The 59,100-nt window shown below is 44.6% G+C and overlaps 1 protein-coding gene and 1 long non-coding RNA gene across 4 annotated transcripts; one reads left to right on the forward strand and one right to left on the reverse strand.

Moving 5' to 3' along the window:
* The first annotated feature begins 741 nt into the window (after positions 1-741).
* Positions 742-34,827, forward strand: MAP2K7 (mitogen-activated protein kinase kinase 7). 3 transcript variants are annotated; one of them, XM_089661234.1, is made up of 12 exons: positions 742-960; positions 13,844-13,891; positions 16,259-16,397; positions 17,467-17,533; positions 18,440-18,553; positions 23,069-23,188; positions 25,803-25,910; positions 27,300-27,479; positions 27,567-27,647; positions 27,759-27,901; positions 31,685-31,730; positions 32,809-34,827. In XM_089661234.1, exons 1-12 carry the CDS (start codon positions 843-845, stop codon positions 32,944-32,946), a joined length of 1,302 nt encoding a protein of 433 aa, XP_089517360.1. In that variant the 5' UTR covers positions 742-842; the 3' UTR covers positions 32,947-34,827. The 3 variants fall into 3 exon arrangements, with proteins under 3 accessions (XP_089517360.1, XP_089517361.1, XP_089517362.1); XM_089661236.1 differs by lacking the exon at positions 13,844-13,891 and adding an exon at positions 8,573-8,705 and having other exon boundaries at positions 833-960; XM_089661235.1 differs by lacking the exon at positions 13,844-13,891 and having other exon boundaries at positions 744-960.
* An 8,523-nt stretch (positions 34,828-43,350) lies between these two features.
* LOC149436920 (uncharacterized) lies at positions 43,351-45,345 on the reverse strand. The gene is made up of 2 exons (XR_016308252.1): positions 45,120-45,345; positions 43,351-43,647 (listed from the first exon to the last, which is right to left on the reverse strand). It is a non-coding gene; the product is annotated as an uncharacterized LOC149436920 (long non-coding RNA).
* Positions 45,346-59,100: the final 13,755 nt, after the last annotated feature.

The following is a 59,100-nucleotide window of genomic DNA, read 5'->3' on the forward strand; positions in this document are numbered from 1 at the left end:
GTATTGTCTCCCATTATATTGTAAAGCGCTGAGCAAACTGTTGGTGCTATATAAATCCTGTATTATAATAAGAATAAATATGGCAGTGGAGGGGGGGGAGGAGGCAAATAAATGGAGCTTCCACTTTAAGCCCCAGCTGCCAAGAGGCAGCATATATGTATTCAGCCAGCACCAAAGGGTTAATAAAATAAGTTGTCCTCCCCAAGATGGCTGCCCGGAGCCCATAGCAGGGGACAGTTAGTTCTCAGTAGTTTCCTGCCAACTTGAAGAAAATGTCACAGTGCCACCTTCAGGTTGGTGGATGTACAGCAGCCCACACCTACCCACAAGGGATTGTTTTTTCAAAGGTAGAAAGTTTTTAATTAGATATAAATTTTCAATACATGCCTACAACCAATCGGCTTCCAGCATAGTCACCTATCTGTATATCGTCATTATGATAGTACACATATGATGGTCTAAGGTAAAAAAAAGGATAGGCGTTCAATACATGTATTGATAAATGCACATACTGAAATGTATGAATAGCTGACAATTTACACACCGACTGGAGCTTTATTTGGCTATAGAACACTCTTACCCCTCAACTACATCCTAGCAGCAGCAGTAGGCATGCGCAGTACACGGACTCCCTCAGCCTGAGCCTTGTCCCGCACATGCGCAGTACGGAGGCAGCGGGAGCGCGCACGCGCAGCCAGCTGTCAGTCTGCCCCCCTTCCCCCGGCGATGTCAAGCTGTCGCCTGTCAGGCCGCCGCGCAGGCGCAGAGCCGATCTGTCAGTCTTCCTCGAAGTCACGCACGCGCACTGGCCTGTTTGTTTATTATTAGTGCGCGGAGGGAAGATGGCGGCGTCCTCCCTGGAACAGAAACTCTCTCGTCTGGAGGCCAAGCTGAAGCAGGAGAACCGGGAGGCCAGGAGGAGGATCGAGCTGGAGATCAGCCCGCAGCGTGCACGGCCTAGTAAGGACGACAGAGGGGAGGGGGAAGGAGAGCGGGGAGTGTGGAGGGCCCTGTGTGGGGGAGGGGGGCTGGAATGCTAGGGGCCCCTACAGGTAGGCAGCCTGACATCTGTTGGAGCCCTGTGTGGCCTCCAGTGGAAGCCCCATGGCTGGTGAGTGGAGTCAGGAACTTTGTACAGGGACTGGCTGTGTGCTGGACTCAGACATGGGGGCCTAGGTAGGTGGAAGCAGGGATGGGCCCCCTGGGGGGAGGGGGAGACATGTAGTGACATGGAGGAGTGCTGGCCTCAAAGATGGGCACTACAGAGAGAGCCTGGGGGGAGGGGAGGCCAGCACTCTTCATGTCACTACATGTCCTTGCCTCCCCCCAGTGCTCTTTGTGGTGCCCATCCCTGCACTCACCATCCTTCCACCTACCTCCATGTCCTTTATACAGGGACCAGTCCTGATCCCTCCATCTTCCTATGGTCTTGCATGTCCTCACCTCCTCAGGGCTCTTCCTGTAGTGCCCATCACTGAGGACATGTGGTGCCATGAAGGAGTGCTGGCTCAGAGATGGGCACTACAGAAAGAACCTGGGGGAGGTGAGGACATGCAAGACCACAGAAAGACAGAGGGATCAGGATTGGTCCCTTTAGATAGGACATTGTAGAAGTGAGGACTTGGAGATAGGTGGAAGGACAGGGAGAGCAGGGACGGGCACTACACAGAGAGCCTTGGGGAGGGGAGTCCAGCATGCCTCCATTTTATTATTATTATACAGGATTTATATAGCGCCAACAGTTTGCTCAGCGCTTTACAATATAACGGGAGACAATACAGTTCAATACAAGAGGGTTAGGAGGGCCTGATCCTGGGAGCTTACAATCTAAGAGGGAGGGGCTAGTGGTACAAAAGGTAATAACTGTGGGGGATGGATTGGTAGGAGGAATAGGAGATTCTGTTATTAGCTGAAGGCAGGATAGGCTTCCCTGAAGAGAGAGGTTTCCATTTCACTACATGTCTTCACCTCCCCCAAGTGCTCTTTGTGTAGTGCCCATCCCTGCACTCCCCACCCTTCACCTACCTCCATGTCCACAATGTCCTTTGTTAGGAGACCAACGCTGAGCCCTCCGTCTTTCCATGTTCTTGCATTTCCTCACCTCAATAGGGTTTTTTCTGTAGTACCTATCTGTGAGGTCACGTAGTGACACGGAAGAGTGCTGGACTTAAGGATGGGTACTACAGAAAGAGCCTGGGTGAGGGAAGTCCAGCAGTTTTTCATGTCCTCAGCTGTTCCCCAGCCTCCCTGTAGTACCCATCCCTGCACTCACCATGTTTCCCCCTACCTCCATGTCCTTGCATCTACAATGTCCTTTCTAAAGCAACCAACCCTGAGTCCTCCATCTTTCCATGTTCTTACATATCATTACCTCCCCAGGGTTCTTTCTGTAGTGCCCATCCTTGAGGACATGTAGTAACATGGAAGAGTGCTGGACTGAAGGATGGGCACTACAGAAAGTGTCGGGGGGGATGAGGACATGGAAAGATGGAGAGCTTAGGGTTAGTTCCTTTATGAAGGACATTGTGAGAGCAAGGACTGGGACATAGGTGGGAGAGCAGGGGTGGGCACTGCACAAAGAGCCTGGGGACTATGGACTGGTGGGGGTCAACAGGCTTGTGTCCTCTTACACCCACCTACCTCCAATCTGATCCGGTCTGCTTAAAAGAATCGGAAGAGGAATCTGTCCCCTTCTATCTAGGTGGATTGGATCGGAGGGCATTTGGGTGTAAACGGACAGCAGAGTCCATTTACACCTGACCTCCAATAGAGAAGGGTGGGCTGTGTCTATGTCCGCACTGCATAAACTGAACAGACATGGACTTGTCACCCGCCTGTTCTGCTCTGATCAATGGACAGATCCCCTGCTGATCTAATTAGAGCCCAGCCCATGTGAAATGGGCCATATTGACATGAAAGAATGCTGGATTCAAGGGTGGGCACTACAGAAAGAATCCTGGGGAGGCGCGGACATGCTGGAAAATTGAAAGACAAGAGGGCACAGGGTTAGTTCCTTTAGAAAAGACATTGTGGAAGGATGGTGAGAGCAGGGATGGGCACTATACAAAGAGCCTGGTTAAGGTGAGGACACGTAGTGACATGAGTGCTGGACTCAAATATGGCCATTACAAGAGGAGCCCTAGGTTGGTGGAAGGATGTGGAGAGCAGGGCTGGGCACTACAGAAAGAGGCTTGGGGGAGGTGAGGGCATGGAAGAGTGCTGGCCTCAAGGATGAGCACTACAGAAGGAGATGTGGGGAAGGTGGGAGTTACAGGAATGTGGTATGATAGTGGACTCAAGTATATTTTGAAAGCACATGGAGGTAGGTGGAAGGATGGTAGACTAGCTTTGTCTTATACAGAAAGGGCTCTGGGGAGGTGAGGACATAGAAGAGTTCAGGCCTCAGGGATGGTCATTGCAGAAGGAGCCTAGAGGGAAGTGAGGGCATGTAGTGTCATGGAAGAGTTCTGGACTCAAGGCTTAGAGAGGTGGGAGATGAACGAACATGGAAAGATGGTGGGATCAGGGTTGGTCCCTTTAGATAAAACATTGTGGAAGCGAGGACATAGAGATAGGTGGAAGGGTGGTGAGAGCAGGGGTGGGCACTACACAAAGAACCTGGGGAAAGATGGGACATGGAAGAGTACTGGACTCAAACATGGCCATTAAGAGGAGCCCTAGGTTGGTGGAACGATAGGAGGGTCAGGGTACAGAAAGAGGCTTGAGGGAGACAAGGACATGGAAGAATGCTGGCCTCAAGGATAGGCACCACAAAGAGAGACTTGGAGGAGATGCAGGAACGTAGAAGGATGGTGGCTCAGATTAGGTCTTTTTAGAAATGACATGGAGGTAGGTGAGAAAATGGTAGTGTTGCCTATATAGAAAGACCTCTGGGGAGAGGGTATGGAGGAGTGCTGGCCTTAAGGGTGGTCATTGTAGAAAGAACCTTGAAGGAGGGGAAGACATGCAGTGGCAAAGAGGAGTTCTGGACTCAATACCTGGGGAGGTGGGGATGAAGGAACATGGAAAGATGGTGGGATTCACATTAGTAGTCTCTTTAGAAAGGATATTGTGAAGGTGAGGACATGGATGTAGGTAGGATGGTAGCTGTGCTCTCTAAAGAGCTTTGGGGAAGTGAGGTCATGCAGGTTCATGGAAGGTTGGCCTTCACAAAAAATGCATTGGGGGGGCATACAGGATAGCAGACTACAAAAAGAACTTCAGGGAGGTGCAGACGTTCAGGTAGATGGAAGGATGGCCTTTACAGAAGGAGCTTTGGGGCATGAGAACATAGGGGTTCATGGAAGGATAGTCTCTACAGAAGGGGCATTTGGCAGGTGAGGACATGCAGATACACAGAAGGATAATCTCTAAGAAAAGGCTTGAGGGGCGGTGGAAGATGCAGGTTCATGGAAGGATGGGCAGGTGAGAACATGTAGGTACATAGAAAGATGATCTCTAAAAAAAAAAGCGAAGGATGGTCTGTAGAAATAGAGGTTGTGGTGACGGGGAGATGAAGGTTCCTGGAAGGATGATCTTTACAGAAGGAGCTGTGAGGGGGACGTACAGTGGGGGAAATAATTATTTGATCTCGTGCAGATTTTTGCCCACTTACAAAGAAATTAAGAGTCTATAATTTTTATCATGTGTATATTAAATAATAGACACAGAATATCAACCACAAATCCAGAAAAAACAAATGATAAAAATATTATAAATTGAGTTGCAGTTCAGTGAGTAAGATAAGTATTTGATCCCCAAGCAAAACATGACTTAGTACTTGGTGGAGAAACCCTTGTTGGCAAGCACAGAGGTCAGACATTTCTTGTAGTTGGATACCAAGTTTGCACACATCTTGGGAGCGATTTTGGTCCGTTCTTCTTTAGATATCTAAATCCTTAAGGTTTCTTGGCTGTCGCTTGGCATCTCAAAGTTTCAGCTCCCTCCATAAACCTATAGAATTAAGGTCTGGAGACTGGCTAGGCCAGTCCATGACTTTAATGTGCTTCTTTTTGAGTCACTCTTTTGTTGCCTTGGCGGTATGTTTTGGGTCATTGTCATGCTGGGAAAACCCATCCAGAACCCATCTTTAGTGTTCTGGCTGAGGGAAGAAGGTTCTCATCCAAGATTTTACAATACATGGTCCTGTCCATTCGCCCCTCAATGCAGCAAAGTCAGCCTGTACCTTTAGAAGAGAAACAGCCACAAAGCTTAATGTTTCCACCTCTGTATTTGACTAGGAATGGTGTTCTTAGGGCCATAGTCAGCATTTTCCTCCCTTCAAACACGGTGAGTTGAATTAATGCCAGAGGGCTCAGTTTTGGTCTCATCTGACCACAGCACTTTCTCCCAATCCTCCTCTGAGGCATTTAAATGTTCATTGGCAAACTTCAGATGGGTCTGTACATGTACCTTCTTGAAGAGTGGGACCTTGCGGGCGCTGCAGGACTTCATTCCATGGCGGAGTATTGTGTTACCAATGCTTTGTTTGGTGACTCTGGTCCCAACTGCCTTGAGATCATTCACAAGATCCCGTGTAGTTCTGGGATGATCCCTTACTTTTCTCATGATCATCCTTACCCCATGAGGCGAAATCTTGCATGGCTCTCCAGACTGAGGGCAATTGATGGTTATTTTGTATTTCTTCCATTTGCAAATAATCTTTCCAACAGTTGTCTCCTTCTCACCAAGCTTCTTATTGATGGTCTTGTAGCCCATTCCCGCCTGGTGCAGGTTTACAATCTTGTCCCTGACGTCCTTTGACAGCTCTTTGGTCATTTGTCCATGATGGTGAGGTTTGAATGGAAGAAAGAGATTCTGTGGACAGGTGTCTTTTATATACATAATGAGTTGTCGTTAGGAGCACCTTCCTAAATTGACAGGACTAATCTGTGTACCACATGAGCACATAGCCAGTCTGTGGGAGCCAGAATTATTGTTGGTTGGCAGGGGATCAAATACTTATTTTACTCACTGAACTGCAACTCAATTTATAACATTTGTATCGTGTTTTTTCTGGATTTTTGGTTGGTATTCTGTCTCTATCATCTACAATACACTCATGATAAAAAATATAGACCCTTTATTTTTTTGTAAGTGGGCAAATTTACAAAATCTGCAGGGGATTAGATAATTATTTTCCCCACAGTATGACCATTACAGAAAGACTTGAAGGATAACTTCATCTTTCTTTACATGTTTTCCCATATTTACGGTATACATGTTAATGTAGGACTGGCCCCACACCCCCCTATCCCCCATTGTGACAGCTAGCAGAGGATCGTCTCTCCCCGTTGGCTATCATAATTTAAAAAAAAAAAAATGGCTGTGCAGCTTGTAGTTTTCTATGAACTAGCACGGTGTTGTTGACCACTCGGGTAGTTCATGGATTATATCAGTATCAGTATAAAACTGCCTGCACGTATGATGTAAAAATTTGCATGTATTTATTTTTTTATTTATTAAAAGGTTAACTTGTCCTTTGAGGTGGGAGATGCAGGGACGTGGAAGGATTTTAGACTTTGGGTTAGTCACTACAGAAAGAATCTTTAGGAAGTGAGAAAATTCACGTAGGTGGATGGATGGCTTTATAGAAGGGCCCTTAGGGAGGTGAAGACATGCAGGTTCATGGAACGATGGTCTCTACAGAGTGTTCTGGGTAGGGGAGGATATGGTAGGATGGTCTTTACAGAGAGCAATAAGAGGCGTGGACATGCAGGTACATCGAAGGATGGAGGGATTAGGTTTGGTCTCTTTAAAAAAGACATTGTGGAAGTGAGGACGTTGAGGTAAGTGAAAGATTGGTAGAGAGAGAGAGCAACAGGGAGGAGGTGAGGACATTCATGTACATGGATGGATGGTCCTGCCTTGTAGTGGTGATAGATGCAGGTTTTTGGATGTGTGGTTATTAAAGAAAGTGCCTTGAGGAGGTGGGTGATGTAAGAACACAGAAGGATAACAAGCTCAGGGCTAGTCAGTACTAAAAGAACCTCGAGGACATGACTTTCAGGGGACTTTCGTGGAAGGATTGTAGCTTTGATCTTTACAGAAATGCAAAGTGGATGTGAGGACATTCAAATACATGGACGGTTTGGCTACATAAAAGAAGCCTTGGGGAAGTGAGGACATGTAGGCACACGAAAGGATTACCTCCAGAAAGAGAGAGCGCGCACATTGGGGGGGGGGGGGGGAGTTGGGAAGTACATGCTGGTACATGGAAGTATAGGAGCTACAGGGTTGGTCACTATAGAAAGAACTTTGAGGAAATGAGGGCATTCAGGTAGGATGGTAGTTTCGCTATTTACCGAGAGAGCCATGGGAAGGCGATGACATACAGATGTATTTGAGGATGTCCTTTAATAGTAGGAGCCATGGACAAATGAGGACATTTAGGTACACGTAGGGATGGATTCTATAGAAAGCGCTTTGAGCAGGTTAGGACATGCAGGTGCATCTAAGAATAGTTTCTGTAAATGGTATTGGGGAGGTTAGAACATGCAGGTACACCAGATGATCTGTACAGAAGGCGCACTGGGGAGGTGTGGACATCCAGGTACTTGGAAGTATTGTCTTTACTAAAAGAGACTTGAAGAGGTGGAGGATGTAGGTACATGGAAGTATGGTATTAGGAAAAATCCTTGGGGAGGGTGGGAGATGTGGAAACATGGAGTGGTGGTCGCTATAGAAAGAACTTTAAGGTGTAGAGGATTTATAAAGAGATGGAACAATGATCTTTACAGAAGGAACCTTGAACAAGTGAGGACATGGTTACATTGAAGCGTGGTCTCTACAAAAAGAGCCTGGAGGGAGGTGAAAGATGTAGGTATAAGAACAATTGATCTCTACAGAAAGCTTTGAGCAGGTGTGGGCATGCAGGATCATAAATGGGATGGCCTTTACAAAAGGAGTGTTGACAAGTCAGAACATGCAGGTTCATGGAATGATGGTCTCTGCAAAAAGCCTTGGGAAGGTGGGAGACACAAGTACATGGAAAGATGGTCTTTACAAACAGAGCATTGGCAGGTGAGGACATGCAAGTACATGGAAGACTGGTCTCTGCAGAAGGAGCTCTGGGGAGTTGAGACTATGCAGATACACAAAAAGACGGTCTCTGCAGACAAGGACATGCAGGTACATGGAAGAATGGTCTCTACAAAATGATCCTTGGGACGGTGAGAACATACAGACACATGAAAGTATGGCCTCTATAGGTAGGGCTTGCAGGTAGATTACAAAATGGTCACTACAGAAAGAACTTTGGGGAGGTGAAGCAATGCATTAAAGAATGGTCTGTAGGGGGGGGGGGGTCTCCTCCCCCTCCCCCTCCCCCTCCCCCTCCAAATACCTATGCTAACTAACCTTGGTAGGAAAAATGGGGTAGATTTAGTAAAACTGGTTCACCCAGAATCTGGTGCACCTCTGCATGGTAGCCAATCCGTTTCTAACCTCAGCTTGTTCTAAGCTTTGGCAATAAAACCTGGAAGCTGATTGGTTTCTGTTTAGAAGTTCACCTAATTTTGCACTCTCCAGCTTTAGTAAATAAACCTCTATGTGTATGCTTACCTATTTTCAGGCCACTCCAGTCACTTGATTTCTCCTGTGCCAGCCAGCACCAGCTGCAGGAGAGAGGAGTGTGTTCCGACAACAGCTAGAAAAGCCTGGAGCGGGGACGTCGCGCATAGGCTTCAATGGCCCATATGTTGTTGGTACTCGATGCATGCAATACAGCTAAAAAGGAAAAAAAACAAAACATAGCATCTTTCCCACTGCCCTATAGCAGAAATACTTCTACAGGGCGGCAGGACTGCGCAAAATCACAAATGTATATGATTTTGCATTTCCGGGTAGGGGGCGCATGCGCGACCTACCCGCGCCACCATTGGCGGCCTCAGCTGTTGGTCCCGGCCAGAGATTCCCCGCTTGCACCCTGCGATTGCCGAGTATCACTGACAGGGGAGAGACCTGTATGTAAACAATACAGATCTCTCCCCTGTCAGCTTCTGCATATTGCTTTGTATTGCTCTGCAAGACACATACGCAGAACACAGTAAAACAGCACACAGTTAACCCTTTGATTGCCCCAGATAACTCCTTCCTGCCCAGTGTCATTAGTACAGTGTCAGTGCTTTTTATTAGCACTGATCGCTGTATTAGTGTCACTGGGGATGTTAGTGGCAGTTAGTTCCCACCAGTGTTAGAATGCCCGCCGCAGTCCCGCAATAAGTTGCGGATCGCCGCCATTACTAGTATAAAAAGAAAAAATCCAGTATCAATACCGCCATTTGTAGATGATATATAACTTTCATGTAAACCAATTAATTTACATGTGTTGGGATATTTTTTTTTAGCAAAGACATGGAGCAGAATACGTTTTGGCCTAAATTTATGACGAAATTTGATTATTTTTTTTTCTTTTTTAATTTTTACTGGATATGTTTAATAGCAACAGTAAAAAATTAGTTTTTTCCTCCAAATTGTCGGGTTTTTTTTGTTTATAGCGCAAAAAATAAAAACCGCAGAGGTTATCAAATACCATCGAAAGAGAGCGCCATTTGTGCGGAAAAAAGGACGTGAATATAATTTGGGTGCAGCGTTGCATGACCGCGCAATTGTCAAAGTTAAGCAGCAAATAGAAATATGAATTTTGAATAATATTTGAAGATTCAGAGATGCTGAGAGGGTTTATTTGACTTTGGACTTTTGGGGGAGAAAGTGTGACTTTTTGTGCGTCTAGGGTGTTTTTTATTTAATTTTTTTATAATTTTGTGCGTATACCGATTTTTTTATTTTAATTTTTTTTTGTTTTTACTATTCATAAAGTAATGCAGCGCCATATCGCAAAAAATGTCCTGGTCGGGAAGGGGGGTAAATCCTCTGGTGGTTAATTGGTTAAAGGATACAATAACCTTTTAGTAACATTCTACACCCTAAATACAGGTGTATTTATCATGTGTAACAGGTAATATGTTAATAATGCAGCAGCCCCGCTCACCCCACAGTCCCCCATTGTGATAGTAAGTGGGGAATCCTTTCTTCTCACCTGCTATTACAATTTAAAAACAGTGCAGCTCTGTGAGGCTCTGCCCACACAGCCGCATCACACAGATCTGCGGATGAATGAACTACAAGTCCCATCTACCACCGTGGCAGGTGGCTTGTAGTTCTCAATGAATTTCAAAGCTGCTGTTAAGCGTTCTCGTAGTTCATTGACACTCTGGCACTTCAGTAACTGTCTCTGCTTGTATGAGTGCCTACAGGAGCCTGGCATTGCACACACGATCTGCCAATCACAAGTGCAATGCTCTACAAGCTTCTAAGAAGAAAATAATGTTATTGCACATTTATGCACCTGCAAAAAAAAGTGCTCATATTTGTTTTTTTAAGTGACCTTAGCCATTAAGGCTAGTTAGGTGTAAACTGGAATTTCACTTTAAGGATTACATTTTGTACATCGCACCAAAAAAGAGGGGCGACTGAGGAGTAAAGGGGGACAGAATTTTTTCAAATCAGAAACAACTGGGCACTTTAATTACCGTATTTTTCGCTCCATAAGACGCACCTGACCATTAGACACACCTAGGTTTTAGAGGCAGAAAACAGGAAAAAAAATATTCTGAACCAATGGACTGCAGACATAGTACAGGAGATGACCAGAAACTGCGGACACAGTACAGGAGATGACCAGAGACTGCGGACACAGTACAGGGGATGAGCAGAGACTGCGGACACAGTACAGGGGATGAGCAGAGACTGCGGACACAGTACAGGAGATGATCAGAGACTGCGGACACAGTACAGGAGATGACCAGAGACTGCGGACACAGTACAGGGGATGACCAGAGACTGCGGACACAGTACAGGGGATGAGCAGAGACTGCGGACACAGTACAGGGGATGAGCAGAGACTGCGGACACAGTACAGGGGATGAGCAGAGACTGCGGACACAGTACAGGGGATGAGCAGAGACTGCGGACACAGTACAGGGGATGAGCAGAGACTGCGGACACAGTACAGGGGATGAGCAGAGACTGCGGACACAGTACAGGGGATGAGCAGAGACTGCGGACACAGTACAGGGGGGGAGCAGAGACTGCGGACACAGTACAGGGGGGGAGCAGAGACTGCGGACACAGTACAGGGGGGGAGCAGAGACTGCGGACACAGTACAGGGGGGGAGCAGAGACTGCGGACACAGTACAGGGGGGGAGCAGAGACTGCGGACACAGTACAGGGGGGGAGCAGAGACTGCGGACACAGTACAGGGGGGGAGCAGAGACTGCGGACACAGTACAGGGGGGGAGCAGAGACTGCGGACACAGTACAGGGGATGAGCAGAGACTGCGGACACAGTACAGGGGGGGAGCAGAGACTGCGGACTCAGTACAGGGGATGACTGCTGACCTTTGGGGAGCGGGTACCTAAATTTGACAGGTACCCGCTCTTACTTCTGCGGAGTTGTTCTTTGGTTAGTGTCAGCTCTGCAGCGGTACCTTACCTGTTCCTCTATCCAGCGGCGCACTGTCTTCCCGGCTTCTGTAGTGTGGGCGCTCGGCTTGACAGCCGGGTGCCCAATGCGCATGAGCGAGAAGCGCTGCGCTTTGTGATTGGTCCGGCAGCTTCTGGGATCTGTCATGTGTCCCAGGTGCTGCCTTACCATTCACAAAGCGCACCGCTTCTTGCGCATGCGCACTTGGCACCCGGCTGTCAAGCCGAGCGCCCACACTACAGAAGCCGGGAAGACAGTGCACCGCTGGATAGAGGAACAGGTAAGGTCCTGCTGCAGAGCTGAGCGGTCGGCCCGATATTCTGACGCTGCGGAAATACCGGATCGGTCGCTCCATAAGTCACCCTGACATTTTCCCCCCTTTTTTGTGGGGAAAAAAGTGCGTCTTATGGAGCGAAAAATACGCTAAGTTAATGTTTCACTGCATATACATACTTAGTTGTGTTTTTTTTCTTTCTTTCTTTTTTAATTTAGTTCAGTTTGTGGGCTAAACAAAATAAAAAAAAATCAGATTCCTTCATCCATGCTAAACAGTGCAGGTTACAAAATCTGCTGTGGCTATTATAATACCTGAACAGAGGTTGCATTTGATTGGATGCAGCCTCTGTTCATCCACCAATTTTCCACCCAGCTTGTAGCCACGTGGACAGGTGCTGACGTGGATGAGAAAGTAATCAGTGTATGGACAACTAAGCGGAGGATGGATTTGACTAACAGCCTGCCGCCACTAAGAAATGGCCTCTTGAAATTGGTCAAATCCAGGAAGAGCTGATTTGAGATTGTAATCTGTGTGGTATAATCGGTTTCTTTTCCTCCAATTTGTCTATTGATTTTTTTTTTTCCCCAGCTAGTTTTCTTTGACAAAAGTAAGGCTTCTTTCACACTGCTCTGAATCAAAAATGCATATGTGCTTTTGTTTCAGTGATTTGCGTTTTTGATGCGTGTTGCGTTGGGTTTTCTCCCCCCAAATCTCTAGACTTCCCATATATGTGTTGTGTTTTTAAAGCATTTTTGCCACATTTTCTGTTCATTTCAATGGAGAGGTGCGATTTTGGTGCAAGTTTTTTTTTTTTTTTTACCTGACCGAACATGCACTAAAAATGCAGCAAGCGGGATTTTTAAAATGCAACTGAAACACAACAGACCAGTGTAAAGGGTTCCATAGGATTTAAAGGGATACATTTTTCATGCACTTTTATTTAACTGAACAAAAACTGATCAGTGTGAAAGCAGCTTAATCAAGCAGATTAAGGCAACCTGCCACCATCCCTGGCATATGGATATAGAAACACAAACTGTTTTTGGCAGCTTGCATTGATCCATTTGGTTATTTATGATCAAAATGTGCTTGGAGTTGTGAGAAACCTGTCATATGTATGACCAGCATTAGAACATGGATATTGATTAAATGAAAAGACAGAGTAAGCCATTGATTTTTCTTTTCAGTCGAAATCTTAATCAAGCTGAGATAAATGTTAACAAACATTGTAGGAAAATCCAATCAAGGCATGTGAATTGTTTGAGAGATCACTGTTTATGTAGGAATCAGGGTGATACAATGGATACTACTGGCACTAGTGGATTTAGTGAACAGCTCACTGGGCTTAATGCCCCCCAGAGACCCATCTACAAAAGGTCTTGGTGTAGCTAAAGATCACATACATGCCTTGAAAACAGTATGCAAGGCCAAAAAATTAGGTACAGCCATCTTCATTTTAGGATTTCAAAGGTGGCTCCTAGAGTATTTCCAGCATTGTGTTACATAGTTAGTCTGGCTGAAAAAACACAAAAGTCCATCCAGTTCATTAAAAAAAAAAAGTTATAATCCTATACCCACAGTTGATCCAGAGGAAGGCAAAAAAAAACACAGAAAAGCATGAACCAATTTTGCTTCTGCAGGGAAAAAAAATTTCTTGCTGATCCCCCGAGAGGCAATCGGATATTCCCTGGATCAACTTTACCTATAAATGTTAGTATCCAGTTATATTCTGTGTATCCAAGAAACAATCCAGGACTTTTTTAAAGCAATCCACTGAGCTGGCCAGAACCAACTCTTGAGGGAGTTCACCTAGAGATTAAATGTTTTCATTTTTATGTGTATGGGAAATGTTTTATATCTTCATATTCTCCATTTCATTTGACCTTTTCCCTGCCATCCAGTCTCCATTGCTGTGTTCTTTTATTTTCAGCCATTGTTCCTCCCTCCTGTTTTCTCTTGTTCATTGTCCACATGTCCTTTCTCCTCTTCAGACCAGATCTCCTCTTGTTTCCTGTTCTCTCCTGGGTTGCTTTGTATTTTGTGTTTTGATTTTTTTTTTTTTCCCCTATTTCTCCCCCAGTTATTCTCATCACTCTAAGCCCCACGCCCGCTCCATCCCAGCGAGCAGGTATCTGATTGCCCTTCTCATCTCCTTACTTGCTCCAGGCGCAGCTAACTTCCCCCTATGTCACTCTTAACATGCAACCCCCCCCTTTTAAATTAATTTGACTGTGTTTCCTTAATCTGCCCCTTCATGTGTATCTACAGCTCCTTCTCAGTCTTCTGCTCATGCTTGGCATCGCTCTCCCACCTGTCTTTGTGCATGGGATGGGGAATGTTGCATGCAGTGTGGATCTGGCATGTAGACTTTGTATGGAGCATGAGCTCAGGGAATCCTAACAAATAGGGTGAGGTTGGCGGACAGAAGGTAGGAATGGCTCAACCTTTATGGCAAGTGTGATACTGTAAGGTAAGATGGAGATAGTGTAAGAATTATATGCATTGTGTTCCCTTTATGTTTGTACAGGTTTCTACATGTGGAAAACCATTGACATATATGTGTTTAAATGGGGTTTGCTGTATAGGAACACAAATTACTCAAAGATGTTCATTTTGTAAGACACAAGTTTAGCAAATCTGTCATCTGATTACCGTTACTGAATTGAAACCAGAAGCTAAGAGCAGGATCCTAGAGGTGCCTTCAGAGTTCTGTGGGAGCCCAAAACCAAGGTGCCAGCTCTGACTCCGCTCTGAAGTGTTGGTCAGACGCAGAATGTTTTATTGCAGGATTTGGCTTTGGAGAAAATCTCCCCCACCCCATTACACCACCACTGTTGATACAACTGTTGATACAAGGCAGGATGGATCCATGCTTTCATATTGTTTATGCAAAATTCGGACCCGACATCTGAATGTCGCAGCAACCAGTCTGCCCATTTTGCTCTGCCCTCTGACATCAACAAGGCATTTTTCCACACAACTGCCGCTCACTGGATATTTTCTCTTTTTCGGATCATTCTCTGTAAACCCTAGAGATGGTTGTGCGTGAAAATCCCAGTAGATCATCTTTTGAAATACTCAGACCAGCCCATCTGGCACCAACAAACATGCCACATTCAAAGTCACTTAGGAATGGTTCACACCAATGCATTGTGCTTTTTGTCCTTTTTGCAGTGCAGTTTTGCTTTTTTGCATTCGGGTTTTGCCGTGGTTTATTTTTTTTTTGCTGGGCAGACTTAAAAGGCAAAACACAGTAAAAACGAACTACATGTGTTTCAGCAGCTTCCCCATTGAACTCTAATATAGCAAAAATGCTGCTTTTGCATTTTAAAAAAGTTCCTGACCCTTTCCAAAAAACGCAGCAGCTCAAAAAAGCATAGGTGTGAACATATCTCATAGGAAACCATGTTAAATGGTCTGTAGTGCCTTTCTGCAAAAAGCACTAAACGCATTGGTGTGAACCAAGTCTAAAATTCCCTTACTTCCCCATTCTGTTTGGTTTGAACTTCAGCAAGTTGTCTTCACCATGTCTAGATGCTTAAATGCATTGAGTTGCCGCTATGTGATTGGCTGTTTAGCAGTTTGTCTTACCAAGCAATTGAAAAGGTGTAGTTAATCGAGGGAGTGTAGATGGGGCATTCAGAAGGAAGATGGTGTTACGGTTGGTAACAAAATTAGCCAAGCATGTGAAATCTATTGACTTTGAGGCCTTACCACCTAGGAGCCCAAAATGCTATTGGAAACTAAAGAGTGAGTGATCACACCAGTTCTGAATCTACATTTACTTTGGATGGTGTGGAGCCTGTACCAATGTAAGGGAATTAGAAATCTACAAAGATGTTTCTTTTCACTGTCATACCTTACAAGATCAACCTTTGCCTGTAAAACAGAGCTACAATTTCAATATCCAGATGACAAAGATATGTACACGGCACATTGCATGGGGTATAACAAATTTAATGGGGTTTGCTGTATAGGAACACAAATTACTGACATAAAAATGTTCAGTTTATAAGACAGAGCTTAGTAAATCTGTCAACTACTTACCGTTACTGAATTGAAACAAGAAGAGCAGGATCCTAGAGGTGCCTTCAGAGTTCCCTGGGAGCCCAAAACCAAGGTGCCAGCTCTGACTCCGCTCTGAAATGTTGGTCAGACGCAGCATGTTTTGTTGAAGGATTTGGCTTTACAGCCAAAATCAGATTCCCGATTTGGAAAATTGCAATTTTCATATTGAGTCCCCATGTTTTGGATGCTCCGTATGTGCCCTGAAGACTAAGCAGATGTCTGTGGAGATGCCTCTAGATTTTTGCTCTTAAATTCTCAGGCCACATCCATAAATTCAGTTAAGGGACATGTTTGCTTTACTTTAAGGAGAAGGTAATGGGTTTTGAATGGGTTGTTCAGGGAATGATGGGGCACTGCTGTTGCTCGTAGCTTATCTCTGTTCCCCGATCTTTGTCCCTTCTCTGTGTTTCACCCTCTTTTCATCCAGCGTTACAACTTCCTCTTGCCAATGATGGACACAGCCGCTCCGACAGCTCCGCACATCATCACCCGTCACTACCTGTCCGGCCACGGCACATGTTGAACCTGCCACAAACCAACTACTTGACGCAGCGGAGCTTGGAGAGGTGAGAACAGGACTTTGTCACACTGGGTCGTAATAGTTGTTTAAATATTATATTGATTGTGCAGACATCCTCATTTAAAGTGACACTAAACTATATACTTCATTCTCCAAAAAATAATCCATACACGTCCAGTACTTATTGGCTCTGCAATTCTTTTTTGTGTTTTTTTTATGAAACTGTTTATATTTTTCTGTCTCCTTGTAATGTCCTAAATGAGCACCCAAAGTATATGATGGTTAAACAGGGCAGATATTCATGCACAGTTTGTCATTGGCTGCTTTATTATCTGCCCAGTTTAACCATCATATATTTTACATTCACTCCAGTACTTCTTCTTGCTTCAAGCCCTGATAAAAGCGGATATTTTCTGACTCCTGAAACATGTTGGCTCTGTCATAGGCTTTAATGAATTTATTTGGATAATGAAAGACAGCCATAAGATGGTTCAAACCTTGGTGGATTCAGCAGGGACCAGCTGAGATTTGATCCATCTGTGGGCAGTCTGATTGTACCCAATTCAATCCATCGATTGACTTGAGTACAGCCAGCAAGTTGGATTCTTAGCATACAATTTTAAGGGGATGGGGGGTGCTAGTAGTTTTTAATTTTTTTTTTTTTTGTGGAGTTTGGCTTTAAATTCGGTGTGATGGCTAAATGGCTATCACTGTTTCCATGGTGCTTTGGGACCGGAGTTTGAATCCCACCTGGGGCTCACATTGCATAGAGCAAATCTAATGTCTATCTCAGACCTGGTTTCTGAGGATAACCGTCTCGTCTGAAATTGTTTACTTCGTATGCCCACTCTTTTATATTTGTGGTCTTTATTATTATTATTATTATTATTATACAGGATTTATATAGCGCCAACAGTTTGTGCAGCGCTTTACAATAAAACGGGAGACAATATAGCAACAATACAGTTCAATACAAGAGGGTTAGGAGGGCCCTGATCCTGGGAGTTTACAATCTAAGACTTTATGTAAACTTGAAACTGCATTGAGCTGTAGAATAGTCTGTGATGGTCAGGGCATTGGGACTGATTTTTTTTTTTTTTCTTCCTTTTTTTCAGTACTGAAATTGACCAGAAGCTGCAAGAAATTATTAAGCAGACTGGATACCTGTTAATTGATGGACAGGTGAGATAATACACAGTGATCGTTGATATAGATATTGCTGTATTTGGTGGTTAGGAAGCCCATAGTGATTTATTAGTGACAGAATAACTTGGTTATAACATGTTCATGGCCGCACATCTCCAGCTTATCGAATCAGAGAACACTTTGCATTTATTCAGAAAATGCATAGCATTCTTCAAATGACACCCTCCTGTGTTCAGAATGCAGCAGGGCAGCCACTTGGCTCGGGACCTGGAAGCTGTTGGAGATCACTGGAGTAGCGGTGTCTTCCTAGTGATTTCCAGCTCCCAGGAGAATTGGCCAGGTATGGTATATACATAGGCTGCAGTGTATTTAACTCTGTAACTTTCTAGCACCATTTTTCCCGTTCCCTCTTTCCGTAGACCATTACCTTCACCTACACCCCCCTCCTCAATTTCAGCACATTTACCAAATTTTATTCTTGACAGATTCTCTTTAGTAGGATGAAAAATTATTTAAAAGATCTGTTCTAGGTCTTTGATAAATTCAGACCAGTTTCACAATGAGTTCTAATGATAATTACAAGATGGCGTTAATTGGTAAATCTCTCTGGTAAGTATATGATAGTGTAAAGGCCAAGTAATAATTCATCTGTGATGGGTACAAGATAATTTCAGGACCAAGGATGTAGCCATAAATACAAGACAGCTCAGGGTCAGTGGGATGGGACAGTAGAGGAGCTTGGCCTGTGGTCAGGTCATAATTTTGATGCTGACTAGTTATTATACAAAGGACAATGTGATGGCTATCTGGATTTGATGTGACAATATTTCTGTACTCTCTTGCTGCCTTTTATAAATTTAAAAAATAAATACAATTCTACTATATATGATTCTATATGACAGCTACTAAGTTGCAGCTTTCTCGCCATGTTCTTGTTCTCAGAAATACCAGGCAGATATAAATGACTTAGAGAATTTAGGAGAAATCGGTAATGGAACTTGTGGACAAGTCTGGAAGATGAGGTTTAAGAAGACCGGACATATCATTGCTGTGAAGGTATGTGATCATTGTTAGTATGGACTGTAAAGAATATAGTTATGACTAATCTGAAAGATCACAGAAAATACTGGTCATTTCATCTTTACCAGGATGGTGGTGTAGAGTTGATCTTATACTTGAACTTGCGTTGTACGGAAGATAACAGCAAGCTGTGGGTTAAAGGATCAGACCACCCATATCTGTTGAAATGAGTGAACCCCTGGCTTGTTGTCTTCTGTTCTCTAAAGGGGATATCTGCCTGCCATAATTCTCATTCTTGTTTACCTGGGATTTTTTGTTGTTCCTGCTCACCTTGTGTCCATCTTGGCTCCTCGTGTTTTGGACTTCAAAATGTAACTAAAGAAAGTCAGCACAGACACGGAGGACCTTTCATAATGGGCATTGCTAACCCAGAACACAAGTGCGGAGATTTCTCTGGGAGATATTGGTTTTGGGCTGGCTTACCTTTTATGTTATTGCCTGAGGGCTATCTTTGTCAAAAGTTTTATAGTTGGTTAACCACTCGCCCTCCTGAGGATTTACCCCGCTTACTGACCAGACCATTTTTTGCGACACTTCATTGTGTTCTTTTAATTGACAATTGCGCGATCATGCAACGCTGCACCCAAATTAAATTTATGTCCCTTTTTTCCCACAAATAGAGCTTTCTTCCGGTGGTATTTGATCGCCTGTGTGGTTTTTATCTTTTGTGCTATAAACAAATAAAGACCGAGAATTTTGAGAAAAAAAACAATATTTTTGACTTTTTACTATTAACTAGTTGCTGACTGCAGATAGCCGAATGACTGCTGCACTGCGGCCGTCCAGTTCTGGGAGGGCGTCGTATGACGTCCTCTCAGAACGCGCTCTCCTGCGCGCCCCGGGGGCACGCACCGTTGATCTCCATGATCGCTGTGTCCTACGGACACAGCTGACCATGTGCTGTGGTAAAAGGCCAATCACAGCAGCCTTTTACCACGTGATCAGCTGTGTCCAATGACACGCTGATCACAGGTAAATGCAATTGCCGGTTCTCGGCTGCACTTTCCTCACGCTGTCAGAGCGTGAGTAAAGTACTGCCGAGAACTGGCAGTTGTCAGGGCAGGAATCGGCACCGATCATCGGGGAACTGATTATCAGTGCCCTGATGATCGGTGCCCACCAGTGCCACTCACCAGTTCTGCCACCCAACTATGCCCACCAGTGCCACCCCCCAGTGCCCAGCAGTTGCGCCTGTCAGTGCCCATCATCAGTGCCGCCTATTAGTGCCACCCATCGGTGCCGACTATCAGTACCCATCATCAGTGCTGTCTATCAGTGCCACCAAATCCGTGCCACCTCATTAGTGCCATCTATCCGTGCTGCCTATCAGTGACCATCAGTGCAGCCTCATCAAAACACATCAGTGAAGGAGAAAAATTACCTGTTTGCAAAATTTTATAATAGAAATACACTTTTTTTTATTTTTTTTATTTAATTTTTTACTTTTTTTAATTTTTTTTTTATAGCACAAAATGTAAAACACCCAGCGGCAAGTAAATACCACCAAAAGAAAGCTTTATTTGTGAGAAAAAAATGATAAAACTTTCATATGGGTATAATGTTGCATGACTACGCAATTGTCATTCAAAGTGCAACAGCGCTGAAAGCTGAAATTTGGCCTGGTAAGGAAGGGGGTATAAGTGCCCTGTAGGCAAGTGGTTAAACCTGTCCAGTAAAAAAATTTTAATATTCAAATTTCATCATAAATTTAGGCCAAAATGCATTCTGCAACATGTCTTTGCTCAAAAAAAAAAAAATTCCAATGCGTGTAAATTAGTTTAGATGAAAGTTATAACATTTACAAATGGCGGTATAGATACAAGAATTTTTTTTTTAATTTTTACTAGTAATGGCGGTGATCAGCGAATTATAGCGGGACTGCGGCGGGCATTCTGAAACTGGAGGGAAAACTGGCTTGGTGTCACTGACATCCCCAGTGAAACCAATACAGTGATCAGTGCTAATAAAAAGCACTGACACTGTACTAATGGCACTGGGCCAGAAGGGGTTAACAGGAGGGGCGATCAAAGGGTTAACTGTGTGCTGTTTTACTATGTGGGCTGTGTTTCACTGTAAGCACACTACTTTGGTTCTGCTTTGAAGAGACATTCAAAGCAGTGTGATGGAGCAGACAGGGGAGAGATCTGTATTGTTTACATACAGGTCTCTTCCCTGAAAGAGATACTTGGCGATCGCTGGGTGCCAGCGAGTAATCAGCGGCCGAGACCCGGTGATCGACAGCTGAGGCTCGCTTGCACCCCCTATCCAAAACTGCAAAATCACGTGTATATACGTGATTTTGCGTAGCCCTGCCACCCAGTAGCAGTATTTCTGCTATAGGGTGGAGAGGAAGCCATTAAAGTGGACCTTGCACTCCATACAAGTGTTTTTTATTTTGTTTTTTTATGTGCTCCCTTACTGAAGTGCAAAATAAGCTTTAGAAAAAAAAAAGCACCTTCAATGAAAAAAGTTAGATTCCTCTGGCTTCTACAAACAGTGGGTCATCCTGCTGCTGAATGGAGACTCTCCCAGCACTGTGCTGCAGGGTCTTCCCATGATCCTGTCAGAAAAACTAGCAAACCTTAGTGCTCCTGCGCTTGGAGAGTGGGCCAAAAATGTCAGTAGGCTGCAGTGCTATCCTGCCTTTCATAAGATGCTCTCACCTTGCTGCCCTCACGAGGGAGGTCTAGAGGTACTGCAACAACAAACAAAACAGAGGGCGCACTGGCCTAGTGCATTATCCTTAAATTATGGCTTTATTATATAGAAAGGTAAGTACTATACTAACAAAGTTCACTAAAAGTCCAAGCTCATCGCATGGAAACAGCACAGTCCAATCCACAGTGCATCATAAAATGGAGTCTCAACAGGCTGACGCGTTTCAAGGACTTTGCCTCTTCCTCAGAGCCTAGGCTTTGTACTTTTAGTCTACTTTGTGAATATAATACTTACCTTTCTACAAAATAAAGCCATCATTTAAGGATAATGCACTAGGCCAGTGCGCCCTCTGTTATGTATGTTGTTGCAGTATCCATGATCTTGTCAGCAAGACTTGGATCACTTTACATTCTCCAGGTTTTGCTGGAAGGAGGATAACATCACCCTTGCCTAGTCACCGTGGATAAAAGCTTTTTTTCCACCTGCATGTTATATGCACTTTTTTTCTATTTTGGGGGGAGGGGGTGCACATGCTTAAAAGTAGTCCTTGATTTTTAGGTGCAAGATCCTCTTTAAGAGGAAAACTCATCCCTCTTTAACCCCCGGTTTACATATATGCGGCTGTGCGGGCCTCGTTTTGCACGGGCACGAGAGCTCATTCATTTGAATGGACGCCCATGACATGCAGGGAAGAAGTCCCTGCACTTCTTTGGAAAATGCAGCCCGCACGGGAACCTCGGTTCCCAGTACGGATGCGTTTTTCAGTGCGGGCGGGTGTGCCATTAGAACTAATGGCACCCATCCACGGGTCCGCATTTCTCTGTGCGGGTGGTGTGGCTGCACCGATTTTCGTGCGGATCCGCAGCGGCACCACCCGCACAGATGTGAACCGAGGGTAAAACCTCAGCAGTTCTGTGGCCTAAGAAAGGCAAAACACAACCCACTGGTCTATTATGTACAATCTTGCCTTTCACAGGAAATCTGATTTAAAGTACAGGCAGTCCCCAGGTTACGAACACGATGGGGTCTGTAGGTTTGTTCTTCAGTCGAATTTGTAAGTTGGAACAGGTACATTATTTAAATGTAGCTCCAACCAAAAAATAATTTTGAAGTCTTTTGGATAGCATAGGGAAGGGTCTTACACCCCTGTATTGTTTATTTTGCTGTCTCTGCCCATGTGCAGAAGATTTCATCTCACCTTCTGTCCCTGTGACAATTGGATTTGGAACATTTTGGGTTGTCGTGAAAACAAGGATTGGTGAGAAACCTTCAGTGGAGACACCTTTTTTTCCCCTTGAGAACACTTACAGGAGTGAATGTCCCTTCCTAGGGGTAGATTTCCTCTCACCTTGTTTCTTCCCCTGTTTGGAAGTATGAGTTGTTCATAACTCGAATGTTCCTAACTCCGGGGGACTGCCTAAATATCTAAAGGCAAAGCTTTTTAATTTCACATTGGACAACGCAGGCTAAAAAGAAAGAAATAAAAAAATAACAGGAGCATTGACCATTTCCTAGGTAATCTACCACTAAAACAAAAATATGGATTTTAGATATACTGCAAGAAAAAAAATATTTGACCTGAGTCCTACTTTAACACCCCGGTCACATCAAGCCCAACTTTGAAATTGTGCAACTTATAGTGAAGTGACGTGCCACTACTTTAGGAATCGGTGCGGCTCCGACCAAGTCGGAACTGCACCGATATGACCGCTACAATTGCGGACAGTAGGGCATGCCAAGGCAAACCCGATGTGACCGGGGTTTTAGGCCAGCAGAAAGCATGGTGATATCTGGTGGAATGCTGAAAACCTAGTAACTTTCTTTATCTTTCAGCAAATGCGCCGTTCAGGAAACAAGGAGGAGAACAAACGTATTTTGATGGATTTGGATGTTGTACTGAAGAGCCATGATTGCCCATACATAGTACAATGTTATGGCACTTTCATCACAAATGTGAGTTTATTGATTTAACTACTTCAGTACCGGTCGCCTTCACCCCCTTCCTGCCCAGGACAATTTTTAGACATGTTGCACTTTGAATGACAATTGTTCGGTCATGCAACTCTGTACCCATATGACATTTTAATCCTTTTTTTCACATGTTTGGTGGTATTTAATCACAGCTGGGTTTTCGATTTTTTTTTTTTTTTTTGCTAAATAACATTTTTGCAAATGATCTTTCTTCGTTAATTTTGGCCAAAATGTATACTTTTACATTCTTTTGATGAAAATAACCAAAATCAGTGTTGGTCTGTAGGAAAGCTATAGAGTCCACAAACTAATATATACACTATATTGCCAAAAGTATTGGGCCAGCCCTCCAAATCATTGGATTCAAGTGTATAAAATCAAGCACCTAGGCATGCAGACTGCTTCTAAAAGCATTTGTGAAAGAATGGGTCGCTCTCAGGAGCTCAGTGAATTCAAGCGTGGTCCCGTGATAGGTTGCCACCTGTGCAATAAGTCATCGTGACATTTCCTGGCTACTAAATATTCCACGGTCAACTGTTAGTGGTATTATAACAAAGTGGAAGCAACTGGGAACAACAGCAACTCAACCACGAAGTGATAGGCCACGTAAAATGACAGCGTGGGATCAGCCCATGCTGAAGCGCACAGTGCGCAGAAGTCACCAACCGTCTGCAGAGTCAATAACAAAAGACCTCCAAACTTCGTGTGGCCTTCCGATTAGCACAACAGTATGTAGAGTGCTTCATGGAATGGGTTTCCATGGCTGAGTAGCTGCATCCAAGCCTTCCATCACCAATGCAAAGTGTCAGATGCAGTGGTGTAAAGCACACCACCAATGAACTCTAGAGCAGTGGAGACATGTTCTATGGAGTGATGAATCACGCTTCTCTGTCTGGCAATCCGATGGACCTGTTTGGGTTTGGCGGTTGCTTGCCTGACTGCATTGTGCCAAGTGTAACATTTGGTGAAAGGTGGGTTATGGTGTGAGGTTGTTTTTCAAGGGTTGGGCTTGGCCTTCGTTCCAGTGAGGGGAACTTTTAAGTCATCAGCATACCAAGACATTTTGGACAATTTCATGCTCCCAACTATGTGGGAAGAATTTGGGGGTGGCCACTTCTTGTTTCAACATGACTGCGCACCAGTGCACAAAGCAAGGTCCATAAAGACATGGATGAGCGAGTTTGGGGTGGAGGAACTTGACTGACCTGCACAGAGTCCTGACCTCAACCCGATAGAACACCTTTGGGATGAATTACAGTGGAGACTGTGAGCCAGGCCATCTCGCCCAACATCAGTGCCTGACCTCACAAATGTGCTTCTGGAAGAATGGTCAAACATTCCCATAGACACCCTCCTAAACCTTTTGGACGACCTTCCCAGAAGAGTTGAAGCTGTTATAGCTGCAAAGGGCAGGGCCAACTCAATATTGAGCCCTACGGACTAAGACTGGGATGTCATTAAAGTTCATGTGCGTGAAAAGGCAGACGTCCTAACACTTTTGGCAATATAGAGTATATCTGAAAATCCTGCCATGACAGTACAAATATCGCCCAAATGACCCCTTTTTGGAAAGGAGACAGTCCAAGGTATTTAGTATCAGTGCTGCCCATCTGTGCCAGTCAGTGCTGCCTATTAGTGCCCACCATTGCTGCCTATCAGTGCTGCGTATCAGTGCAGCCTCATCAGTGTCTGCTCATAAATGCACACCAGTGCCACCTCATCAGTGTCCATCAGTGCAGCTTCATCAATTCACATCAGTGAAGGAGAAAAATTACCTATTTGCAGAAAACAAGGAAAACTTTTTTTCAAAATTTGTGGGTTTTTTTTAATTATTCTTTATAGTGCAAAGGATGAAAACCCAGGGGTGATTAAATACCATCAAAAGAGAGCCCTATTGTTGAAAAAAAACATACAAAAATTTCATAGGGATACAGTGTTGCATGACCGCGCAATTGTAATTCAAAGTGCGACAGCTTTGAAAGCTGAAAATTAGCCTGGGCAGAAAGGGGGTATATAAGTGCAGGCTAATGGTTAAAGACTAAGTTCCCCCGTGGTTGTTGTTTTTTTTGTTTTTTGTTTTTTTTCTACCTTCATCTTGCATAGATCATTCATTTGGCAGAGTAAAGCAGCTGAGCAATCAGATAACCGCCTATGTGGAGCAGCACTGTAGTACTGAAAACAGGAGAAGCGTGTCCCTGGCAGTCTGTAAAGCTCACCATACACTATACAATCTGACTGTATACTCTCCTTTAGATCTGCCATTAGCTATGTTGTGCAAGGGCCTGCCTGATTGGATACAGAGTGATTGGATAGATGGTGTGTCCTCTTATTTATATAGTTATGGTAAATCGAAAGGCGTTCGTACAGAGATTGTACAATCAGATTGTATAGTTTATGGCCACCTTTTATACACCTAAAATGAACTAGTTGCTCTTTCAATGCCATTAATAATGGCACTCCAGATGCAGAAGCAAACACGAGTTAGTGTTCTATAAAGTAATCTGGGGCCAATGTCTTTGTGTTCATTGAGCTGTCATTTGTGGGGGTTTGGTTAAAAAAAAAACAAAAACTTTTTTCTTTTTTGTTTTGATTAAAGACTGATGTGTTCATAGCCATGGAGCTGATGGGAACCTGTGCAGAAAAACTGAAGAAAAGGATCCAGGGTCCCATACCAGAGAGCATTTTGGGAAAGATGACTGTAGCAGTGAGTAAATCCAGATATTCAAGCTTTGGGGGTCACACACTGATATCCATCAGCAGGTCTGCTTTTCTAAATGTCTTTGCTGTGTATCTCTGGCTCTAGGGCTACTTCCCAGTTTCTGTGATTGGCTGTCCCAGATTTTCCTAGAATATGGTTAGATGGAGGTGAAGGTGGACAGGCTTGAGAAGACCTTAGACAGAAGCTGTTGCCGATGCATTATAGGGTGTACGATCAGGAGCTCATATTTGAGTATTGACATTCTCCGCACAGTTTCCTACACGGCTTGGTTAATTTTGAGAAAAGTGTTTCTTTTTTACTGTATCCAAAACATTAAGGCAAGAAAGGTATTATAATGCAGCATTACCTGTTCTTACATGTAAAGGCTGCGCTCATTTTTTTTTTTCTCCTTTTGTTTGCACCCGGTTACCTTGTCCGTATCAAATTTCGTGTCCTAAGGTAGCAATGTTCATCCCAAGGATGGTAGTACAGAACACCCTGACCTCCATTTCTCCATATCATAGGGTGGTGATGGTGATCTGTAGTCCTCAGAAAACTGGAAACAATGTAACCGATAAGAGTACAGCAAAGGTAGCATGTATACAAAATTACCTAGCAAGTTTTTTCAGGTAATTTCAGCAGGTGTTTATTTTAACTTGTCAAACGAAAATAATTAAACACTTTCAATGATTTATGTAGCAAACCAGTAGGAATCAAATACGAGATTTTCATTTACATAAACTTTAAGTATAGTATTCTAGGCCAGCCTTTCTCAACCAGGGTGCCCAGGCGCTTTGGGGTGCCTTGAGGCTTCTTCAGGGGTGCCTTGAGGCTTCTTCAGGGGTGCCTTGGCAAAATGTCTAAACATTGCCCAAAACTTGTAAACAAGCCAGCGGGTGGGATAAGCCTGCCTTTTAGTTACACAAAGCAACAGGTTTTCATTGTACATCATTACAACCTTCTAGCGTCCTGACAACCAATGACATCAGTTGATAAGGAGGATGTCAGCTCCCTGCACAGCATCCTAGTTTGACCCTCCAACAGCCCCTTTCTGTCAGTGCTGGGGTCACATTAGCTCAGTGATGGAGAAAAACTGAGGGAGAGGAGAAACATTGGAATACTAGTCAGTACCAGTGTGCAAAAGTGTATTTTCTTTGGAAGAATAAATCACCTCTAATGTTGGGTGTCCTACAGGTGTGGATGTTGCTGAGTTTATATAAGACTAATATTATGGACACTCTTGAGGCACCCCATTCTAAAATGTGAAAAATGATTCTAATAATGGGTGCCTCGGGACTGTCCGTAATTTTAAAGAGTGCCTTGACTGAAAAAAGGTTGAGAAACAGTGTTTTAGGCAACTCCTTGCAAACCTGACTCTTTCTTTGATCCTCATAGATTGTAAATGCCTTGTATTATCTCAAAGAAAAACATGGAGTGATTCACAGGGATGTCAAACCTTCAAATATACTTCTGGATGCAAGTGGACGGATCAAGCTGTGTGACTTTGGAATCAGTGGGCGTCTTGTGGACTCAAAGGCCAAAACCAGAAGTGCTGGTTGTGCTGCTTATATGGCTGTAAGTTGGGTGGGGAAGTTTAGAAAAAAGAATGGCGGAAAAGGGCCATGAGTTTTGCTTAGTGCTTACATTTCTTGTATTCTTCAGCCTGAGAGAATTGATCCTCCAGACCCCACTAAACCAGACTATGATATCCGAGCAGATGTGTGGAGTCTCGGGATCTCATTGGTGAGCTATTTCCACAGTCGTCTGTATTACCCACCAATCTCTGATGATCTTACTCACACTAGAACTCGCTGTATTCTTTGTCTTCTCTTCATCGTTCTCATTGTCTCTTAGGTGGAGTTAGCCACAGGTCAATTCCCTTACAAGAACTGCAAGACAGACTTTGAAGTTCTCACCAAAGTCCTTCAAGAAGAACCTCCAGTACTCCCTCATAATATGGGATTTTCTCCTCTTTTCCAGTCTTTTGTCAAAGATTGGTGAGTTAAATTACATTTTTCTTATATCAGGGATGAACTGCCATTGATGGAATAGCTATTTGAATGTACCTTTGCATCCATGGACTAGGAGTCGGCTTTATACCGCCTGTATCTTGGGCATAGCTCTGTGGTCTGTCCCCCATACATCATTAAAGTGGAACTTTAGTGGCAGACTTTCTGCCTTGCTTTCTTGTCTCTCATTTCTCTGTCCACTAGTGCCGTCATCTTCTCTTCTGGTTTTGCTGGCTTCCCTCTCCTGCCATTAAAGGCCACTCCTGATGTAACTCCCATGCTTCAACAGGGAGGAAACATCATCCCTGGCACCCTGCTGCAATGCCAGAGATCCAAAGTGTGAACCGCACTGCTCATGCACCACAGGCAGTGTATACCATTAAAAAAAAAAATAGGAGAGAGAAGAAAGGGTGGTTGTTGCGTTTTTTTTATTTATTTATTTATTTTTTGTTTTTTTGTTTTGTTGTTTTTTTATGTAGAAGAGACCGAGACAAGAAAAAAAGATCAGCATTTATTTCATTTGAACAACAAAAGTCTGTTGACTTCACAGAGATGCTTCAATCTCTGGATGTATCCCGACAATGTTAGGATCCACCCAGATGCCTGACGAGCAGCTGGCTCAGGTTGTCAAAGTGCCCCTGAGAGCCTGAGCCAGCCATTCCTGCCCCCTCCATAGCCTGGCGCTCCAGTGAGCGCTGGGGGGGGCAGTGCAGAGAGACGCTGACTGATAGTCACTGCTCTCTGCTCATTGAAGACCGAGAACTGAGCTATCAGGGTCCATGTGATCACTCAGTTCTTGGGCTTAAAGCTGCAGGGGGCAGCTGCTACATCCATTTGATGCTGCAGCCATGTAGGTGAGTATGTGTTTTTTTTTTTTTTATGTTCCTGCACTTCTTTTAAAGTGTTACTAAAGCCAGGACCCTGTATTCACTATATGTGGTCTCCCCGGACCCTGCATTCACTATATTTGGTCTCCCACAGTACACAGAACATGGAAATGCAATTATTTTAGTAAATATAAACTGCTAAATACTTTTTCTCATCAGCAGTCTTGTGACTTCTATCAGTGTCCAGCAGAGTACTGGTTAAAGCTTGTATGAGGAGTTTTCTCTAGGAGGATGCAGAACCCCTGACCTCTGTCTAGACACTGCTGATTGGCCCTGTTCTGATCACATGCACTCTCCCAAGAAAAAAAAAAAACCTCTCTAGCAATACACACCAAATTGAGCATGTGCAGAGTTTCTCCACATGATATGTCTTATCAGGAGATAAGAGGGGGACACTGAAAGAAGGGAAGGATCAAACACCTTTTTTTACACTATGCAGAAGATTACTGCATATACAGACTGGTTTTACTGTTGTGGGTTTAGTAACACTTCACTCCAGCCAAACAGCTAAATATACTGTACAAACAACGGACATATATGGGAACTGCTTCCTGCCATAGAATTTGTATTTTTATCCTGAGATTTACACAGCTCTGGCACACATCACACCCCTGTCTGATAGGGCAAGAGTCTGGATTTTCTCTGCTGCAGTTAAGTAAAACTTACACAAGTCTTGTCCCTCCCCAGCTTGTGACCAGCCAGTGAAAGGAGACGCATACTCATGAGCTCATCTCTCTGTCCCTCTGCTCTCTCCTGCTATTAGCATGTCCCGTAGTGCTCTGCAGTTGATTGGCAGCTCCTTATGCTGCTTCTACCTCTTCCTTTCCAAACTATGCTGTACAGGGACTTTACTAGATCAAATTTAGGTACTTGCACTCATTCCAATAAAAATATGTATTAATGATGACAGAGTTGCATTAGTTTTTGTATATCTTCCTGGCGTTCCGCTTTTAAAGCCTCATGGTAATTGCCTAGACAAAGGTGTCTTCTGACTCAAAGCTTTCAGTGGCTTCTTTCACACCTATTTAAAGTATTCCCTAAAGTTACCATTGTTCTGCATATGTTCTATTCTCTGATCCTTTCTTATTCTAAAACCAACGACCACCATCAGTGGTTAACCAGCAATCTAGAAAATGTGGCGTTTGGGAAAATGTTTGAATCTTGTTACTAGGCACAATGGTTACACGAACAATACGTTTGTAAGCTGGCTATACATCGAAATTTGCCTGGTTCAGAAGGAACTAGCTGATCTTCGACCCATGTTCATGACGAGTCAATCTATTGATTGACTTTTCATGAATGGGCTTGTTGGAGAGTCCTGCTTGATCAGCACATGTAGCCAGTGGGCTGCAGCGCTGATCAGTGTATTTTGACGGCAGGAGAGATCTACTGTCTGAATACAGAGACACAGTGGGAAGGATTCTTTTATCCACCTCAAGTGTCTGAGGATGGGGTAATCCACTCAAGTTTCATTCATACAGCTGGGTGAAAAAAAATGTAATGTATGACCAGCTTGTGAAACCTTTTGTATAGACAAATATTTTGTCCAGGCAGGCTATGACCATGATTTTGAGCCCAGGTTCACATATATGCGAATTGGATTAAGGATGCACCGACATTTCGGTGGCTGAAACGTTTCGGCTGAAAACACCCCTTTTCGGCCATCAGCCGAAATGAGAAAAAAAGCACCGATACAGGTGCTGAAAAAATTCCGCCACTTGCCGCCGTCGCCTGGTAGTTCTCAGACTCACCTGAGAAATCATCGAACGATCCCGGTACTGGGCATAGAGATGAGTAAAGGAAAGATGGCCTCCACTCATCTCTAAGCCCTTGGAGGACTGGAGCTATGTCACTTCCGGTTCCAGCCATTTATTTTTTATTTTTGTTCAAAGCACTAGATCAATGCTTTTTTTTTTTTTTTTTTTTTTTTTTTTTTATATCCAATGCTTTACATTGCAGAGGAGAGATGTGTGGTCTTATTGACCCCATATCTCTCTCCATAAAGAGGACCTGTCACTAATTATTTCCATCACAAGGGATGCATGCATTCCTTGTGATAAGAATAAAAGTGATTACAATTTTTTTTAAAGTCCCTCCAATGCTCGCACATAGTGGTGAACACATACACAGGCCATGCCCACATATGTAAACGGTGTTTCAACCACACATGTGAGGTATCGCCACGAACGTCAGAGCAAGAGCAATAATTCTCACACTAGACCTCCTCTACAATTTTCTACAGGTTATCAGTGTAAAGTTACAAAGCATCACCCATGAAGATTTTTAAGTACTGCAGTTTCACACCATTCCACGAGCATGCACAATTTTAAAGCGTGACATGTTGGTTATTTACTCGCCGTAACAACCTCTTTCATATTTTTCAAAAAAATTGGGGTGTGTATATATTTTTTTTGTTTTTTGTTTTTTTTTAATCAAAGTGTATTTTTTTTCCGAAAAATATATATTCATTTTTGAAAACTGCATTTTGTTTTTTGGCCAAGTGCATTTTGAAGTTTCAGTTTCGGCACCAGAATTTTCATTTCGGTGCACCACTAAATTGGATGCATTTTGAACTCCATTCGATTCGCATAACATGTGAACCAAACCGGCTTTCTATGGAGCCGGTTCACTTATGTGCAGGGCGGCTGCAGTGCAATTTTAAAAAGAGTCTGGTATGATTTTCAATCCAGTTCAGCTGCAATTTCAAGTTTCATACACTTTAAAAATTCTCACCTGAACCGCAGAACGAAACCTCACTGCACTCCTTTTACAAATCGCACTGAAACCAGTCCCGCATATATGTGAACCCGCTCTAAATTCAATTTGTGGCCAGACAATAGCTCTGTTTTTCTAATAGTTGTTTTCATTTTTCCCTCCTCTGTAGTCTCACTAAGGATCACAGAAAAAGGCCAAAGTATAATAAGCTCTTGGTAAGTAGCTGAATGGTGTTCTCTCTTACTTACTAGAGCCTTGTGTAGACTTTACTCTTCTGATTCTATCAACAATATGTAAAATGTGCTATAAAAATATTCTTCAGGGATTTGTTTTGTACTTAAAGTGATATTAAAGGCATTTTTTTTTTAATAACAAACATGTCATACTTGCCTGCTCTGCTTTGCACAGAGCATCCCCAATCCTCCTTTTCTCGGGTCTCCTGCTGGCGATCCTAGCCCCTCCCCCCCCTGGCAAGTCCCTCCAGAGTAAGCAGCTTGCTTTGGGGCACCTAAGCAAGCTTGCTCCAGAGCTGCTGCTCTCCGTGTCCATTCACACACACACAGCCATGGCTCAGTCCTACCCCACCCCTTCTCTCCTTATTTCTCACTGGCTGTGATTGTCTCAGCCAATGAGGAGAGGAAGTATTGGGGGGGCTGGGGGTTGCTGTACACAGGTTTTTTTTTTACCTTTTTATGCATGAAGGTTAAAAACCTTCAGCCTTTGCAACCACTTCAAGTAGAACGTAAACACAAAAGCATGCTTCAGCAGCTGATTGTGTAGAGCCCTATAGCCCCCTGACATGTTGTTTCTGGCAGGGGCGGACTGGCACTCATTGGGCCCCTGTGTCCTTGCCCAAACTCAAAAAAGCCTATGAAAAAGGTACCAGGGGCATCTCATGGGGCCCCCTACTGACCCCGGGCCCTCGGACTGTGCCCGAGTTTCCAAATGGTCACTCCGCCCCTGGTTTCTGGGCTACTGTGATGAACTCTTGGTGTTGTGCTGACCCATGCGGGAGATTTTTTATCTGTCCTGCTGTCTCCTAGACAAAGTCACATGTCAGGGGAAATTTAAAGTCATGCAGCTGTCCCTGGAATAGAAGATTAGGTGAAATTTGTTCAGAGGCAGTGCAGGAGAAAAAGCCCTCATACGGTGTGTTTAGATAAATAGGCCCACTGAATAAATATAAGTTGGCTGCATTAATAAAAGCTGTATATGTCTTTCAGAATCTGTTTTTGATTTGAATTTGTACACTCATGAATGAAATCTTGGTAACACATTGTCCTTTCACTGTAGGAACACCCGTTCTTGCGTCAGTATGAGACACAAGAAGTAGATGTAGCCTCATGGTTTCAGGATGTTATGGCTCGGACAGAGTCTCCAAGGAGCAGCACTCTCCTCAATCCTCAGAATCTTCCTTTCTTCAGCAGGTAGCATCTGGCAAGGGAGGGGGAGGACACACCCCTCCCCAACGTTATCTGCAGATGCGGCTTTCAGACTCAAAAGTGGATAATCGTGTATTACGTGGTGTATGGGGAGGGCGGGAGGGGGGCTTCTTCTGAACATTTCTCCTTGCAAGGGGAGGTCAACTCCCACTCCCTCACCTTTCTTCTTTTGGAGATATTTCATTAACCTTCACATGTGATCCCGATTACTGCATAATTCCCTTATTGTAACGAGAGATTGTCAATCAGCACATTACTGCCCTCCTCTAACTAGGACTCTGCATCAGAGTTGGAGATGCCCATCAGACTTTATGGATACTGTAGACCTGAATATACTACATCTGGGATGCAAGTTGTGTTAACTGTGTACTGTTAGCTCTGTTTAGTCATGTGATAGCACCATCATGGTTCACTTTGGAGGCTGTATTTAATTTTTCAAGATGCTTGGCGTGTTTTAATAAGTCACACTATAGTCGGCTTGTTTTTTGTACACTTTAAGTAGTTAAATACCTCCAGCACATGTGGTTACTGACATCTTGATGGGGAGGGCAGCCTTGTGACCAGAAAGATGTTTAGGAGAATAACCACAAAGTTTCAGACAACAAACAATGAACCTACAAGATGGATTTTACTTTATCAATCAAGTTCTCATTTATTTTCTGTAGCTGTGGCTACTGTCAGGGACTTGAATCCATGGTGAATGCTCTAAATTGAGTAATTTGTCCTAAATGCATGGATAAGAAACACTAGAGCTTTGTTCTATCACCAGGACATTTTGATTTCTCCTCCAGCATTGTTCAAATGATTGTCTAAATGGCACCTTAGAATCCAAGATTTGGAGCACGGTCATAAAACTCGGCAGGGAATCTCCAGAGATCTTTTCCGGGGTGGGAAGAACATGTTGCTGGATTTAACTTCTCTGTGAAGATATCTGCCTAAGGGGATGGTTGAATCTAGTCAAGTCTGACTCCTTGGTACTTCCACCAAACAGACTACAACGGAAGTAGAGGAACTGTTTTCACAAAGGTCCTCTGCTGGCTCAGGATGAAGTGGAAGAACCACCCAAGGCTTGGCATACGGTTTCCCTGCTTGACACACGGTGAGGGAGTGGGAGAAAGCTTTAGACTGAAAACCCATGAAGAATGGGACTCCTCAGGACCTCCAGCGATTTGGTGATAGTGGTATGTTGTTGGACACTTGGGCATTTTTTTTTATATGCTGCCCTTAGAGATGGTAGATGGGAAGTTTGCATGTGAAAAGGGGAGGGGCTTGAGCAACTCTGCTCCTGCCAGGAGGAGCTTTTTAAGTGCACGTGGAAGTGAGATGAGTCGGAAAGGGTGTATGTATGTTTGAAGAGGAGTTTCTAGGAGAACGTATCTGCAATTTATTGCTCTTCTTTGAAGCAGTCAAGCAATGCTCTGCCTGTCTTCAGAACTCTTTATAAATGGGTCTATAGATGCAGTTTTAATGCATTATCCGTTAATTAAACGTTAATGATGTGACTGCCCCCTTTCTTTAGGGGTGGAGCCAGGAGTGGTTCAATGTGTGGGAGGGGCTTAATATGACTGTACCAAAGCTACATGGTGAAATGGGGGGTGGGGGGCTGCTGGGGGATTTCCCACCGGTTTTAATGTCTGTAATTATATATTATGTGGTGTAGCAGGAACTCTGCTATTCTGCATTGTAGTGTGGGTGTGTGTATGTGTGTTCCCTTGATCCTTTCTTTCTATCCCCACCACTTTATCCTCTATCCCCCCCCCCCCCTTCAATCCTGCTTCCGTATATCCTCTTTACTATTCCTGTTGCATGTGTCCAGCTGGCTTTTCTGTGGGTAAAGCCATGTTTGAAATAAACTCTGCTACAACACTCAGTCTGTCTACTTTGCATTTGGTGTTTTTATTTATTTTAACACTTCCAGTTTTCAGCTGGTGTGTATGTATGTGTGTCTGTGTGCGCAGTGCGCACACACACACACACACACACACACGGACGTTTTTGAAAAAAACAAGTACTTGTTCAGGGACTAAATCAGGGCCCCAATCCCCTTGTCCCTCGTGACAATCTACTTGTCCAGATAAAAAAAAAAAAAAAAAAAGTAACCAAAACCGTATTTAAATCGGAGGTGATTTTTGGAATGTCAGGGGCTTTTAAAGACCAGAGAGGCTTTATGGCGACTTAAACATGAAATATTTTTAACATTGCGCTATTTATCTCCTCCCATTCCTTCCTGTCTCCAGCACCGCAACCGGGGACTAGTAGGGTGGGGAGAGACCTTGCAGTGTAATGAGCACCGGTTGGCTGCTCGTCAGGAAAGGGTGGGTCAGGGCTTATACTTTATCCCTTTCCCTGCCAGAGCCTTTTTCGCGTATTTTGCACATATTTAAAATATCATTTTAGGCCTAAAGATTACATAAAATCCCCAAATGATATATTTTCTGAAAGCAAGGACCCTAGAGAATAAAATAGTGGTAGTTCCAACTTATAATGTCGCATGATATTGCCTCAAAATTTCAGTAAAAAATACAAGTAAGTTAATTTTAGGGCACAAAAAAGCAATAAATTGCCTTTTTTTTATGTAAAATATAAAAGTTGAGGTTGCATCGAGTTAAATAGATATCCAACTTGTCAAACCTTGAATTTGTGTGCGCTCGTGAAATGGTAACGAACTTCAGTTTCCTATATTTTCTATAGGCGACACTTTTAAAGCTCCTTATAGGTCATCAGTTTAGCGTTACAGAGGAGGCCTGGTGCTAGAATTATTGCTCTCATTCTGGTGTGCACGGCGATATATAACATGTATATTGCAATTAACGTTTTCATGTGTAGGTGCCAATGACACATGCATTTACATTTGTGCGTGCATATATGTTGGGGTTGGGGCCTCAAAAAAAATTAAGGGGATTTTATGTACTTGGGTGTAACCTTTATTTTTTGCAATTGAAAAATATTTTTTTTTTTTTCTCATAACATAGGGGATGATTATTTTCTTTTTGCATTGCAGACAGTGAATAAAATAAATATTTGATCCCCAAGCAAAACATAACTTAGTACTTGGTGTAGAAACCGTTGTTGACAAGCACAAAGGTCAGACATTTCTTGTAGTTGGTTACCAGGTTTGCACACATCTCAGGGGGGATTTTGGTCCACTGTCCTTTACAGATCTTCTCTAAATTCTTAAAGTTTCTTGTCTGTCACTTGGCAACTCGAAGTTTCAGCTTCCTCTATAGATTTTCTATAGGATTAAGTTAAGTTCTGCAGGCCACTACATGACCTTAATGTGCTTCTTCTTGAGCCATGCCTTTGATGCTTTGGAAGTATTTTGTGGATTATTTTCATGCTAGAAGACCCATTTATGACCCATATTCAGTGTTCTGACTGAGGGAAAAAGCCTTCTCATCCAAGATTTTACAATACATGGCCCCGACCAGTGGCTACTCAATGCGGCAAAGTTGGTCTGTACTTTTAGCAGAGAAAAAGCCCCAAAGCATAAAGTTTCCACCTCTAAGCTTGACTGTAGAGCTGGTGTTTTTAGGGTCATAGTTAGCATTTTTCTTCCCCCAAACACGGCGAGTCGAGTTAATGCCAAAGACCTCAATTTGGGTCTCATCTGACCACAGCATTTTCTCCCAGTCCCTCTCTGAATCATTTAGATGTTAATTGGCAAACTTCAGATGGGCCTGAACATGTCTTCTTGAGGAGGGAGACCTTGCAGGCGCTGCAGGATTTCAATCCGTGATGGCATATTGTGTTACCAATGGTTTGCTTGGTGACTGTGGTCCCAACTGTCTTGAGATCATTCACAAGCTTCTGTGTAGTTCTGGGCTCATCCCTCGCTTTAATCATGATAATCCTTATACCATGAGGTATTTCTTCCATTTGTGAATAATCGCTCCAACAGTTGTATCCTTCCCACCAAGCTTCTTGCTGATGGTCCTGTAACCCATTCCAACCTTGTGCAGGTCTACAATCTTGTCCCTGACATCTTTTGACAGTTCTTTGGTCATCTGCCCATGATTGGAGTGAATGGAAGTAAGAAATTCTGCAGATAGGTATCTTTTATACACTTAACGAGTTGTCGTTAGGAGCGCCTTCTCAAATTGACAGGACTAATCTGTATATCACATGAGCATATAGCCAGTCTGTGGGAGCTGGAATTATTGTTGGTTGGTAGGGATTCAAATACTTATTTAACTCACTAAACTGCAACTCGCTTTATAACATTTGTATTGTCTGTTTTTTTTTCTGGATTTTTGGTTAATAGTCTGTCTCTATCATTTAAAATACACTTATGATAAAGGAGTAGAGACCCTTAATTTCTTTGTGAATGGGCAAACTTACAAAATCCACAAGGGAACAAATAATTATTTTCGCCACTGTATACCAAATCCACAGCATTAGTATCCATCACCTCATCACAGGATCTGCAGCTGAGGGTGAGGGGCATCAAGATGCCTTCTATAGTATATCAGTCTCTTCCCAATATCCCTCTATGGCTCTGCTGAGTTGGGCATGCTTCTAGATGGCACACAGTCCCAGGTTTCCACCACTACTCACATAGAGGACTCTGTCCCGGCCTTCTATGGTCTGTACCTCCTTGGGTCTGATCAGATGGGTAGAACAGACCTCCAACATTCAGAGGCTGTTGTTATAAACATCCCAGATGATGACCTATGCAAGGTTGAGTATGATGAAGTGTCTGCTTCCCCTGCCCAAAGTGAGAAAGTTGCCAGTGCCAGATATGTCCTAAAACTGAGCCGCCCTCCGAGAGTGTGAGGAGACTTTCCCTTTACAAGTTATGCTTGGGGAGGAGATAGAGGAGACTAACGCTAGTCTTACCCTCCCTCCCTAAACTGGAGGGGTTTTTGGTACAGCCCAGATGCAAAACCTGCTCTGGCCCAGGCAAGAGAACAGATTGTGGTTATAAATGAGAATCCCCAAAAGCTCAGAGCAAATGAGATGGCGTAATTTTGCAGTCAGCAAAGACCTACTTTATTGGGTTAGGAAGATTCTCAATGACATTGCTGATCAACTGTTGGAGCCCTAGCCGTTCAGATGGTAGGTCTTTGAACTGGCACATAGTGTTTTGTGGGGATACCTGGAAATTTTGAAAACTGAGGCACGTATCACTGACCAATTCTATTTGTACCCCTTGAAATTTTCCACATTTTGTCATGTTACAACCAAAAATCTAAACTAATTTTATTGGGAATTATGTGATAGACCAACACAAAGTGGCACATAATTGTGAAGTGGAAGGAAAATGATGAATGTTCAAAATTTTTTACAAATATCTGAAAAACGTGGCATGCATTTGTATGCAGCATTCCTTACTCTGCTATCCCTAACTAAAACCTAGTGGAACCAATTGCCGTCAGAAGTCACCTAATTAGTAAATAGAGTCCACCTGTGTGTAATTTAATCTCGGTATAAATACAGCTGTTCTGTGAAGCCCTCAGAAGTTTGTTAGAGAACATTAGTGAACAAACAGCATAATGAAGGCCAAGGAATGCATCAAACAGGTCAGGGATAAAGTTGTGGGGAAGTTTAAAGCAGGGTTAGGTTACAAAAAAAAAAAAAAATCCCAATCTTTGAACATTTCACGGAGCACTTTTCAATCCATCATCTGAAAATGGAAAGAGTATGGCACAACTGCAAATCTACCAAGACATGGCCGTCCACCTAAACTGACAGGCTGGGCAAGGAGAGCATTAATCAGAGAAGCAGCCAAAGAGGCCCATGGTAACTCTGGAGGAGCTGCAGAGATCCACAGCTCAGGTGGGAGAATCTGTCCACAGGAAAACTATTAGTTGTGCACTCCACAAATCTGGCCTTTATGGAAGAGTGGCAAGAAGAAATCCATTGTTGAAAGAAAGCCATAAGAAGTCCTGTTTGCAGTTTGCGAGAAGCCATGTGGGGGACACAGCAAATGTGGAACAATATGCTCTGGTCAGATGGGACCAAAAAGTAACTTTTTGGCCTAAAAGTAAAATGTTATGTGTGGCAAAAAAACTAACACTGCACATCACCCTGAATACACCATCCCCACTGTGAAACATGATGGTGGCAGCATCATGTGAGGATGCTTTTCTGCAGCAGGGACAAGGAAGCTGGTCAGAGTTGATGGGAAGATGGACGGAGCCATATCCAGGGCAATCTTAGAAGACTTGAGACGGGCAGAGGTTCTCCTTCCAGCAGGACAACGACCCTAAACATACAGCCAGAGCTACAATGGAATGGTTTAGATAAAAGCATATTCATGTGTTAGAATGGCCCAGTCACAGTCCAGACCTAAATCTAATTGAGAATCTGTGGCAAGACTTGAAAATTGCTGATCACAGACACTCTCCATCCAATCTGACAGAGCTTGAGCTATTTTGCAAAGAAGAATGGGCAAACTTTTCACCTTCTAGATGTGCAAAGCTGGTAGAGACATCCCCAAAAAGACTTGCAGCTGTAATTGCAGTGAAAGGTGGTTCTCCGAAGTATTGATTCGGGGAACTGAATACAAATGCACGCCACACTTTTCACATATTTATTGGTATAAAATGTTGAAAACCGTTCATCATTTTCCTTCCACTTCACAATTATGTGACACTTTTTGTATTGGTCTATCACATAAAATCTAACTAAATTACATTGACGTTTTTGGTTGTAACATGACAAAATGTGGAAAATTTCAAGGGGTATGAATACTTTTTCATACAAATGGATAAATCAAACTGTCTACCTGCATTTCAGGCTGCAAGGCAACAACAGAATTTTAAAAAAGGGGGGGATGTAATTCTTTTCTATACCCACTGTAGATCTTTTGGAGTTCTGATCTCTGGAACTTGTGTCTGCTTTTATTCCAGCAGAGCACACAAGATACTTCCACTCTTCAGTGCCAGGCTGACTTATTCTGTAAAACAGCAGATATACTAGAATAGTCTATCAACAAACACCAAAACTCTATTAAAAAAAAAATATATATTTACTATTTTTTAATGCATTAAGTATTTTGTGAACAGGACATGAAAAGTAAAAGGTCCACTTAGTAGCTGAAGCAGCTTTGTTATTTTTTCACTGGACGACTTAATATTGTGCTGGGGACCTACTACACCACTCACTGCTTCTACTGCAGCTATTACCAAATCCTTTGCCACATCTGCTCCTCCTGCTACAACTCTTACTATGCAATTGTTAGCAAAGTCACTACTACTACTCTTAATCATTATGCTACTACCTCTGCAACTCCTACTACTATATTTATTGTGCTCCTACCACACCTACCTCTACTGCTCCTACCACAACCCTTGGTATACTGCCACAGTAACTATCACACCCACTGCCACAACTACTACTCTTACCACTACCTATGCTACTGTACTTACACCCACCAGTTTTACTACCATTCATCCTACCACTACCCTTAACCCCCCTGGCGGTATTCCCGAGTATAGCTCGGGGTAAAGTTTCAGTACCAGAAGCGGTAACTCCGAGCTACACTCGAGAATACCCTGCGACGCTGCTCTGGGACCTGTTCTTCACTTGCCTTGTCCTGCGCTCTCGCGTTGTCCCTCCTGCAGTGTCCCCTGTAATGTCCTCCGGCGGCTGCCGGCATCTGTCTTCCGGGTTCCGTCCCCTGCGACATCAGGACGTACAGGGATGGAACGGCGGGAAATTTAAAAATGTGAAAAAGTGACATTCACTAAAATCAGATTACGTTTACTGTATCAAACCATTTCACATACCGTATTTTCCGGCGTATAAGACGACTGAGCGTATAAGACGACCCCCTACTTTTCCTGTTAAAATATAGGGTTTGAGCTATACTCGCCGTATAAGACTACCCCTCTTCCAACGCACACCAAATAAAAATGAAAAAACATCAGATTTGATTTCAATATGGTATGCTATTTCAGTATGGTATTCCAATGATGGGGTGCTATTCCTCCCACTGACACCAATGATGAGGCACTACTCCTCCCACTGACACCAATGATGGGGCACTATTTCATCCACTGACACCAATGATGGGGCACTATTCCTTCCACTGATACCAATGATGGGACACTATTCCTCCCACTGACACCAATGATGGTGCCCCATCATTAGTGTCAGTGTGTGAGGAATAGTGCCCCATCATTAGTCAGTGGGAGGAATAGTGCCCCATCATTAGTCAGTGGGAGGAATAGTGCCCCATCATTGGTGTCAGTGGGAAAAATCGTGCCCCATCATTGGTGTCAGTGGGAGGAATAGTGGCCCATCGTTGGTGTCAGTGGGAGGAATAGCGCCCCATCGTTGGTGTCAGTGGGGGGAATAGCGCCCCACCGTTGGTGTCAGTGGGGGGAATTGCGCCCCACCGTTGGTGTCTGGGGGGAATAGCGCCCCACCGTTGGTGTCAGTGGGAGGAATAGCGCCCCACCGTTGGAGTCAGTGGGAGGAATAGCGCCCCACCGTTGGTGTCAGTGGGGGAGGAACAGTGCCTCTTCATTGGTGTCAGTGTGCAGGAGGAATAGTGCCCCATCGTTAGTGTAAGTGGGGGAGAGGAGCGGCTGCTCCTTCTTCCAGTTCGGCCACTCGATTTTCGCGGGGCCGCTCGGCTCCGCCTCCTCGCCGGTGATTGGTCGCCTGTGTGCCTTTCCAGTGCTGGCGCCCAATCACCGGTGAGGAGGCGGAGCCGAACGGCCGCATGACCATCGAGCGGCCGAACTGAAAGAAGGAGCAACCGCGATTCCTGAACCGGATCGTCGTGGGACTGGAGCCAGGTAAGGTACAGCAGCCCCTCTGCCCACCCCTGTACTTAGTGTCCATTGGAGGAGGGGGGAGGGCGGCGCCGCGCTGCCCCTCGAAAAAGTGCCGCCCTGACACCGGCTCGCACCGGCGTATAAGACGACCCCCGACTTTTCAGAAGATTTTCAGGGGTTGAAAAGTCGTCTTATACGCCGGAAAATACGGTACATTTTGTCCCGAGTGCTTTGTCCTGTGCCCTGCCTGCATTTTTACTGTTCTTTCTGCCTGGAAACTGAGAAATGTCCATGGCGTCCAAAAAGCGTCCCTTTAGGTCAAAAGCGGTTTTAGACCAGCTAGAGAACAGCGATAGTAAATTAGAACCACTTGCAGAATTGAGTGATAATGATTCATGGGGAAATTCATCATCAGACACTGAAAACGATTTTGCGACTTTGCTCAGTGATGTGCGAACTTGGCGCTCTATTTCAAATTTCAGTGTTTTTGGTTTGATTATATTATTGAATTAATATTATTATAATTTTTTTTATGATTATTAAATTATAATTTATGATTTCGTGTTTCAAATTTTAACATACCTGGGATGTTTACTAGACTCTTGTTCGGACAGATTTCAGTGAGTTATTCCTAAAAATTACAGGCCTACAATAAAAAAAACAATATTTCCATGCAAAAAAAGTACCTCTTTAAGCACAGAAATATGGACATGATCATACCACTAGCGAGGTTAATCTGCTACAACTTCTATTATGCTACTACTACTACCGCCACAAACACCCAATGCCACGACTATTACCCCTCTCACCACTGCTATTAATCTGCTAGTTCTACTACTAGCCTCAGTATGCTGCTATTACTACTACAACACCCATTGCTACAACTACTACTACCACCATTACTACTCTGGGCATGTTATGATTACCCTATCCACGGCTATAAATACTAATTCCCTCAGCATTACCCTGCTGCATCCGCTGCTTCAACTATTGCTACTTTCCCCACCTTACCTCTGCCCTTGCTATGCTAATACTACTACTCCTACTATTGTATTGTAAAACCAAAATATTACAGCTCATACTACTAATATAATTTATTTTCAGTGCTGTTACCCCTGCTGCTGCTGACACTTCTTTACCATTACTCTGTTTTTATTACTACCCCTATTCTATTGCTCTCTAATCTACTACTCTTACACCAAGACTAAAGCTGCTTCAGTAACTCCTACCCCTAGCACTGCCCATCCTGGGGTACTACTACATTCACTGCCACAACTACTGCCCATACCCTACCACTGCCTCTACTGGGAAAATCCACTGCAGCTGTATTTAATTTACATATAGTTTGAACCTTGTGAAATTGCATTTTTTCAGAATATTGTTATTGTTGAAAGTATATGGTTAAGGCTTAGACTTCTCTATGCTGCTTTTAATCGGAAGCCAGAAAATTTTTAAAGATATAAGAGATCAGAAACGGTTACTGTTTTACTGGAAATCCAAGAAATCAGACTATGGAAACCCTCTGTTGGGGTACTGCGTGCCTTTTAAAGGTAATGCCACAAACCTCCAGCAGTAGGGCGCTACGCAGCAGGCAATGATTTGCTATTAAATACAGCATCCAAAGTCAGTTTAGTGCTTATTAAAATGATAGGTTTCACCAAGCACAATAGAGCTCATTGGATTTTATTTGAAATGCAGATTGGAGAGAGGGAGTTACAAAAACAGGATAAAAGAAGGTCTCCTTCTTCAACCGCTATGGCCATTTCAGAGAGCCTGGATATGGACATGTGGGACAGGCAGATCCTCTGTTGCGGGATTCTTCATTTTAATGTAATAGATTTGAGCTGGAGGTTTTCCACAGCCAAGTATGAGATCTCCTCGATCGAAAAACGGACTGCAAATGACAAAGGCTTTCCGTGCAGTAACTGTATGGTGATCTTGTCTTGCTCAAACTGCAAGCAAACCTGTAAGAAAAGAGGTGGGATAGTGTCAGCGTGCTGGACTATAAAGTCAATGAGTGTTGGCCATAGAGACAAAGACTATCACCAAACCATTCATTTCAACAAAAATCTTTTAACAAGATGATTTGTACATGCAGCTCATCTTCTATATTATGTGTTGCAGAAAATTGTTAGTGAAAAGGAAAAAAAAAATAGGATGTGCTTCTGTTTTATTGACAGGGTCTCTTTGAGGGCAGTATATCTGGTACCTAGAACTATAACTGGAGCCCTCAGGAGACCAATAGCTGTTGGCCAGTTTGGAGTCCCTGTTTGCCAGCCATTCTCACCCAGGTTTCCACAGAACCCCAAGGTTTCTTTAGAGGAAGCTATGGGTTCCTTGAGCTTTGGCTGATTAACCTCCCATTTGATGATACCTACTTATTTCAATGTCCAACACTGATTGGTGTGACCAGCTTTATGTCACCAATTCTCTTTTTCGCATTTTGACCACCACTGTAAGTGGGGCATTCTTACCACTGGTCACCAATGTTAGGGGTGGGGCATTTTCTCCCCCACTGACTACCAATTGTTTTTAGCAGGGGTTCTCCAATATCTGAAAATTTCAAGGGTTCCTCTGGGAGCAAAGGTTGAGAGGTTGCTGTATGCCATGCCAGCTACATCGTGGCTACACTACATGCCAAAGACAAGAACTGCGCAGGTGTGCCGTGACTGACTGCACTGAGGCTCTGGCATTTGACAGTTAATCCTAGGGGGCAGGGCTTAACATTTGATGTGTGTAAAACAAATGGAATATTTTGCCTCTCTCAGTTATGTTATCTACCGATCGCCATGAACAAAACCATGTCTGCAAAGTATCCAATTATTGTACCTTTTTCTATACTGAACAAAAAATTTCAACCTTCCAGGGGCCCCAAATACACATCTTTTCTGATAAGGACCCCTTCTGCATGGCTCCAATTCATGTGTCCTTGAAGGGGGTCCCATCTACGTTGACGACTTAGGGTAAATTACAATATATTGGTGAGAATACTATCATTTCTTATTCTACCCCATATAGAATTAAACCTTGTCACTTTTAGTTTCTGAGGAATTCTGCCCCAGAGATGAATTTAGATGAATGGAGCATTCATCAACAGTAATATCCATTTCCTGTATCCCCCCCGCAATAACACTTTGGTATCTCATTGCATTTCTCCCCATCACACACATTGAACCAAATATTTGCTAGGCGGTATATCTCAGCACACAATGGCAATCTGATGGAATCCATTGGATCTTCTTTTGTGGGAGGTTCTCATCCTTCATGGAATGAGCTGAAGAGGCGACCATCATAGCAAGGCCTATATACCCTTGACCTAAACCATCACTGGCTGCCTACTGCATTTTTCAGAGATGGATATTATGTGTCCAATATGTACAGTGATGCCACCTTGCCATATCCAACATTTGTTCTGCCCCTCCCAGTGTAGATGTACCATGGTGTCTGACCCCTCCTGGAAGGGGAAGAAGCTTTTCCTGTGCTCTGCTCCCCAGACATTGTCCACCATCGAGTTCAAGATTATCTTGTGCTTGTCCCCAAGGGCATCAAATCGAGGGTTAAAGTGCAGCACCAAATTCTTAGCATCTGTTCCCAAGTCTATGGAAAACCTAGAAAAACAGAAACTGCAATTATTCTGCTCAGCTAACCTTGTGAGACATAGTACTTGAGTCATTCACCAGTGGCATTCCCATGGGTTTCAGAGGTACTTCTGCTGCTTTTAATGATAAAGAGCAAATTATAAATAAATTATATTAACCAATACTTTTAGAGACGTAAAATGTTTGCTTGAAAAGCTATTTATAAACAAACCGCTTCCTGACGTGACCCCACTCCAAAAATGACTTAAAAGTGAACCTGCAGCCGCGATATAGACATACGGTTATTTACATATTCTTATGAAGCGGTAAGCAAGCTTTAAGGCCTAGTTCATGCAAATGCAGTTTGCTTTTGATCTGTTTTTGCAAGGCCTTTTATGGTTTTACGCATGCATTTTTGCCATGTTTTTTAAGCTTTTTTTGTTAACGGGGAAATGTTTTTGTTGCTGGGCAGAATAAAAACACAAAATCCGGCAAAAACTTACTGCATTCATTTCGGCTGCATCTCCATTGAACTCTATTGTAGCAAAATTCTGCTTTTTGCATTTAAAAAAGTCCCTGACCCTTTCCAAAAACACAGCTGCTCAAAAAAACATAGATGTGAATGCGTCCCATATGAAACCATGATAAATGGACTGTAGTGTGTTTCTGCAAAAAGCATTAAAAAATGCATTGGTATAAACTAGGCCCAAAACAATCCCTCTCTGACATTTCTAGTTGCAGTTGCTGTGGAACAATTTATCCTTAAAGTCCCCAACAGAACCAGTTTGTCTCAGTTTTCTGATTTCCCATCCTACTAGTGAGAGAGGGAGAAGAGTGATCTGAGGTTCTGAGCCTCAGTTTGTTGAGGGAGCAGAGTGACCTGTGCAACTTCTGGGAAAGGGAGCAGGGCACGTTGAGCTGCTGCTGGGAGATGAGCTGCAGACTTATTACTAGTAAAATGAGCAGGGTGAACTGCTGGGAGAAGGAGCAGAGCGAGCCAAGCTGCCGAGTCACTTCCCAGATAAAGAGCAAAGTGATCTGAGATGCTCAGACTGCAGACTCACTGCTTTGGGAGGGAGAGTCACTACTAGGAGGGGGAGCTGAACTAACAAGTTACTGCTGGGAAGGTGAGTTGAGAGCCTGAGTCACTGCTGGGAGATGGAGAACGAGAGAGGAGTTGCTACTGCCTTGTGCCCTTTCACTCCCTCTTGCAATTCCAAGGGTGTAGGGACCTCTAACTAGATATGTGATAGTGATGAAGTGCCTTCTACTGTAAATTTTGAAGATGAATGTTTCCAGTGCCCGCAGCTATACAGGTTAGTGGGGTCCAGGAGGAGGAGAGAAAGAAAACAGTTGTCATATTTCATACGATGGCTGTTAAGCCTGAAAAGTTTGACATTTTGTCACAATGTAGAAGCACAAATGTTTGAGCTACATTTGCTCTGAGCAAAACAATTTGATGTCAGGTATTATTTGAGGGACCATACATACCAAATTCCCAGTGAGGAGGAGGAGTTAGTATGTACTGTACACACTTTTTTACTTTTGGCAAATTACTGTATTATACAGAGCAGACATACAGTATATTGTATAATAAGTAGCTGAGGCTAGAACCATGACTTACTGTTTAAAGCCTTCTGGAATGAATCCTTCCACCTCCACGCAGTGACCAGGTTTAAGACCAAAGTTATTTAAGACAAAAATCTGTTTGGGAGAAGGTTAGAATTTTTACACCCTGTATAATAATATGGATAATTTTTACACCCTGTATAATAGAGGGGGGGATGATTATTTCCCTTGGTATAATGATAAGGATAATCACCACATCCTCTTGAAGAGAAACCTTTATACAAGTTAGTTCTATCTGCAGACAGCTGGACATAGCCAATTACTGACCGGCACAAGGCCTGTCCAGCCTTCATGTTTAGTAATAATTATGTACAGTATGAATCCGTGGTGTATCATCCATGGGTGCAAGATGTTCATGGGCCCCGAGAGTTGGAGGGCCCGCTGTGATGGGAACACCCTGCACCCATGGATGAGATGGATCAGGAGCAAAGTTTGGGATGATCAGTGCAGAGGAGGGACAGTTACAAGCATTGCTCTCCCTGTATGGCTTTCAATGAAGCAGCTGAAAGCTGATTCTCCTCCACCTATCCTTTTGGTGCTTCTAACTGTCCCCACTCCTGCACCTATCATCCCTGACTGCATCAGATTTCCCTTCTGGGCCCCCCCACCAGGTCTCTGATGCCTCATCTTCTCTCTGACACATTGCCCAGCCCCTCCCCCCCATCCTCTACAGCAATGGCAGAGCAGAGTTGAGAGCCAGGATCTGCTCTGCCTCCCCCTGTCCCCACCCACACTCCAGTCCATGCAGCTTCTGAGAAGAGGATGTATGGGCAGGAAACTGTGTACAGAGCAGATGGCAGCGGTGTGATGCTTCTGAATGGGCCAGCAAGCTGGGAACCATCCATGGGAGTACATTCCCTTCCCTTTCTCCACTCCCTTCCTTTCCTTCATTCCCTCTCTTTTCCTTTTCTTTTGTCTTCCTCCATCCACTTCCTCCCTTCCTTACTTTTTTCCTTCCTTTATTTTCTTCCTTCCTTCCTTTATCAATTCCCTTTCCTCCCTCCTTTTCTTCCTTCCCTCCTTCCTTCCTTTTCTCCCTTCCTCTTTTCCCTCTCCTCCCTTCTTTCCTTTTTCTTTTCCCTCCTCTCCCTTCTTTCCTTTCTCCATTTCCTCCCCTACGTTTCTACCTTCTTCCCTTCCTTCCTTTCTTCCTTCCTTCCTCCATCCACTCCCTCCTTTCCCCCCTCCCTCCCCTTCCTTATTTCATTTTCTTCATCCATTCCCTCCCCTCCTTTCTTTCTTTCCTCCCTTCCTTTATCCATTCCTTCCTCTCCCTTTTTTCCTTCCTTCATTCCCTTCTTTCCCTTTCTCCCTTGCCTCTTTTCCTTCATCCATTCCCTTCCTTCCTCTATCCCCTCCCACCCTTCCTTTCTTCCTCTCTTCCTTCCTTCTTCCAATCCCCCCTCCCTTTTCTTCCTTCCTCCAGCTATCCCCCCCCCTTTTCATTCCTTCTTTCCTCCTTCCCCTCCCTCCCCTCCCTCCCTTTTTTTCCTTCCCTACTTCCCTACTTTCTCCATCCTTTCCCTCCCTTTTCTTCCTTCCTTCCTTCATCCCCTCCTTTCCTTTATTTCTTCCTTCCTGTCCTTTCTTTCCTTAATTCCCTCTGTTTTTATCCTTCCTTCATCCCCTCTTTCTCCCTCCGTACCCTTCCTTCCTCCATCCAGTCCCTCCCTCCCTTTTCTTTCTTCCTTCCTTCATCCCCTTTCTTCCTTCCTCCATCCCCTTCCTTCCGTCCTTGCCTCCCTTCCTCCATCCATGATCTCTCTCCCTTTCTTTCCTTCCCCCAAATCTCTCTCCCTCCTCTTTCCTATTTTGTCCTCCAGCAATAGCATTCATGAGCGCCACCAAAGAAGTTTAGTTTTGTGACAGCAGCCTATGGTAATAGTTGGTCCCATGTGGGAATATCTGATGAAATGTGGACTGTGATAGGGATGCATGATACAGAGAGGTACAGGTTCTGTTTATTCGTCCCAATCTAATGACAGCCCAATATATACTAGTGCTCCCTGTTCACTCCCTACTGACACTGTCCACTGCCCCCACAATATCATTGTGAAACAAATAATACAAAAATAAATTGTAAAAAATTATTAAAGTGAATAACAAAAATAAAAAAAATCTGACACCCAATCCATTGATCTATTACCATCATCCACTGGCCACCCAAAAGCGTTTTTTTTTCCAAATGATAAAAATAATAAAACATTAAATTAAAAAAAAAATAATATTAATAATAAAAAAAGAATTACTGACACCATCCACTGCCCTACTGACACCATCCTGCATATATACTCCTCCATACACTTCTCACTCCTCTCCCTGTACAAGCTACCCACCGCCATACACTCCACACTGTACATTCCCTATTTAACATTACCATTACCACATTCTGCACTATGGAAGTCATCTCAGACACCCCTTTTAAGCCAGACACCATACCAGCAACTTCCCACACCCTGCAACACCATACCAACCACTTCCCACAGCCCGCAACACCATACCAGCAACTTCCCACACCCTGCAACACCATACCAACCACTTCCCACAGCCCGCAACACCATACCAGCAACTTCCCACACCCTGCAACACCATACCAACCACTTCCCACAGCCCGCAACACCATACCAGCAACTTCCCACACCCTGCGACACCATACCAGCCACTTTCCGCACCCCACAACACCACACCTTCCCACACCAACCCTACACCCACCACTGTTTACAGAATCCATTTGCTCAGCTTTTGCAGATTCCACTGGTGCCCCTACTCACTTTATCTGCCATCCTGCTTTATCAGAGAAACTTGTGAACAGCAGTACTTCTATTTCTTCTTATATTGGAGGTCTGCTGAGGGTGGAACCAGTCAGGAGGGAGGGATCACCCTGCCCAGTGCTCCCTGGACTGAGACCTTTTCCAGAACTGCTCATACAGAAAATGAATGAAAAGTGGATATGGTGTGACTGAGCATGAGTAATCCATTGTCACTCTGCTGGGATGTCACCACTGACCACAAACAGCAAGGTGGCAAAAGATGACTATCCTCACTGTCATTTCTATAACACAAAGGGGTTGATTACTAAAACTGGAGAGTGCAAAATCTGGTGCAGCCGAGCATGGTAGCCAATCAGCTTCTAACTTCAGCTCGTTCAATTAAGCTTTGACAAAAGAAGCTAATATGTTTCTATGGTATAGAGAGATAAAGTGAGCTCTAGAAAAAAGCTGCTGTACACCGAAAGGCACCAATAAACCTCCAATAACAAATATAACACAGGAGCAATGCGGGCCGGCGGCCATCTTTTACACATCTCATGGTCAGTTGTTTTGTTTTTGTTTTTATCATGTCTCACTTTTTGGATCAATAAATCATCCTTTTAAACCAGTGGTTCTCAACCTTTCTAACGCCGTGACCCCTTAATACAGTTCCTCATGTTGTGGTGACCCCCAACCATAAAATTATTTTCGTTGCTACTTCAGAACTGTAATTTTGCAGTGGGAGGAATAGTGCCCCATCATTGGTATCAGTGGGAGGACTAGCGCCCCATCATTGGTATCAGTGGGAGGAATAGTGTCCCATCGTTGGTATCAGTGGGAGGAATAGTGTCCCGCCATTGGTGTCAGTGGGAGGAATAGTGCCCCATCATTGGTATCAGTGGGAGGACTAGCGCCCCATCACTAATGTCAGTGGGAGGAATAGTGTCCCATCGTTGGTATCAGTGGGAGGAATAGTGTCCCGCCATTGGTGTCAGTGGGAGGAATAGTGCCCCATCATTGGTATCAGTGGGAGGAATAGTGCCCCATCATTGGTATCAGTGGGAGGACTAGCGCCCCATCACTAATGTCAGTGGGAGGAATAGTGTCCCATCGTTGGTATCAGTGGGAGGAATAGTGCCCCATCGTTGGTGTCAGTGGGAGGAATAGTGCCCCATCATTGGTATCAGTGGGAGGAATAGTGCCCCATCATTGGTGTCAGTGGGAGGAATAGTGCCCCATCATTGGTGTCAGTGGGGGGAATAGTGCTCCATCATTGGTGTCAGTGGGAGGAATAGTGTCCCATCATTGGTGTCAGTGGGAGGAATAGTGCCCCATCATTGGTATCAGTGGGAGGAATAGTGCCCCATCATTGGTGTCAGTGGGAGGAATAATGCCCCATCATTGGTGTCAGTGGGGGGAATAGTGCTCCATCATTGGTGTCAGTGGGAGGAATAGTGTCCCATCATTGGTGTCAGTGGGAGGAATAGTGCCCCATCATTGGTATCAGTGGGAGGAATAGTGTCCCATCATTGGTGTCAGTGGGAGGAATAGTGCCCCATCATTGGTGTCAGTGGGAGGAATAGTGCCCCATCATTGGTGTCAGTGGGAGGAATAGTGCCCCATCATTGGTATCAGTGGGAGGAATAGTGCCCCATCATTGGTGTCAGTGGGAGGAATAGTGCCCCATCGTTGGTATCAGTGGGAGGAATAGTGCTCCATCGTTGGTGTCAGTGGGGGGAGGAATAGTGCCCCATCGTTGGTGTCAGTGGGGGGAGGAATAGTGCCCCATCGTTGGTGTCAGTGGGGGGAGGAATAGTGCCCCATCGTTGGTGTCAGTGGGGGGAGGAATAGTGCCCCATCGTTGGTGTCAGCGGGGGGAGGAATAGTGCCCCATCGTTGGTGTCAGCGGGGGGAGGAATAGTGCCCCATCGTTGGTGTCAGCGGGGGGAGGAATAGTGCCCCATCGTTGGTGTCAGCGGGGGGAGGAATAGTGCCCCATCGTTGGTGTCAGCGGGGGGAGGAATAGTGCCCCATCGTTGGTGTCAGCGGGGGGAGGAATAGTGCCCCATCGTTGGTGTCAGCGGGGGGAGGAATAGTGCCCCATCGTTGGTGTCAGCGGGGGGAGGAATAGTGCCTATCGTTGGTGTCAGCGGGGGGAGGAATAGTGCCTATCGTTGGTGTCAGCGGGGGGAGGAATAGTGCCTATCGTTGGTGTCAGCGGGGGGAGGAATAGTGCCTATCGTTGGTGTCAGCGGGGGGAGGAATAGTGCCCCATCGTTGGTGTCAGCGGGGGGAGGAATAGTGCCCCATCGTTGGTGTCAGCGGGGGGAGGAATAGTGCCTATCGTTGGTGTCAGCGGGGGGAGGAATAGTGCCTATCGTTGGTGTCAGCGGGGGGAGGAATAGTGCCTATCGTTGGTGTCAGCGGGGGGAGGAATAGTGCCTATCGTTGGTGTCAGCGGGGGGAGGAATAGTGCCTATCGTTGGTGTCAGCGGGGGGAGGAATAGTGCCTATCGTTGGTGTCAGCGGGGGGAGGAATAGTGCCTATCGTTGGTGTCAGCGGGGGGAGGAATAGTGCCTATCATTGGTGTCAGCGGGGGGAGGAATAGTGCCTATCATTGGTGCCAGTGGGAGGAATAGTGCCCCATCGTTGGTGCCAGTGGGAGGAATAGTGCCGCATCGTTGGTGTCAGTGGGGGGAGGAATAGTGCCTATCATTGGTGTCAGTGGGGGGAGGAATAGTGCCCCATCGTTGGTGTCAGTGGGGGGAGGAATAGTGCCCCATCGTTGGTGTCAGTGGGTGGAGGAATAGTGCCCCATCGTTGGTGTCAGTGGGGGGAGGAATAGTGCCCCATCGTTGGTGTCAGTGGGGGGAGGAATAGTGCCCCATCGTTGGTGTCAGTGGGGGGAGGAATAGTGCCCCATCGTTGATGTCAGTGGGGGGAGGAATAGTGCCCCATCGTTGGTGTCAGTGGGGGGAGGAATAGTGCCCCATCATTGGTGTCAGTGGGGGGAATAGTGCTCCATCATTGGTGTCAGTGGGAGGAATAGTGTCCCATCATTGGTGTCAGTGGGAGGAATAGTGCCCCATCATTGGTATCAGTGGGAGGAATAGTGCCCCATCATTGGTGTCAGTGGGAGGAATAATGCCCCATCATTGGTGTCAGTGGGGGGAATAGTGCTCCATCATTGGTGTCAGTGGGAGGAATAGTGTCCCATCATTGGTGTCAGTGGGAGGAATAGTGCCCCATCATTGGTATCAGTGGGAGGAATAGTGTCCCATCATTGGTGTCAGTGGGAGGAATAGTGCCCCATCATTGGTGTCAGTGGGAGGAATAGTGCCCCATCATTGGTGTCAGTGGGAGGAATAGTGCCCCATCATTGGTATCAGTGGGAGGAATAGTGCCCCATCATTGGTGTCAGTGGGAGGAATAGTGCCCCATCATTGGTATCAGTGGGAGGAATAGTGCTCCATCATTGGTGTCAGTGGGAGGAATAGTGCCCCATCGTTGGTGTCAGTGGGGGGAGGAATAGTGCCCCATCGTTGGTGTCAGTGGGGGGAGGAATAGTGCCCCATCGTTGGTGTCAGTGGGGGGAGGAATAGTGCCCCATCGTTGGTGTCAGCGGGGGGAGGAATAGTGCCCCATCGTTGGTGTCAGCGGGGGGAGGAATAGTGCCCCATCGTTTGGTGTCAGCGGGGGGAGGAATAGTGCCCCATCGTTGGTGTCAGCGGGGGGAGGAATAGTGCCCTATCGTTGGTGTCAGCGGGGGGAGGAATAGTGCCCCATCGTTGGTGTCAGCGGGGGGAGGAATAGTGCCCCATCGTTGGTGTCAGCGGGGGGAGGAATAGTGCCCCATCGTTGGTGTCAGCGGGGGGAGGAATAGTGCCCCATCGTTGGTGTCAGCGGGGGGAGGAATAGTGCCCCATCGTTGGTGTCAGCGGGGGGAGGAATAGTGCCCCATCGTTGGTGTCAGCGGGGGGAGGAATAGTGCCCCATCGTTGGTGTCAGCGGGGGGAGGAATAGTGCCTATCGTTGGTGTCAGCGGGGGGAGGAATAGTGCCTATCGTTGGTGTCAGCGGGGGGAGGAATAGTGCCTATCGTTGGTGTCAGCGGGGGGAGGAATAGTGCCTATCATTGGTGTCAGCGGGGGGAGGAATAGTGCCTATCATTGGTGCCAGTGGGAGGAATAGTGCCCCATCGTTGGTGCCAGTGGGAGGAATAGTGCCGCATCGTTGGTGTCAGTGGGGGGAGGAATAGTGCCTATCATTGGTGTCAGTGGGGGGAGGAATAGTGCCCCATCGTTGGTGTCAGTGGGGGGAGGAATAGTGCCCCATCGTTGGTGTCAGTGGGTGGAGGAATAGTGCCCCATCGTTGGTGTCAGTGGGGGGAGGAATAGTGCCCCATCGTTGGTGTCAGTGGGGGGAGGAATAGTGCCCCATCGTTGATGTCAGTGGGGGGAGGAATAGTGCCCCATCGTTGGTGTCAGTGGGGGGAGGAATAGTGCCCCATCGTTGGTGTCAGTGGGGGGAGGAATAGTGCCTATCATTGGTGTCAGTGGGGGGAGGAATAGTGCCCCATCGTTGGTGTCAGTGGGGGGAGGAATAGTGCCCCATCGTTGGTATTAGTGACACAAATGATGGGGCACTATTCCTCCCACTGACACCAATGATACTTACCTTGCTGACCCCTGCTCCAGCCTGGGCTCGCTCTCTCCCTCTCCCATCTACAGCCTGCAGAAGCAAAATTTGCACTTACCTGTCAGCTGTCTTCCTTCTCTGGCCTCTCTCCTCTTCACTCGGTCCTGCAGCTCCCTCGATCTTCTTCGATCTGCGCGCTCTGCCGCTCGGCTTCTCCTCTCCAAGCTCCACCTCCTCGCCGGTGATTGGCCGCCTGTGTGCCTCTCCTGAGCTACAGTTCCGGTGGCCAATCAGCGGCGAGGAGGCGGAGCTGTTGAGTGATCCCGGATGTGTGGCCAGGTTACAGGGGCAGCATATCATCCCGCCCACAGATCGCGAGACAGGAGCGGTGTCTCGGTTCCTAAGACCATCGGAAATATGTGTTTTCCGATGGTCTTAGGCGACCCCTGGGAGAAAGGTCGTTCGACCCCCAAAGGGGTCGCGACCCCCAGGTTGAGAACCGCTGCTTTAGGGGTTCAGGTCAGGCGAGTTTGCTGGCCAATCAAGCACAGTAATCCCACGGTCATTGAACCAGGTTTTGGTGCTTTTGGCAGTATGGGCAGGTGCCAAGTCCTGCTGGAAAATGAAGTCAGCATCCCCATAAAGCTTGTCTGCGGAAGGAAGCATGAAGTGCTCCACAATCTCCTGGTAGACGGCTGCGTTGACCCTGGACTTAATGAAGCACAGTGGACCAACACCAGCAGATGGCATGTCTCCCCAAATCAACACAGACTGTGGAAACTTTACACAGGACTTCAAGCATCTTGCAGTGTGTGCCTCTCCATTCTTCCTCCATACTCTGGGTCCTTGGTTTCCAAATGAGATGCAAAAGTTGCTCTCCTCAGAAAAGAGGACTTTGGACCACTGAGGAACAGACCAGGTCTGTTTTTCTTTAGCCCAGGTAAGACGCTTCTGACGTTGTTTGTTGTTCAGGAGCGGCTTGACAAGAGAAATACAACATTTGAAGCCCATGTCCAGGATCCGTCTGTGTGTGGTGGCTCTTGATGCACTGACTCCAGCCTCAGTCCACTCCTTGTGAAAGTCCCCAACACTTTTGAATGGCATTTTCCTGACAATCCTCTCCAGGCTGCGGTCATCCCTGCTGCTTGTGCACCTTTTTCTTCCACACTTTTCCCTTCCACAAACTTTCTATTAATGTGCTTTGATACAGCACATTTGGGAATATCCAACTTCTTTTGCAATTACCTTTTGAGGCTTTCCCTCCTTATGGAGGGTGTCAATGATGGTTTTCTGCACAACTGTCAGGTCAGCAGTCTTTCCCATGATTGTGATTCCTACTGAACCAAACTGAGAGACCATTTAAAGGCTCAGGAACCCTTTGCAGGTGTTATGGCTTAATTAGCTGATTAGAGTGGGACACTTTGAGCCGAGAATATTGCACCTTTTCACAATATTCTAATTTTCTGAGATTGTGGATTTGGGGTTTTCATGAGCTGTAAGCCATAATCATCACAATTATGACAAAAAGTTGATTGGAGAGGGGAAAACATATAAAGAAGTGCAGAAAATGATAGGCTGCTCAGCTAAAATGATCGCAAATGCTTTAAAATGGCAACCAAAACCTGAAAGACGTGGAAGAAAGCGACAAAACTACCATTCGAATGGATAGAAGAATAGCCAAAATGGCAAGGACTCAGCCAACAATCAGCTCCAGGAAGATCAAAGAAGGTTCAAAGTTACCTGTGAGTACTGTTACAATTAGAAGATGCCTATGTGAAGCCAAGCTATCTGCAAGAAGCCCCCGCAAAGTCCCACTGTTGAAAAAAAACGTGTGCTGAAGAGGTTACAATTTGCCAAAGAGTACATTGACTGGCCTAAAGAGAAACATTTTGTGGACTGATGAAAGTAAGATTGTTCTTTTTGGGTCTAGTGGCTGGAGACAGTTTGTCAGATGACCCCCAAACACTGAATTCAAGCCACAGTACACTGTGAAGACAGTGAAGCATGGTGGCGCAAGCATCATGATATGGGGATGTTTCTCATACTACGGTGTTGGGCCTATTTATTGCATACCAGGGATCATGGATCAGTTTGAATACATCAGAATACTTGAAGAGGTCATGCTGCCTTATGCTGAAGAGGAAATGCCCTTGAAATGGGTGTTCCAACAAGACAACGACCCCAAACACACCAGTAAACGTGCAACATCTTGGTTCCAGACCAACAAGATTGACGTTATGGAGTGGCCAGCCCAATCCCCGGATCTTAATCCAATAGAAAACTTGTGGGGTGACATCAAAAATGCAGTTTCTGAGGCAAAATCAAAAAATAGAGAAGAACTGTGGAATGTAGTCCAATCATCCTGGGCTGGAATACCTGTTCACAGGTGCCAGAAGTTGGTTGACTCCATGCAACACAGATGTACAGCAGTTCTCAGAAACAGTGCTAATACAACCAAATATTCATTAAGTGATTCAAAGGAAAGCAAAATCTTCAAACATTTTTCAGTTTATATAGTGAATGTTTGAGTTTGTAAAGAAGAATACAAACACTGCTATTGTTTTGAACAGTCTTATATTCACTTTTCTTCATTTTTTTAGAGGAACAACACAAATTTGATATATTTTTCTTCATGTTTTGATTTGGAATAGAATGTGTAGTGTTCCCAATGCATGTGTGTGTATGGAAATAAAAGCTATTTGCAGGATTTTGAGCTTTATTCACTTTTTTTCAACACACTGCTATTATTTTGAACACTGTATATTAGTTTCACCTTTTAATTTGCATTACTGAAATAAATAAACTTTTGCACAATATTCTAATTTTTCAAGTTTCACCTGTATATAGAGGGATCAGGATCTCCTTGCTCCTGCTGGTGACCCCTCTAGAGATTATAAAGATATATATAGACTAGGAAACAGGACCTCCTTCTTCCTGCTGGTGACCCCTCTAGAGAGTATAAAAATCCATATAGAGGAATCAGGACCTCCTTACTCCAGCTGGTGACCCCTATAGCGATTATTAAGAATCCTTTATAGAGGAATCAGGACCTCCTTCCTCCTGCTGGTGACCCTTTTAGCGATTTTAAAGGTCTATATAGAGGAATCAGGACCTCCTTCCTCCTGCTGGTGACCCCTCTAATGATTATAAAGAGCTATATAGAGGAATCAGGACCTCCTTCCTCCTGCTGGTGACCCCTCTAACGATTATAAAGATCTATATAGAGGAATCAGGACCTTCTTCCTCCTGCTGGTGACCCCTCTAGCGATTATAAAGATCCTTTATAGAGAAATCAGGATCTCCTTGCTCTTGCTGGTGACCCCTCTAGTGATATAAAGATCTAGTTAAAGGGATTAGGACCTCCAATACATCACATGAGATGCATGACAACACATAAGACACATGATAACATATGAGACACAATACATCACAGGAGACACTTTAAATCACATGAGATGTATTATCTCATACGAAATGCATGACATCAAATGAAATTGCTGATAAAAAGTCTGAATTGGTTTAATAAAAAGATTAATATATCTTTGCATTAATTGTGCATTGAAAAAAGTGCAATATTATTCAGGGACCATATAAACAATTATATGGGGCCTGCTCATGGCTGTCATATTGTGTTTGGACTTGTTTCAATATGGATGATGCACTGTGTTGGAAACCCTAACTCCGATCCAGCCATCAGAACTGGCAGGTCCATATAATCCATGGCCACTTGAGGAGCCAACAACATTTGTCACAGCAGGCGGGGTAATAGACACTGTGGTATATGTCAGAGCTACATAAATGTTTTCTAATAATAGTGTGTGACTGTGGGGGGCATTAGAGTGTAAGCTCCTTTGGCATGGAGACTGATGTGGCTGGCTCAGTGTAATCTGTACAGCACTATGGTATACAATTGTGCTCAAAAGTTTACATACATTTGGAGAACTAGTAATATATAGTATGTGCAATTTTCAAAGAAAACATGAGTGAGCAGACAAAATCTATTTTTTTCTTATTTCTTATGGTATTCCTATTCAGCTGTAGGCCATAACAGAATGGTACAATCATAAAAAAAACCTGCCAACAAGTAAACAAATAAAATGCCCCCTGTTCAAAAGTCTGCATACCCTTAGTTCTTAATCCTGTGTATTGCCTTTAGCATCAATGACAGCGTGCAGACTTCTGTAATAGTTGTCTATGAGGCCCCGAATTCTTGCAGGTGGTATATCTGCCTATTCGTCTCGGGACAATTCCTTCAGGGCATGCAAAGTCTTTGGTCATTTTGCATGAACTGCATGCTTGAGATCTCCCCAGAGTGGCTGGATGATATTAAGGTCAGGAGACTGTGATGGCCACTCCAGAACCTTCACCTTTTTCTGCTGTAACCACTGGAGGGTCAACTTGGCCTTGTGCTTAGGGTCATTGTTGTGCTGGAAAGTCCAAGGGCATCCCATGTGCAGCTTTTGTGCAGAAGAATGCAAATTGTCTGCCAGTATTTTCTGATAAGATGCTGTATTCATCTTGCCATCAATTTTCACAAGATTCCCTGCGCCTTTAGAGCTCACACACCCCCACAACATCAGTGAGCCACCACCATGCTTCACAGTGGGAATGGTATTCTTGTCATTATAGGCCTATTGACCTCTCTCCAAACATAACGCTTATGGCTGTGTGGTATGGTTTTCGTCCTGTCACTCCAGATTACAGTGTGCCAGAAGCTGTGTGGTGTGTCAAGGTGTTGTCGGGCATATTGTAACTGGGCTTTTTTGTGGCATTGGTACAGTAAAGGCTTCTTTTTGGCAACTAGACCGTTTAGCTAATTTTT

Source organism: Staurois parvus, unplaced genomic scaffold (assembly GCF_062004578.1).
Source record: "Staurois parvus isolate SC_StPar_1 unplaced genomic scaffold, SC_StPar_1.0 ptg001328l, whole genome shotgun sequence".
Lineage (NCBI taxonomy): Eukaryota > Metazoa > Chordata > Amphibia > Anura > Ranidae > Staurois > Staurois parvus.

Bases quoted from the DNA above. Each gene is read 5' to 3' on its own strand.
- MAP2K7 (XM_089661234.1), top strand. From the start codon at position 843: ATGGCGGCGTCCTCCCTGGAACAGAAACTCTCTCGTCTGGAGGCCAAG. The intron at 27,648-27,758 runs GTGAGCTATTTC...ATTGTCTCTTAG, and splicing joins GGAGTCTCGGGATCTCATTG to GTGGAGTTAGCCACAGGTCA. The intron at 31,731-32,808 runs GTAAGTAGCTGA...CTTTCACTGTAG, and splicing joins CAAAGTATAATAAGCTCTTG to GAACACCCGTTCTTGCGTCA.